At 44.3% G+C, this 63,760-nt stretch overlaps 1 protein-coding gene across 1 annotated transcript; it reads left to right on the top strand.

Moving 5' to 3' along the window:
• The first annotated feature begins 20,292 nt into the window (after positions 1–20,292).
• Positions 20,293–54,035, top strand: LOC104545990 (protoheme IX farnesyltransferase, mitochondrial). The gene is made up of 4 exons (XM_010191265.1): positions 20,293–20,298; positions 21,928–21,998; positions 41,145–41,377; positions 53,319–54,035. The coding sequence occupies exons 1-4, from the start codon at positions 20,293–20,295 to the stop codon at positions 53,759–53,761; spliced, it is 753 nt and encodes a 250-aa protein (XP_010189567.1). The 3' UTR covers positions 53,762–54,035.
• The last annotated feature ends 9,725 nt before the right edge of the window (positions 54,036–63,760 follow it).

The raw sequence follows: 63,760 nt of genomic DNA on the forward strand, positions 1-63,760 counted from the left end.
CCCCTCAATCCTCCAAATCCCCTTTTCTCCCTTTTCTCACTATTTCAAGTGAGCTGTCAGATTTCCCACACCATTTCCCCACAGATCCTGGTCCCGTTTATGTGCCGTTTGTTTGCTACCTTGGCAGGTCAAAGCCATCTCCTCCTCAATAATAATAACAATAATAATAATAATAATAACAATAATAATAATAATAGCAATAAAAGACATTTCCATGTTGCCAAGAGGCATGACATTGGCTTATAAACCATTCTGTCAAAATATAAAAATTAAAAACAAGGCAGTTTGTGTTAATGTAGTATTATGCATATATATTATTTCTCATGTTGCGAACCAAGGCAGTAGTAGCTGGTAGCTACCTGTGTGCAATTTTCTTCTAAACTTCTGATATAGCCACAGGACTTTTCATGATGTTGGAAAAAAGCAAAACGAAAAGAAGCCACCCCAGCACACTCAACCTACGTGGTGTAGTGCGCGAAGGTCTGTCATCAGGGCAGCCTGGGAGCGCGGTGGTTTCAGTCTGATGGGGTGAACTCTGGTTACGTGTTCCTATAAAAAAAGATGTCTTATGACAAGACATTTATTCATTAAACTGTATTTATCCTACCTCTCCTATTCACCCTGGAAAATAAGCTACTGTGCGAGTAGTCCTAGTTTTAATAGGAACATTCATAAATAAATTAGCCTCAGGGGAGGCTGGGGAAGAGGTTACATCTGTGGTTGTAGATGAAACGGAGTTTCATGAGGACAGGATTATATTATTTGCCGCTTGGTTATGTATTTCTGCGCATTGCTTGCAATACACAAAAGTCCCGACTACTCCGCCATTGCAGGAGGTGTGTTTTGCAGCTGGAAATCCCTATTTTAAATACTCTCAGCACACAATTGTACGCTTTTGCTGGAAAACGGGCACTTTGGAGAGTCTTGTTCTTCCCTGGGTGCCCCAAGGAGGTGAAGCATTTGCCGCTGATGAAGCCAACAGGTGCCAGGGCTGCGGGTACTGGGGCCAGTTGGCGTCCTGCCGGCCGGCGCACAGGGGCTGTATTGTGTCCCGCGGTTTTTGTGTGCTTCCATGTCCTTATGAGGGATGGTATAACCCAGTTGAAGTACATACTTCAACTCCTGAGGGATTAAGTGTGTTTCCTTTGCTTTACAGTTCAGAATTTTACAGTTTCTTTGTTTGGGGGTTCTCAGATTGCTTAATGATTTTTTTTTTCTCCCTCGTTTGGCCCAGATGTGTATAATAGCAGTATTTGAACCTTACTAGGTTTGCCAATTTTATTACTCAACATATGGTATATCCTTTTATTTTTGTCTAGTATATCATTCTTCTGCTGAGAAATCCCTTGGTGCATGCTTTTTCCTGATTCAGTTGTTAGGTTTGTAACTCTTCTGTACTCTAAAATTCAGCTTTTTCGTTAGTGATTCAAGGAGACAAAATGTCAGATGTTTTGCTTCTGTCTGAAAAGTATTGTTTAAGCTGTCACGTGCTGGAAGTGTTATAACAGATTAATGTTAAAATATCCCCTTCCCACCTCCCCAGTAACCTATTGCTTTCTGGCACAGGAGAAGCAGCCCAGGAGGAGGTGGCAGGTGAAGTGGGTGCTGCCGTACTGCATCAGTCCAGGAGCACGGGGCACATCTGGAGCCCACGAGTGGCTCCTCCATGGGTGATGCTGGGAACCCCAAGCTTCCTAGCAAAGAGCATGAGCCCACACGGGTCTGCTCGGCCAAGGCTGGTGGGGTTTTGGGGGACACCTTCACCCCCAGCCTGGCTTTTTGCAGAGGTGGAGGAATCCCTGTTTTCTCCCACCTCTAAAACGTTCCCAAAGCCCAAGCTCTCCTCTCCTCTCCTGTCCTCTCATCTTGGCCACATGGGAAGGTTAGAAATACGACTCACACGGGCAACTTTGATTTCCCATAATGTTAAGATGCATCCTTAGCTCTGAGCGTTACATATGCATTTTAAAGTTTTTTATGACTACGGAATATTCTCTTGAAAACCCTGTGTGTGTGCAGCTCATCCTTGCATGTTTGCTGTGTATTTATAGTGACCGACATTGGCAGGGAATGCGAGCAGAGATAGTTTGCCTGGTAGGCTCAGGAGTGGATTCTTTTGCGGTTTGCATCGATATAACTCAATTAAATGGCATTAGGATTGACTTACATCAGCTGAATTCTCAGCCTGGAGTCCAAATATAATTCTTAATAATGATGGTTTTACAAGTTATTTTTCTTTATACAATTTTATTAGTGTTTTCTTCTGAGTGGTTTCTTAAGCTTTTCTTGCTTTACAGTAAAGTCTGCCTGTAAGAGTTCAGACTAAGAATATTTTGTCTGAGAGCGAATCGGAGTCCCAGCATAATTTGTAGTCTACTGAAACTATCCCCAATGTACTATTCGCATGATAACTCTTGTATAAGCTTCCCAATCCAGTTGTAAAGACACAAATCACTTGAATTCTAGGATTCATTTCCCACACAATGGGAATAACACATGGCTTTCGATGGGCAAATATCTTGCTAATGTTGGTATCTGGGTTTGGAAATTATAAATTGCTGTCTGATGCTAATTGCTGTTAATAATAATAACAACAACCTCCCAGGTAATCCTCTCTATAATGAGGAAAAAAATTAAGTCCCTTAAAGCATTGCTAATATTCACGGTGGAATGGTTGTTATATTGTTATATGCCGTGAGAAAAGGGATGAAATTTTGCATAGCAGCTAACATAAATGTCAGTCATATGTCGCACAGGAAGGCCCAGTTTAGAATAATCATTTTCTTTTCAGCTGGCATAAAGAATAGGCAGAAGAAATCGCCCACAGTGTTTTGCCGATAAAATAGATAGCTTCAGAACCACTAATAATATCCATGTATTTTACTTGTAGGAGTATTCACATTTGTGTGAATTAATGGGGTGTGAGTTGTGGCACATCCTCACGCACTGATGCTGTCACCTCACCCCCGAGGGACAGGGCTTGTGTGCCATGCGTTGCTATGCAATATAGCCTGGATTTAGGGAACATCATTGCATGGTCTCATGACACTCGGCCATAAGATTTAGGTTTTGAAATAGTTGCCCATAGGACCCACAGGACATAACCCTCCTGGAGCCCAGCTCGTCTCCCTCGTTGGGATGAACGGCTTAAGCGGGCCCTGCTGGAATTCAACCGCTGGCTTCCCAGCAAGTCCAGTTATTTTGGAGCTGATGCTCAAACCACTGAACTATCATTCCCAGTGTAATTAATTCTTAACCTTTTACCATAAATAGGTCAGCTGAGCTTTTGGTTGCCATAGTTGGGTTATCCCATGGTGATACCCATCAGTCTGCCCGCCGACCTCACTGCAGTTATTTCCACAGCGGGCACTCAGTGGTATTTTCCTGCCAGGCTTTTCTCTTGCAGAGGCATTTAAATTAATATGTGCATGAGTGTGGCTGATTTGTTTACACTCAGGATGAGATGAGCTGTAATGACAAGTGGTGGGCAGTGGAATAACTTTTTTTAGCAATAATTTAGGCAAATGTGGTGTTGATGCAGAGAATGTGAATCCAAAGTGTATTTTAAAATAAAATAGGCCTTTCACAAAGGCACCTTACTGGGGCACCGTAACAGCATGACTCTGAAATGTGAGTTTTGTGGTAGTGATAAATGAGAAGGACCGGGATCGGCCATTTCCTTAGCTCAAGTAAAACTTTCCTCACTGGAATTTCTTCTTAAGCTTCTTTCTCAGTATTGCTGCTATTCTGAGAAGTTTTCCTTTGCCACTAGAAGGGCACCTTGTGTGCGTTCGCGTCAGGCTGAGCACGGAAAGTCGCTGTCCTTGCGCTGCTGAAGCCCTCCAGTCCCACCTATTAGTTTGTCAGCTCTCCCGGTGTACCCGAGCTGAGTGTTTGGTTGAACCTGCTGTTATGGTTGAAGCAGTTTGGCACTGCATGAGTATCACACAAGATGTATTTTTGCTCTGATAATAAGAGACGTTTTGGCAAGTATTCTCTGGTTAATGGTTAATGTGCCGTTTGGAAGTCCTCCTGCCTAGCCCTGGAAATGAGGAGAATTTTCCCACCTCAGATCCTCGGAAGGGCTCCTCCTTGGGTGCTGGTGCGAGTGCCTGCCAAACCTTGGGTAGCACCACAGCTCCTTCCTGGCGCTTGAAATGGAAAAAAAAAATAGTCCTTAGAACTTTATAAATCCAGAATTGATTTTGTTTAATATAACCATATATCATATACAACTATATTTTTTAATTAGAAACATTAGTGTTCCCATCTGGTGGGGACCTGCTTTGGGTTGCAGTTGTCTGAATTTTGGTATATTTTTATGTGCTCATCAGTTGAAACCTGTACGAGCGATGCACTCTGCTAGGAGACATTAAATTCCTGCCTGATATTAGTTGGTAGTTTATAGTTTGTGTCTGATAAGCTTGATGGTATATTAATAACGGGGCTCAGATCTCCTGTGCCCTGTGACAAGTCTGGGAGGATTGGTTTCCGCTGCTGAGTATACTCTTAGATAAGAGGGGGTTTTTTATGTGCTGAGTTTTTTCAGATTTAACATATTTCCTCGGGAGGATTCCTAACTCTGACTGTCAATCTGTATAATTTATACAAACTTCTGAGAAATATCCAAGCAGATTCATCTTCTGTTCACAATTTCATTTTTATGACTGGGGCGACATGCTGGGAGCCTGGAGTAATTCTAACCAGCGCTGTCCCCATCCGTGCTGGTTTTACAGCAGATGTTGCAAATTGCCTCGTGAATTTATGTCTCCCCGAATCCAGCTTTTCTTCTCATTTTCAGTAAATTTCACACCCGTTGCAGTCTCCCCAAAGATTGCTCGGTAATGGACGTTTATGGGAACATTCACAAAAATAATAGAAAACTTGCAAGTTCCTGGAAATGCCTTCAGATTTTGCCATGATTCAGTATGCCATTAGCAGCTGTCCTTTTATTTACCAATACCACCACATCTTGCATATACTTGTGTGCATACGCATTTACATATATATATGTCTTTCAAAAATGATGACAAACCAGTAAAATAATTGAGATTTAAGACTGTTTCATGAAACTTTCCAGCCTGGGAGGCATGAGGATATTTCCAGCCATGGGCAGGATCCTTGTGAGGCACTGAGTTAATTTAGATTAAGAAGTGATTCTTGTCCTTAATGAGTTCTGGATTTAAATAAGCAAGTGTGGGAATGAAATAAAGGAACATGAAGTGACTGTTTCAGGATCGCTCTGTGGGCTGTTAATACCTCACCTAGGTAAAGAGCCAGGGTTTTTTGCTTTCTCGTTCAGAGTATTATCTACTCTTGGATCAGGCCTGAAGGCTTCTCAGGCAGAAAGAACAGAAAAAGGAAAAAAAAAGTACTTTTCTTGGAGCATGACTGTGCAGTAGTGTGCAGTCTTGAACTCTCTCAAGCAAGGCATTGCCATGGAGGTAGGGAGCTATTAATGCCATTAGCAGATAGTCATCTGGAAAACTGCACCGTTCTGCTCTCCCATATGCAAGAAAAGTTAATTCAAGCGGGAACAGGTGCTGAAAGGGCCTTGCTGGGATGTGGGAGGGAACGCGGAGCCAGGCTTACCAGAGGTGGCTTGGAGAGCTTGGCTCGCGCGGCCTGGCAGGACCTAAGCTGGTGTGGGTACGGCTGCACTATAAATACACCAGGGGGTGAGTTGCTGGGCTGTGGAGCGGTGCTGGCAAAAGGACAAATGGGCATACATTAGCTATGTGTAAATTAAAGCTGGAAATTAGGTGAAGTTTTCCAGCCGTCATAAACTTTTTAGTGATTTCTGAAACGGTAATCCCTTTCATGTGAAGTGATTGCCTGTGTATCAGGGACAGCGCAGCCCCAGCAGCTTTATTTAGCGAGGAGGAACTTGTTCGGCTGGAGAATTGAGTAACTTACACCCAGCTGTTTTAAACAAGAAGTTCCTGTAAAAGCCTGGCCTGCTGTCTTGTATTTGGATGAAATTACCAAGGAAATATGAATGTTGTTTAACAGATCGGTTATTTGTCTGTTTATTTCTCTGATAAATAGTTGTTCCTTTGGAATTCTTGTGGTTTGGGATTTTTCCTATGAATGGCCCCATCCGAATTTGAAATGTGATATATTTGCATTGTGCCAAACAATAGCTATTCAAACCAGCTAAAATCTGTCACCTTTCTTCATCCCAAAGAGCTGATAGACCTGCCTGGGAGCAAGTCGGTTAACTTTTTACCAAAAAAAGAACCTGCCCTTGAGGCCCTTTCTCGTTGTGCTGTGGGCTGCGTTACGGCGTTTGCGCCTCTTCCAGATCCACACAACTCCTGCATTTGAGGAACCTCGGACCCTGGCAAAGCTCAGAGTAGAAAACCCTCTCCGAAGGCAGTGGCTGCTGCTTAGAGAGACCCGAGTGATTGATGGTGCCGCCTAATTTTACATTGCAATTGAAGCCTATTAGTCTGTGATCACTAATCAGAGTGAAAGTTGGTTTTTGTTGGCTTTTATTACTCAGTTCACTTTGTCCATATTGGTTACAGGCTTAATGGGAATGCTGTTCTGCTTTGCCAATATATGGCATTCCCAAGGGACTCTCTTCACTAAAATCTAGATTTCTCTTTACAACTTGACAGCCATAGAGTGATTTTTAATACTTTCTAGTTCTCAATGCAAAAAACCTTTTTATTATTTTCGTAGGTGAGGGTGACATGAATGTTAAAGTGCCTCCTGTTACTTGATATTTAATTATGAAAGCATCCGCTGGAAAAATAGCATGAGCCTGGTTTAATCAGTGCTGGAGCAGACCTGCTAATCTTTTCATTTGGTCTAGACATCAAGGATGCTTTGTACTAGTCTGGCTGTAGCGTGATAATCTAAGACCTTCTGGACTAGAAGTTTCGGGACTCTTTATGAAGGGGAAAAACTCCTACGTAAACCCCTGTAGGTTTGCCTGTTCCTCTCGCAGCTGATAAATGCCGATTTGATTAGTTCATGGCAAAGGTATTTGGATGAACCTGAGGGTGGAGGCAGCCTGGCTCTTGCTTGCTGCCTGGATGTCTGGGAGCGCAGCAGCCCCCGTGCGCTCGCAGTCAAAACAGGGGTGCTGGGCCTGCCTCTTGGTTCTCTCAGCTGGGATAATGCTGGTTACACGGCGTTTCCACTTGCCCTGTTGCTTTGGAAAAGGTTTTTTTAATTAGTTGCGTTCCTACAGAGATCCCTGGTCCCTGGCGTTCATTCAGACCTGAAGAATATGTTTCCTTGTGCTTATTTTCTCTTCTTTATTGTTAAATTGCAATAATCCTCCTTGCTATCTATTTTAGAACATTTTGAAGATTGTTTATAAACAATAAAATAATTGCCAACGGTCTGTTTTCCTCAACCTTTTCACATACTTATTTTTCACGCATCACAGTCCAGTTTTAATCTGCAATGTGGTTTCTGTTGGACCTCAGCATCTTTAATTAAGGAGTGGGTGGAAGGGCAGCAGCAGGCGAGGGAGGGAATCCCCTTCACCTGGGAGATGCATTGGCAAAGTCATTTGGGGTCAAAACAAAGAAATCCTGTCTCTCAACAGTGGCCAAAACTGAATGCCTGAGGAGGAGTATAAGAATATAAATGAGATCTTCTGACTTTGATGAGCATTTTAGTTCTTTGCATAAAATTCAGATTTTATCTACCTTGGAAGGATTCCAGCACTGTCTAAAGAAAAATGACTGTCTGAATAAAACCACTGTCTGGTCTGGCACAGCGCTGGGAAGCACTGGTACGGCTCATCCTTTCGGAAGTCACACTGATGTTACCGCTGGGATGGATTAAACACGGTGGTGCCTGAACTTGTCCTTGCAGGGCCAGACCAGGACGAGTTCCCGGTGTGGCTGCGCCGGTGGCACTGACCTGCCCCAGCAGGTTTATTGTGAGATAGAACTGGAGCTCCATGTGGTCACTGAATCATTAAGGCTGGAAAAGACCTCTAGGATCATCAAGTCCAACTGTCAACCCCGCACCCCCGTGCCCACTAAACCATGTCCCAAAGTGCTGCATCCATACGTTTTTTGAACACCTCCAGGGATGGTGACTGCACCGCTTCCCTGGGCAGCCTGTTCTAGTGCTTGACCACTCTTTCAGTAAAGAAATTTTTCCTAATATCCAATCTAAACCTCCCCTGGCACCTCTCCCCTGTTACCTTAGAAATGGATGACCATGAGAAAAATATATAAGAAAATACAAGCTGGAGGTGCACAGTGTGATTACTCTTTTCCTGTGGATATGAAAGCAAGCCCTGGCTGGGGCAAATAATTCGCCGAGTGCTGTGTACAGCACGCAGAACTGCAAGAAAGGAGATGGAAAACGGACGGGTTGAGATGGAGACGCATTGCTGACCTTGCTGGGTTGTACTTGGTTGGACTGGTGCTGCTGATGTCCCTTAGTACTGATAGTGGGAACACGGGTGTTCAATGGAGTGTTTCTGAGAAGCTGTGAATAAACATCTCCTGTGCTCCCAGATGTGTTTGCCATTTCTCCACCCCCAAAATAACGTCTCTTGTAAAAAGAGGAAGATTCTGCATCACTTCTTATTTGTGTGAATGAAAGGTTACAGCAAAATACAACACCTAGGGTTTTTTTTCTTTATCGTATTTTAAACAATTAAGCAGGAGAAGCAACCTGTTTAAAATATATGTGTACTAAATATATCTATAAATATAATTTATTTCAGATACTATAATGAAATGGAGCAACTTTTTCTTTATTTGTATTAATTGAAGGCTGTGTCTGTTAAGAACTGAGTGGTGCTGGGCAATGGGATGGTTGACTAAGAGATTTTCCCTTGGCTTGACTGCAGTGCTCTGGAGCGAGATGAGAAGCATCCTAAGGGAAGGCTCAGGGCTCGGCGAGGTTTTCCTCTGCCTTTTCAGTGTTTGCAGGCCACTGCGCCTCTCTTCTTTTCAGTCTTATCAGATCCTGGTGCCAGATTCTCTCTCCACCAGCTTTTAGAAGCTCAGCTTAGTTGTCAGCAGCTTGTCTGCTAATAGGCACAACTGTTCTCCATCAGGGCGGCGCGAGCAGAGCAGCTGGAAAAGTGGAAATTCGGAGGAAATATCGCTGGGGAAACCCAGCAGAGAAAACCCATGCAGATTGGGAGGCTGCACTGCCAAACGATAAATATTTATATAGTCAGTGCATATGCTTGTGTGTAAATGGAGTGCTTCTAAACCCTATGAGCAATCTTCCAAACCTGTTTTGTGTATGTTTTAGTATAGAAAATATGTTTGAAACCTTACTCGTATGTTTAGAGAGAAGCTGTCAAGGTGCGTAAAGGAGTGGGATACCCAGCTGCATTCTGCTGGAACAAGGCACTTGCATTCCAAGTTTCTTTTGCCTGATTAATTTTAGTCTTTAAAAAAAAAAATCTACTTTTAAAATATTTATTCCCTTTTTTCCTTTTTTTCCCCTTTATTATTGTTCTTTCTTTCCCTGGGACCACAATTTGCGATGTTTTGCAGTTGTGTCGTTCCTGCAGCCATGAGCGGTCGCTTGTTTTTCAGAACTGAAATTTTTTTTTATAGTGAAGCTGGGATTTGTACCTGAACTTTTCACCACTCAGTTTAAACAAGCGCTAAAGTGTAGAGCTAAGCAGAAAACTGTATTTACTAAATAGCACAATTCTGTCAATTATTTTCATGATGTGTTCAGTGTTTAAATGACTTGTAAAACGTAATTCGATTTCATTATAATTTTAATACGCCTATTACATGGATTAAATAAGTGGGTGGGCTGAGCATTACCTTCTGCAGCAGAAGTTTGGGTAAGGTGCCTGTGTCCCAGCTATTTATAGTTTTCAATGGCTATTTTCATACCTGCCTTTTCTTTTTTTTCTCAGTACAACATGCAGACACGGTAACCACGTGCTTTTCTAGGTTCTATAAATCTTGGTTCATAAGAAGCATTACTAAATGTTGCAATTTATTTCACTACTTCTTATTTAATGATTGTCATGTAAGGGCATCTTGGGACTTGTCTGCACAGGAACCGCAGTGTAATTAAATGGAGGTGTACATTTAAGGCCTTGCCTACCTAGGGAAATGCATTTGAATTTTAGTAGGATGTGAATTTTAAAGCAGTTTTTCCCCTCAGGAATGTCTTTTATGGGTACTTTTGCTTCGGAATAAGAACTTCTTTTTGCAAGCTTGTTGTTGGAATTGCAAAGTTAGTGTTTCTCAGGTATATACCCACACTTTCCTCACTGAGGTATTTGAAATCAGGCCCAAAAGTAGATGTTTCAGCAAATTGGTTTTTTGTCATAGAAATATGGCAATGTTCATTTTAGTTCTAGTTCATAATGCTTTTTTTTATTATTATTTCAAGAACTTCTGTGAGATCGATTGGATTTTCCAGTCCTTTCTTGAGAGGATAGCTCTTTCTTGGTTTTACTTGATTTTTTTGTGCTTGTCTGTAGATGAGCTGGAGTAGGTGGCATCATCCTGGTCTGGGCACTGGGAAAAGCAAATTGAATTCTTTGCTTTATCTTGTTCTAGTCAGCAGGACCTGATGCTGGACTTCTGATCTTTTTTCTTGTCACACATATATTCCTGCTTTCCTAAATAAAGGTTTTGATCCAAGACGAGATACTCTAATGCATTTCTGTGGTCACAGAAAGACTTTTCGGTGATTCTGGGTTTAGTGCCATGGAAAATGAACAGGATGCCAAAAACTTCCGTGACGCGGAGTCTGTCTTTATCCCCGTGTATGAAGACCCTCAGTCGACTCTCCCATTGAAATCCAGATGATTTTTAATTTTTTCCTTCTGGTTGAATAAAGCAGTGGTCCCAACTCCCGGCTTTAGCCAGGCCTATTTAGTCAAAGCTTCCCTGTGCTGACACAGCCAGAGAGTAGTTTGAAATAGTCCCCAAAAAACCTCTCAGGTGGATTCTGGCACCCAGGGGAAATCAAGGCACTGAGGTGCAGGGTCGAATCTTTTTTTTTTTCCCCATAGATGCTCATATTGGACTAGCACGGAGCAAACAGAGGTGACATTTGAGGCACCTGGTAGACAAACCTGACAAGAGTGGCATTTCTGTGTCAATATTAAAAAGCTCCTGCAAGTTCCTGGCTGGGTTGAGGTAATTCCCATTGCGGGAGCTGCAGGAGCTGGGCAGGAGCATTGAACCCCTCAAGTGGGCATCACCTTCATGCTTTAATCACCTTTTTATAGGAGGATTGTGCAGATTTGCATGCTGGTGTCACTCCGTTACTGCTGGGACATAGGGACGTGCTGCTGGAGCTGGTGGCACTCGTGAGCAAGAAGCCACAGCTGGGTTGAAGGGGACGAAGGGTGCTCCAGGTTTTGGGTGGAAAGCACCAGTTTATTTTGCCATATTGATACTCATGCAGTGCTTAGGACAAGCTTTGCTTATACGCCACTGTGTTTCTTATTATTGTTCTTTTCTTTTAAGAATTGCCTTCTAAAATAGAGAGAATCCTGCTGTCTTGGCCGTATCTTTGACTTCCTTGTGGTAAAAATTTTCTCGTTGCCAGAAGCCAGGACTCAGATCCTTGTGCTTTAAACTTCTAAAGCATTTGAAAGGATCGCTGTCACAAAATAAATAAATTTAAGCAAGCAAATAGGTCATTATACCTTAAAAAGGGGGGGAGGTAATGCTGATTTGGTGTCTTAATTGGTTTCCAAGCTAAAATTAATAGTGTGTGGAATCCCTCTTAGTAACATGACTCAGAACTATTTATTTTTCAACTCCTCTTTTAACTCTAGCGGAGATTGATGGGCGTGTTATCTTAGCATTTGGGAGATGCAAGCAGTACTGGAATGACAAACATTTCTTGACAGCTTTAGAAAGACGGATGATGTGATGCCCCTGCAACAGGTTTGGGTGTTTGTGCTTTTCTTTAATGGGTCAGTGTGAGGCTCGTGCTTCACTTTCCTTCTTAACGAAGGGGAAGGAAAGGCGAGACTTAATTATTGGTTTGAGATGCCTTTGTAAGTTGACTTCCCGGGGCGTAGGTTTGTGACCCAGCCCTTAGCAGAAGAGCACAATGATGGCCATCCTCGGGTAACGGTCCCCGTTTGTGCATTATGCTTCCAAAAAATAAAAAAAGTACATGGGTACTGGATTTTATCTGCAAACCTGGTGCTAAGTGATTAAATATACCTTGGATATTGGTTATTTTATTGTACTTTGCTACCATATTTGGCAGATATGCACATTCTGCATAAAAATGTGTTTTAATGAAGCGAGATCCCTTACCAAAATTAACCAACCCTGGGTAAAATCCTTACGCTAGGCCAGAAACTTCGTATAGTTTTTTGAGTATCTCTGTGCAGAGGAGAGTGGTTTCTCTGAATTTGCTCTGCTGTCAAGATTTAAAAAAAAAAAATAAACCCATTGTCATACAGATGAAGTTACAATATTGCACTCATCAAGGTGCCTTTGATACTGTCTCTTAACATCTAAACCTCTTCGGAATATAAGAAACTGTCTCCGTTTGGCACTGAGAGTGCGTGGTGGAGCGAAGCACTGAAACTGTCCATGAATATCCTAAATCCCCTGGAGAGATTTCTTGCTCTCTTTTCAGACGTCTGAACAACAGGAGAAAGTTGTTTTTAAATTTTATTGCGAAGGGAATACTTTTCAACTCCCTCCTGTAGAACCAGTAGATTCCCTAAATGTACCATATGTAAAAACGTGACATGAAACTCTTCCTTAAATACTTTAAAGGAATAACTGTTGAGGAATGGGTTTATTACTATGAAGAGGTTTGAGCTGCGGGTGAGTGCATCAGATCAGTTCTGCAGCAGTTGGGCAGTGCGGCTGTGCTGTGCTGAGGCAAGGCAGCAAACGCTGATGCCACTTTGCACCCCTGTGCACATTTAGGCTCTTTTATTGGCTATTTTACAGCATTCCCGGATTTCATTCGTTGTGGGTTTTTTGGGTTTAGCTTGGGGGTTTTTTCATGTTTTGGCCAGAAAACAGCCAGAGCTGTAGCTTTTTCTTTTGCCAGATACAGATGGACCAAAGCAAATTATTTTTCACAGTGGCCAGTAACTTAAAAAGTTAATTGTGTATGCAACTACTTAAATAACCTTTCCATAGCCAAAAGCAGGCAAGCCTGCTGCTTTACGTACAGTATTACTTTTGTCTGTCTTGTAAGGAAAAAAAGCATTGCTAACAGGCCGTGTCAGCCATAAGCAGTTAAAGCAAACACGTCTACGTGTGATGTGAGAGAGCAGTTTATAAATTAATATTCAGGTGCCTGGCAGGAAGCACATTGCAGCGGATTAGTGTTATTATTTGACTGACAAATTATAGAAAGCTGATTAAAATGACCTGGGTCCTGGACACGTGGGTAGGAGTCATGGGGAAGCGATTGAAATCTCACCTGTCCTTGCTGTGATCTCCTGGGCAAGAACAGAGCAGTGGCGAGGCTGCTTGGTTTTATAGCTCGCTGCAGTAGTTGCAGGAGAAAAAAGAGGAGCCGATACAGATAATCTGCAGGGCTGCCTGGTTACCTGCCCCTTTTGCAACTGCCCTGGCTCCAGCCAGGAGCTCAGAATCCCTCTGTAGTTCCTGGAGAGAAATAAGGGCTTTGTGTCTCAATTAGTCAGGCTCCTGCCTCCCTTTGCTCTCATGTTGCCATCTGGAGGAGACGCGCATCTCCTGGTTGGCTCTGGGTTTCCCACTTGACTTAAGCGCTTGCATTGGGCAGCAGAAATACTTCCCCAAGAGTTCCCGAGTAACGGCTTTATTCCCCCACAGGAATTTGTCTAAGCCATCTTCAGTATCGGATTTTATCGGCAGTGTTGCTCAAAGCAGCTGCACTGTGTCCAGAGGACCTGGCCTTGTGTATTTTAGGACGTGTAGTAACTTAAACCAGCTACTGACCTTGTGCAATTCCTATCTCCAGCGAAGAGATTGTTATTTGAAGTTTTGTTTGTTTTTTAAATTATACGTTGCGCTCATGGCAGGCTGGCATCGTGACAAATATGATTTAATGCAAAGGAATCTCTTTGCAGAAACGGCTTTGCAAAGGGATTCAGAGTGTGTTTTGGTAGGCATAAAGGCAGTATTTTTCTTCAACTCTAATAATTGTTCCTAAAAATATATAGAAATAAAATATTTCCTGAAGAGCAGAAAGTTTCTGTAGAGCCTCTGCGTCTGACATCTACTTATAATCCACCATTAAAAACTTGTAAAAGTGGGGGGGGTGACAGATTTGGGGTGATCAGAGTCCAGTTGTTGAAGCATGCATGGGTAGGTGAATTTTTCCCTTCTTATACCAGAGCCACCCAATGCAGAGAGATTATTGTTGCCTCCATGAGCCCGGACAGAGAGAGAAGTTTAACCCCTAAATGGGAGACACCCCTAAACGAGACACACGCTGTCTGCTGCTTCAGTCTGGGGGTACGTGACGTACCAGCTCGGTGGTGGCAGCTGAGTCCCAGCTTCACCCTTTCCTTCTCTTTTTGTGTCCAGGGTGACCCAATCCAGTGACAGATCAAAAACTGAAAAGATCCAGAGGGAAATTAGTTCTAATTTTGGCCAGATGTGGTTGTTCCGTGGGTGCGGTTGGTTGGGTCAGCACAAGGGAAGGGCATGAGGTGTTTATCTAGCTGACCTGAAACACGTTTTTTTAGCAATTTTCATTGTAAGATGAAAAGGAGGAGCCCAATGGTGACAAAGTCATTCAGAGCAGTACATCCTGCACTTTGGAAATCGCTCCCTTTGGTTGAAGGAGGCCAAACGCGTTGGTGGGCAAGTGCCCTCCTGAAGTGGGGCTGGAGGAAGGCTTGAGGTAAGGAGCTTTGTTTGTAGATGCATTGTTGTGTGCCAAATAGAAAGCGCTTGGTGGTAAATATTTAATATTATTAGAAGTCTTTGGCAGCTGGCCAGAAACCAGTATTTCTTCCCGTGAAAGCTGCTTCTCCGAGGTGGATCACAGGAAGTGAAAACCTGTCTGCGGTACCCCGCTTGCGTTGCCCCTGGAGCTGTGGCTGACCTCTGTGAGGCCTCGGGAATATGCTGTTTATGGTGTCAGCAGATTGCAAGATTGAATAGCTTCTAAAGGCCTGGTTTTATTTTTATTATTTTTTATTTTTGGTACGTTATCTTCTTAGCAAAATATGATTTTAGTGGGAAGAGCAGGCCTCCTTGGTGGTCACCCAACCTGTTCACTAAAAGAGAAGAGTCACGTTTTTTCTCCCATTTCATCTGGACTTCAGGTGCATTGAAAAAAATGAGATGAAACCCAGAACCCGTAAACAGAGCAGCAGCAGTGTCGAGGCACCCTGCTGTTTGGACCACATCGCTTTGACACTCCTGAGTGTTAACAGCGTCGTGCGCTTTTCAGGCTCCTTGTAACGGTACTTCTGGTATCTCCAAAGGACGTGGTTTGGCCGAAGTGCTGATGAGGAGGTCACCAAGCCGCAGGAGTTCAGTGACTGCTTGTTTTGGTGGCCAGACCCACTCAGAAGATTCGGGTGAGCTGTAAACAAATACAGAGCAGTGCCAGGGGCTGTGGGCACTGCTGCCTGCTAAGTGCGCTTGAGTGCAATGGAGCATCTTAAAAAAATAACTCTCAGTTTTGGGGGTAGTAAATGTCTCTGAGGATCCTTAGAAAAGTCACACGCTTGTAAGTGGTCAAGGAAATAGCTCTGTGTCATCTATTGAGTGCTTAAAAGCGGAGCCCGCACAGCAGGTCATTAATCTGAGGGAACAAATCGGTGCTAATTGAAGTCTGAGAGTCTTCACATTCTTCATCCTGAAAATATGTTTCTGAAATGAGAGCTCTCAGTATTTTCTTTGCAGTTACCTCCTGTTCCCTTTGCTGTACACATTGATGGGCTTCTAAGCACTGGCTAATAAGAACGTGTCTTTAGTTGAAGCTTTTTAAAACAAATAAAACAAACTGCTTTACCTATCCCACCTTTCTTGGCTTCACCGGGACATGACAGTTTGGGGTTTAGCTGCCCTTCTCTATCTGTAAGTAACGTTGTTCAGGCTTGCATCAATCTTGTTTTTAATTAGAATCCTCTTTGAAATGGAAAATATTAAAGCGGATCTATAGCTAGACTGGGCAATGCAGAGCCAGAGGGTTTTCAGATACTGCCTTTAAAAAAAAAAAAGAAAGAAAGAAAAAAAGCCATTTCTAATCCTTAAAATATTTGCCTTGCTTTATTTTCATATCTTGAAGACAAACAGGTGCTGTGTGCCCTTTATGATTCTCAAATACACAATCTCCAAGCCAGCAATCTCTAAAGCCTTCCCTTGTTTGTACAATTAGGGTGGGATTTTCAGAATCACTCACTGTTGGTCTGTCTCTGCTCTCATTGAAGTCAAGCTGCCATTGACTTCAGTGAGAACAGTGTTAGATCAGCACATGAGAGCTTTTGAAAATCCTCCCCTTGGCTTTTTTTAGTCACATCTGTGTACAATTGAATAAAAAGACCTTTGTAATATACTTTAATTATTCTTTGTTGTTTTCATATAAAAGTGATTGAAAGGAAACGAGAAGAAAACCTATAATAATCATCTCGACTTTGATCTTATTTACCATAAATTATATGTTATGTTTTTCTTCTCCTTTTATGTAATTATATATTGCTTTATCACAATGTAAGATAAATCACTGAAAACATGAGGAGTAGAAATAATTAGGTAATACGGAGGGGAGGAGCACTCACAAAGGAAGGAACTCGACTCTTCGTGGTCTGATGGGTTTCCAGTGTTGCTCACAGCAACATTCCTTTGAGCGCATGGGAAAATCGGGATACTTTACATGAAAGGCTGGTGCTAAAACCTGATGAATTTGGAGGCTGCATGGCCAGCTGTGAGGAATGGCTCTCTGGATGTCACCTTCCCAGGACACCTCAGGTTGTTTTCCAGGTATCCGGACTCCACTCTGCCTCTGTGGTCTCCACCTGGTTTTGGTCCACCGGCTCCTCCCCGGTTCATGCACCTTTTTGGTTTCCAACGTGTTTCAGAGGTGTTTCTGGTTAACTGCTTGCTGTTTGGCAATCACAAAGGAAAATCGGAGAACCCCAGAAGCATCTAATTCAACGTGGCCAACATTTGCAAGACTTGCTCAGTTTCACCCCTGGCTGTAGACTTTCAGGCAAGTGCTCAAATGGGGAGTCCAGTTGTACTGATCGTTATTTGCATTGTGTTAAAAATGTTTGCTTGGGTCTGCAGCAAGAGATTTATCTGAGGAGGGGCTTTGACCACCACTCTCACCCATCCCCATAGCTCATCTCCGCCTCCCCAGCGCTGTGCAAAACGTGGAGTATTTTGGAGACCAGCAGCACTTCAGTGCAGGAGGAGGTGCCTGCTCTTTGGCAACAGCCTCATCGTCTTATTTGCTCGTTAGGGACATCGATTCACCTGAATTGCTCTTCAGAGGGTCTTTGGAGAGAAATACACACATCCAGAGGGAAATTCTGCTGCCAAAGAGCACGTGGAAGCCAGCTGAGATGCAGGGGTGGTTTTGCAATGGGAAGATCTTGAATTAAATTGTCTTTTAATAGCAGGGTTCCGCTCCGTCTTTAGACTGATGGGATTATCGGTTCTGCTGTAAATATGTGTTCAGCATTAGAGTAAAATGTTATGTCAATACGTGGAAGAGACACCGCTGTTTCCACCATGTGTCACAGATTAGAGCTGGCCCTGGACGAGGGCCAGGCTGGTGCTTGATAGGCTCTAAATCCGAAGCGGTATATGAGAGATGTCTACTAGCCTAAGTGTGGGTGATCCGTTTGATAAACTATATGACATATTGTTCCTCTTAATGCACTCTATTTATGTTTTTGTGTGAACAGGAGTAGCGGTATTGACCTGTCATAATTCAGTAGTTAAGGTCTCTCCCGCAGGAAGGGCTGTGGAAGGCAAAGACACTGCATGCTCAGGGTTTTCCATCTGCTCTGCTGGCTCAATTAACTGCAACTCGTCAGGTCGCTGTCTTTGAAAACTTAATAAATGGTGTCAGTGTTTAATGGGTGGTACGGAAAGAGCAAGAGGGCTTCCTGTAAAGGCACGGGATGCCCCTCACTCTGTATCAGCTTAGTCCTCGGGATGCCAGCGTAGCGTGATGCCATCTGCATCTTGCAAGGTGATGCTTTGGGAATGTTGGCTTGGTCCAGATAAAATCATTAATCTGTATGTCCCCAGGAAGTCTGAATGATTAGATGCCCTCTGCACTCACTGCTGTTTCCAGGAGGTAGCTTGAAGAAATTAAACGTTCTTTAATGTTTCACTTAAAAACAAAGTGGAAACCAATATGAAGAAGCTGAAGAAAAAAAACCCAACATGAGTGTAAACAGCTATAAGCAGTAATGTGACAGCTAATCTAAGAATTGTTAGATGTTTAAGATATAATTACTGTATATTAACTAAATGAGAACTACACAAAGAGTCTGATGAGCCTGCCAGAGAAATAAACCACAAAGTACTAGCTGGCCTGATTTATTTTTTTCCATCATCATGTTTTAAATGTTCCTGCATACTGATCAAAATTTAGGTTAGAGTCTTGAAAGCCATTGCCAAGTTTTGTCACTCAGGGATTTTTAGATGCTGTAGATTTAACCCTCTGCCTGTCCTTTTGATGGCGAGCTTCCCAAATACCCTGGGCAGATAATATTCTGCCTTGTCCAGCTGAACCGATGCAGTCAGACTTCCTGAGGAAAAAGCCTCTTGAGTGCTTCTAAAATATTTATTTATTCAGGATTCATCTTACTCAATTGACTGTTTGCTAAAGCAGGCTGTGCTGCGCTGGCGTGTCATGAGATAATATGTTTGACTTCGCTCTTTCGTTGCTATGGAATGACATTTGAGATGCACATTTTTTTCATTTTTTCTAGAATATCAGGGGAAAATAATTTCAAGTGGAAAGAGAATTTTGCTGAACATCTGGGAGCAAAATGGGAAAACTCTGATAAATGGCATCTTTCTGACATGTAGTAGCACCTAGCTCAGTGCAAGAATCTGGGGCATTGCAAATAAAAGGATTTTTCTTAGCTGTGGTTCGCTTGGATATGTGGTTTCATGCGTAAGGTTGACAGTAACAGGTTATTTGGATTGTCAGATTTTAAAAAGTGAAAAAATTCAGGCTTAGGCGGTAATCCTCATTTTGGGAGCAGCCCTATCTATGACAAAGACAGGCATTTTCTGACGACTTAGAGGAGTTTCTTGTTCACAATTTATATTCTATTCAGGGGTTAACTACTGTATTAAATATGTAGAAATATTTCATACACTGATTATGGTATTGTCAGGCTATACTGAGAACTCAACTACATAAGTTTAAATTCTTTCAAGTGCTGAGTGTCCAACTGTTCTTCATTTCATTCATTTTATGCTTGAGACGCACTGAGTTTAGACGTGCATGTTATTCTGATCTTATCCATCGCACAAGGAGTACTTTTATCTTAAGTTTAAATACTCTCAGATGAGCCAGAATCACCTCACATACACAAGGTTAAACTGGAAGTGAGCCCACGGCGGTCAGACTCTGCAAATAGAAATAAGGGGAAAACTGTGTCTTTAACAACAGAGCAGAGCTGAGCATAACTCTAAATATTTTCAGGAGAAAATACTTTAGCTGCATAGATTTCTCCCTTGTATTGCTCTACCAGTCTGATGTCAAATGACATTTTTTCTTCATTTAACATAATTGTCCCTGAAATGTAACAGCGAAACAAACCATTAGCAAAATGCTGAGCTGTCAGAAGCAATCACTGGGTTTGGATCCATACAGGGAGCTTTCCCTTCTCTGAAGGTCCTCGTTGCTGTTTCCTGTGGAGGCAATTTGGGAAGCATCCGATGTTTCGGGGACAGCATTGCAGCCGTGCGGATCCGACCTGGCCCTTGGAAGCGAGCGGCCGGGGCTCCGTGCCCGGGGCTTGTTCTTGTCGCTGCCCTGCAGCCCTCCTCTCAGCTTTTCTTCTAAACCAGGCTCTGCTCCGGCTTCGGTTGTAGCTGGGAGTGATCATTGCCGCTGCAGATCATAATCTATTGGCTGCCTATCTAAAAATAAATAAACGAGTTGGCCAGGACTCTACAAAGGCAAAGGGAAGGAAGTATAAACTAACCCTTTTTCTTCCTGAAGTCCCCTCCTCTTTTGTGTGAGTAACTCTTGGCTGAGCAGCCTGAGTTTGCTTCATTAATGTCGGTAATAAAATTGACAGGCTTTGAGAGTCGGCAGGAGTCAGGAGTGGGTCGGGTGCTCCAGCCTATTGACCTGGTTTAGCCTTACCCAGAGCAAACCAAAGGCTGCGGAGCTCCAGCCAGCTCCGCCACACAGATGGAGGTGAGAACTGTTAATGCCTTAGATGTGAACTAGTGCTGAAGAGCTGTGGAGATTATTTCAATTCCCATGCTTTTATATTTCTTAACTTTTGAGCATTTAATCTGCAACCTTTAACGCAAACTGACAGCTGCGGGGTTCCTCCCCTGCGGAACTGTGGTGGGCTCTGGCTCCATCAGGGACAAACTGAAGGCTTTAATACCCAGCACAGGCTTTGGCCAAGCAGTAATTATCCATTATAATAACAACAGCAGTAATTATCCATTAATTTCTGCTGGCCAGCCACTGGAGGGGGACGAGGCAGCCGCTTTTCCAGGGGATTTCACAGCTGCTGGCTGGTAAGAGGGGGTGCAAGTTTGGGGTCCCCCAGGCCGTGCCCCTCTTGCTGGTGCTGCTGCTCCTTCAACTTTCTCCCCTCCCTTCCCACCTCAGTCTCCTCCTTTCCCAGGTTGGGGCAATTTAACAAGCACAACAAAACGTGAAGATGACGCCCGCTGACAAATTTCTTAGTTTTAGAGCGTCCTTCCCCTGATGTGCACCTGCAGGGCTCTGGTGGGGTCCCTGCCACCCCCTGTGTCCCTGACCCCTGGCATTCCCTGGGAACGCAGCAAGGCCAGTGATGTGGCTCTGTCAGAATGAAGATGTTTGTTAATTGTGTCTGCTGCTGTGTAAAAGGTTACATCACCGTGCTGGAATAGCAGATTTTATCATATAGTGATTTATCATATAGTCACCTTAAATCTGTCTGCAGTTTGGCTGTACTGAGCTCACTGTCAGTCTGATTGTTTGAAATTATGGTCTGTTACGATACTTTTCCTACATATTCACCTTAATTGGGATCCTACCCCAAAACCTCAGACATAACGTCAGCAGAAAATATTATTTCTGTAAATACATACTATTTTTATAAATAGATATATGCTTATTATTTTTATTATTATTTTGCACACGTAAAACTAATTGGCTTTACATTATGTTGTATGGAAAAGTGCGTTCAGCTTTTCCAGTAACAGTCTTTATAGAATGGCTCACACGAAAGCCTGCAGGCGTTCCTAGCGTGAAGATAGCGCCGCCTAAATTTTCCCATAGGCGGTGTTTAAAGTCAAGTTGGGTTGTGACATTAAATAACACCATATGGTGTGTTCGTTCCCTGCTGCTCGCACTGGATGCTCAGTGCAGTTTCAGTAGCATTTTACAAGAGTTGATTGATTTTGGGGCGGGTTATAGGTTCTCAGAAGATCTTGGGGAAAAAAAAGTTAGTGTTTGTCTTTAAAACACCAGAAACACAACATTTGCGAGGGCTGTTTCTGTTCATGTAAGGCTGGGACAGGGCTGTATGTGCGTGTCTGTATAATCGTGTATGTATACGGGAATAAAACTCTACTGCAAAGGATTAACTTTTGGGGACTTGCATAAACTGTTTTTGTCCTCCAGGTGATTTTCTTTCTAAGGAGATGCCAAAAGCATTAACGCAGACTATCAAAGCTCGGTAAAAGGAGTTTGCCATTTTAGTTGTATTTCTGAACCTTCAGAAATAGAGATGAAAGCACCTGCAGATGCAGACAGCACATTGCATGCATGGCATGCTTTCCGGCATCCTTTCATTTTGGCTTTTCCTTTCTTTTGTTACAGTTCTTTGAGGTTCCATTTGACTCAAACATGAACAGGACAAAAAATAGACCCCTGGTGCGAGGACAGATCAGGTAAGGCTGTGCACACCTGCTCTGGCTAATAAGTCTGCTCGTTGCTTTTATCTGTCTCCAAGCTTCTCTCTCTCGTCAGATGACGAAAAATAGCAATTTCAGTCAGAGGACTTAAGAAAGAAAGGCACCTCTCTGTTCTTTGATATTTCTCCATGTTTATAACTTCTGTGTGAGGTGTTTGGGTAATCGGCTGTCCTCTAAAATACTGAATTTCTCGACAGAGCAGAATTGCCAATACTCGTGTCGTGTATTTCTGCACGTGTGACAAGACTACAGAGGCCGTGTGGTAGCACACGGTTACGTTCCACTGAACTTTTGCATTCGTTTGTAACATCAAATCTTTAACATGTCACATCTAAGGACAAACACAAGAGTGCGTGTTACTTTTGATAGTCACATCTATCCGTTAGATCTCGAGCATTCATTTAAATCTCCTAGCAGACGTATGTGCCACTCATTTTTATTTTATGTAGTGGTTTTGTAAGTGGTTTTGTCTTTGCCCTTTCTACATGTTTAGCATAAAGCTGGAAAACTCAGAATGGTGACATCTTAAGAAAAGCCTCATGTAAATCCCCCACCAACACCAGAAAAGGTGCCCTGTATTAGCATAGTGATTCCCTTAAAAAAAAATCCTTCATTTACTTTGTTTGCTGGATTATGTGTCAGTTTGGTTTCTCAAAGGCTGTTTTCCAGCTAAAAAAGCAAAGTGAAAAAGAACATCAACAAAAAACTCTTAACTTATTTGCAAACTAAAACTGAAGGCCCAATTCATAAATGATTCAACAAACAATTTTAGTATTGCATTTCCATGATTTGTGCCAAGGATTATTTATAACAAAATTATGTTTTCCCTTAGGCTTCTGTGAACAGTTGGTCCTATTTATTTCTGTGTTTTATCCATCACCTTTGGAGGATTGAAAAAAATGTGATGGATGAAATTACAAGAAAATTGAGACAAAATACTGAAGTGAACCTTGGGGGTAAACGCGCTCTCATTGTAGGCAGTTAGAGCACTTCAATAAACTTGTTCTGATTTGTTCTTGAAGATGGTGCTAATTACACATTCCAGAGTGGAGTTAATTTTATTTAAAAACATACTTTAGGGACGACTGCCGTGAGGGCATCTGTTGTACAGGGAGCAAGGCAGCCTTAATTGTGCAGTTCAGGGGAGCCGCGCTTCTGCTCCGCTTGCATGCAGTCCTTTAGCCCTGGAAGCAGGCACGCTTGTTAGGAAGAAAGATGACGGGGGTTTTTATTCTTTATTACTTTTATTATCATAGCCTACTAGCGTGGCTTGCAGTGTTTCTGGAGTCAGAAATACAACTGGGAAACTTTCTGTCAACTTTTGATTTAGAGAACGGAATTTGCTTTATAAGTTTCCAGTGTCCTCAAGCGAACTTCACTGTCTTCTGAATGCACCACAGACTGGCAAAACCATATTTAACGGATTTGCTTACTTCCCTCCTTTCATATTTGCTTTCACCACAGAATGGTAATGTTGGGGACTTCGTGTAATCACTCATCAATCTATCTACCTGACTGTCAACAGCTAATTTAAAGTTCTTTAAAGTGTCACTTACCTTGAATAATGCCGTCTCGCTCCCTGCAGACCGTCGAATGCGCAGACCTTGACTGGGTTATTTCTTCTGCTGTGTGCCAGAGGAGAATAATCCCGTGCAAGTGATCTAACCTTGTCATGTTTTGCCACATATTCCCTAGTGTTCCTTGAACTCTTTCCTTCCTGGCTGTATGAATAAAACCCTTAAATGGTTGTGCTAAAACTAGTCAAAAAAACAGAGGAGACAAAGATGGATAAATTGAATGTTAAGAGACTGGTGTCTTGGCTCTGGGCAGGAATCCAGAGAGCTTGGGGTATGTACGGAGTTCTTGCCCAAAATCTCTTTGACATTTGAGCTTTGGTATTTTCTTCTTTTAGCTGCTTCATGTCATGAGATGTTTGGTGCTTTGTTAATTCTGCTGTGCTACAAACATCTGTGATATGTGGTGCAAACAAGGCATCATTTTGCAACCTGTCTTTATTTGTATTGTTTGTAAATATTTTGTGATTTCCCTTCTTTTAAAATTTAAGTATTTATTTCCTTTTTATTTATTTTGCACAGTTCTTGCTACAGAGCTGCTTGGTATGCGTTACAGAGTCATAGCAGTTTTTGCATGGTCCAGTTCTGATCCTATTTGAAGAGCAAGAAATTCGTTAACTCTCCATCGTGCTGGCTCACAGCACCTCCTTGGAAAGGCTTTTGATGGTGACTTTGATGTCAGCTTCTGCCCACTGAGATGCTGCACAGAGACCAGTGACATTTCTGTAGAGGCTGTGGCATCATGAAGACAATTGGAATATTGTGTCCAGTTCTGGGCCCCTCAGTTCAAGAAGGACAGGAACTGCTGGAGAGAGTCCAGCGTAGGGCTACAAAGATGATCAAGGGAGTGGAGCATCTCCCTTATGAGGAGCGGCTGAGGGAGCTGGGTCTCTTTAGTTTGCAGAAGAGGAGACTGAGGGGAGACCTCATTCATGTTTATAAATATTTAAAGGGTGAGTGTCACGAGGATGGAGCCAGGCTCTTCTCGGTGACAAACAATGATAGGACAAGAGGTAACGGACACAAGCTGGAACACAGGAGGTTCCACTTAAATTTGAGAAGAAACTTCTTCTCAGTGAGGGTGACAGAGCCCTGGCCCAGGCTGCCCAGAGAGGTTGTGGAGGTCTCCTTCTCTGCAGACATTCAAAACCCGCCTGGACGCCTTCCTGTGTAACCTCATCTGGGTGTTCCTGCTCCGGCAGGGGGACTGGACTGGAGGAGCTTTTGAGGTCCCTTCCAATCCCTAACGTTCTGTGATTCTGTGATTCTGTGATTCTTAGATGCTTTGAGCTTGGGCCAGCATCAGACTGGTAACCCGCAGTGAGAGGTTCTTGGTGTTACTGAGTCATCCAGTCCCTGGATGAGCCAGCATCTCTATTTTAGATAAGCAAATTCATGGAGCTGGCTCATTAGGAAATTTTACGCTGTTGTAGAGAAATTCTGGTGCCTGTTTCACTTTGTGGCCTCCATTTGCTGCTCCAGCCCCAAGTTTCCCTAGATTTAAGATCAGCTGTCGGTTCTAACTGACCTCCCTTCCAATTTCTCCCCTTCCTTTCTGCCTGAAGCCTTTGCTTTGAAAAACCAACGCTTGTGTGTTCATTTCCCTGCATACACATTCATGTGGTTCCTGTGTCCCCATGTCTGAGTCTTTTCTACAAGTTGCTGGGGACCTGCAGTTTCTTTTGACATCAGTGAGGAACCTCAGGAGCTTTCAAAGAAAGCGTCACCTTCTGTGAAGTCCTTTCCATATTACATCAGTTTTATGGCTGAAATAGTTACCTAGAGGCTCAGTGTTACAAAATCCTTTGGCCTTGACAGGAGACAGACTGTACAGGCAATGACACAGAAGGACTCTGCAGAGCTGTGGTCTGCCGTACGTAAGACAAGAACACATCTACCTCATTGCCAGCCCCAAGCCCACTGCTGATGCCCCCAGGGAATCTCCTGACGCTGTCGCTGGATTTGTGACAAACAGCACCTGATAGTTCATTGACTGCTTGCTTTACAATGTGCTATTTAATCTGTAAGGCTTGGAAAAAAAAAATGTTCCCTTTGAGCAATGAGACGTAACCATCCTTATTCGCTCTTCAGAGAGTAATCAGAGACATCCTGTTGCAAAAATAACAAGAGCAGACCCAAACACAGCATGCCACTAAACGCCATCCATCATCCCAGCCTGCCCACATGTCCTCCTCCCTCCTCTGACCCTCGAGTCTTGTTTGGAAATGCAAACAGCTTGAGATGTTCTTCATACTTTGGCTGCAGTGGTAAACTCGTTGAGCGTATTTGCATTTTGCAGTCGAACAACAGCTGATATTATTTTTCCTGGTATGCGTTGTTTTTATGTCATTGACAAGAAAAAATTTCATGTGCTTGCACAACCTTAGATTTGACTGAAATAGAAGCAGCTTTTGCTGGTTTCCTGTTGGGTATAATTTATTCTCTTGCTTTCTAAGGTAATGGATTTAATTTTCCTGCAGATTAATTTAAATAAATCTCTAGTATTAGCTGCAGTAGCTGAGTGAGCTTCGCCTGGAGGATGACAAGTGTCCTGCTCCATTATATTGTACAAAGTGACAGGTTTGATTGCCCTTCTACACAAAACTGCACGCTCTCTTGTTAAAAAGCAGCTGTTTTTATGAACTTACAGTGCTGCTGGATCTGCTGTGCTAAGCACTCATAAAAAACTTAATAGTTGTACAGGAATAGTCTTCCATCTTAAAAAGAAAAAAAAGTAATCAAACAGCATGTTCTAGATAACTAATTCACGACTGTGTAGACACCTTTCAGTTCTGCTTCCGCTGTATTTTGCAACTTGCAACCGTTTTCTGTACCAGGTCTTGGCAGCGGCTGCCTGGGCACGGGGCTGGGATTGCTCCCTCGCTTCACCTCCAGGTTTCGTGTCACCCGGCTGTGAAGCGTGGTCCAGGCTGGAAGGACCTTCAGCAGAGCTGCAGACCCATCTCTTGTCCCAGCAAGGTCAGCCCTGAGGGCAGACTGGGTTGCTCCAGGCTTTATCCAGTCTTGTCTCAAAACCTTTCAATAAAGCAATAGCATGCTACAGGATTTAATTATATTCTTAAGCAGAGTATTCACACTCTCAAACTTGCTTTTCCTTGTGCGTTTAAGAGGTTTATGTGTATTAACTTGGCAGCAGAAGGCACAACACGGATAATGCCTTGGATGCTTCAAAAGGAATAAATCTTTTTGTTGTTTGGTAAATATTTTTTCCTGGAATCGCATTAACTTCCTCACTTAGCAATGCACAGGGAGCTGTGTTCTGTGTGTGAGCTCCCCACTTTTTATGGCTATGGTTGGGGATTATTGCAATTAATCGAGACACTAATGCTTTTCCTACTTGTTGACATTTCTGAGTGGAGTGTTGGCTTTGGTCAGTTTAAACTATAAGCCAAGCTCTTGAAGAATCACACCGAAAAGAGCTCCTGAGCTAGCGGTGTTTTTCACCGATGGCTTATGTTTAGGAATTATAGTTATAATTGTGAACATATATGTGGGACATTCATAAACTGTGAGAAAATTGCAACATGTCAGGCTTTCTCTACTTACTCAAAAACACACTGCAGCTCAAGACTAGTTCTACGTACAGCTGAGTTTTCCAACTCAGTTGCCTGTAGTAGACCTAGTACTACAGAGCGTGCCAAAACCAGTCCATAATGAAAAAATGCGTGTGCATTTAAAAAGAAAACTCCTCCTGTAATCACTGTTGATAACTCAGTGTAATTATCTTGATTCTTTGCTTGCTAACACGAATGTAAATCAGGAATGTTTCGACTGGTGTTAGTGGAGCTACGCTGATGTAAGCGAGAGGAAATCCATGTCCTCGGCTTAGGCTGAAACCTGCATTAAGCCTTGAGCCAGCCCTGCTTTAAGCCAGGAGTTTAAAACCTCCCCGCGGGTTTCAGTCTGACTTCGGTTCCCGTTCAAAGCTCAGCCCCTGCTCAGCTGCCTGCTCGGCTCCCTTGGGTGGTCATTTCAGACAGGTTTCCTTCTACTTAAGTTAAAACAAATAAAACAAAAACTCCATAAATCTGCAGTTCTTCAAGAAGAATCATTTCTAAGAGATCAGATGCTCATTCCCTGCAGGGAAACATTCCAATATTTTGTTTAGAAAATACCTCATTTTAAAGGGGCTGCCCTGAGATCTTTTTGAATGATAAAAATGTTTCTTTTTTCAGTGGGAGGCTTTCCTCTTGTTTAAACAGGGCACAATTCAAAGCAGACACAACCACGGCAGCCTTTTCAAGCATTTTTTTTATCCTGCTTGTATTCAGGCTTTATTATTTGAAAACAAGTAAATGCATTCCTTCCCCACCACCACCCTCCTGGCTTCCTTTTTTTTTTCCACCCTGTGTTTTCCAGAAGCTGTCATTGACTGTTTGGTAAACAAGAAATTAGAAAGGCAGCTTTATATTTTTGACATGCACAATTGCTTGTAAAAATGTAGTCCTTGCCTTTTGAACAGCGGGGTATTTTGAATTTTTTTTTTCTGGCACGGCCACGTCATGGAGAGAGGGAGGGGGGAGAAAACCTTGAGGCTAAAACATAGTTTAATGAGAATAAAACCCACATCAAAGGATGGACTAATGGAATGATATAATGCTTACTGTGTCACTTTCCCAAAGGGGATATGGATGACAGTACTTATATTTCAATTATCTATTCACTGCCTGCATAGGATGTTGATTAAATGGTTCTGAGGTATTAGAGTCCTTTTGTAGAATGCACAGAAAAATGGTGATACTGCACATTATCCTCAGATCAAAATGTGTATTAGCAGGAAATGATATAGCTCTAACTACATCTATATTTTGTTTCTCAGGGCAATAAAGGGGGTTGTTTTAATAACTCTCGTAACATTACATTCAAATTCGTTTCAGTTGAAATGAAGAAATCGGTAGCTAGCTATTGAGCTAGCGCCTTCGGCTCACTCCTCCTACCCAACCTAACTCTGCGGCAGCTCAGCGGAGACATTCCTTTGCAGGCAGCTCTGTTTGGTAAATATAAATCCTGCGGAAACACTTGACCCTCACGCCTTGCTGCTTTTCAGTCCGGCCGAGGCGCCTTTACCGCCAAATTGTTTACCCAAATCTTTAATTGCATGCGGGACAGTTGATAAATCGGAGTACATTGTACATCGCCCCACGTTAGGAAACATCCCAGATGCTCATGTATAAAGCAGGAGTCACGGTGCATTTGGCTGAATGGCTGCTCCATCTGCTTGCGGGGAAGGCTGCGGAGAAGTGATACGGGCTCCTAATGGAGTTGTCTTATCCTCTCGTGTCAGCTCCTCGCCAGGGGGTAGAGCCCCGTGAGCTGGAGGGAGCCAAGCTATTGTACACTAATCCTGCCATCTTTGTGCGAGAGGAACGGGCCTCTTGGACGTCAGTTGTCACCACTGACTCTTTTCTTTTGTAGCTGAGTAGCGATGAGTCATTTTCTCCAAAGGTGATGTTAAAGTGAGTTTTCTCCCTTATGCTGCACGAACAAGCGAAATGAAAGCTCAAAGCCCGAGATCCTTTCCCCAACTTAGCACAGTGTTCTCCTGATGGCTGCTCTTCCCGCGTCTGTCAAACATTTCGGGTTCATGTTTGTAAATTTTGGCTTAATGCAGGCTAAATCCCCACACTTTGTTCGCTGTATTAGTATTGAACCTTATCTGGTTCAACCACAACAGCATCATTATTCAATGCGTGCCGAGTGCTGTAGGAAATGTCACCGCTCAACAAGTCCATTATGGAGCTGCCTCTGATTAGAAGCTGCTATACCCTGAGATGTGTTTACAGTAACTCATGTTGGAAGTGCATTTCTTTCTGTGAAGGACAGAGTTTATCATGTCTTCTACAAGTTATAACTTACATGTTATCAACTTCGCAAGTCAGATATAAAAGAGGTTTTTCTTACGCTTTAATTAGCTGTGCTAACACAGATGCTTGCTCTCTAGTCTTTATGACTAGAAAAGCTGCATTCCTGAGGTTGAGATATGTGGAGAACCTCTTTGATATGTTTTATTGAATTTTCTTTTGCTAGGGATGTAGAGTTGCAAGGAATATTGTATTATAAATCATGCTGTAAGGGAGCATGAGCCACAGTGACTCATACTGCTGCCCGTGTGTGTGACAGTAATTATGTTGTATTTATGCACTTTGATGGTATATGAAGGGGTTTATTGTTTGGGGTTTTTTTCTGCCAAACATTTGTGAAATATAATTCTAGATGTTAACTGTGGGTAAGCTATGAAAATAATAATACAGAATTCTCAAAATACAATCACCCTCATCCTCTTCACCTCTCAGGTGAAAAATAGCAACTGCTTAAAAGCATGCTGTGGAATGCTGAAGTGATACGAATATCAAATGCTTGCTTGCAGTGTTGCAGGGGAATCCGCAGATGGACTTAAGTTGCACTTTGATGGGCCCATCTGCTCCATCGCTCTTCCCCGTCATGGTGTCTACGGCCTGACCCTCCTTGCGCTGCAGACCATTGCTTCTCGTCCTGCTCCCCATGGCTGTAGTGAATGACTTCCTTCATTTTCAGTGCTCCTGGGAATGCAGTTAGAGTCATGGACCCTGTACCCAGAATGGCTGGACTCTCTTTTTCTCTTTTTTTTTTGAAGAATAGATCGATAAATACTCTAGAACTTCAGTTTTCCTTGTTTTAATGAGATGGAGAACTGGTCTGAAACTTCTTTACCCATTGCTTTCCAGACATTGGCTGAGGGCTCAGCAGAAGCATGTGTGAGATTTAATCACTCTAAATCACAGAAAAATGTTTCTGGAGAGGCCATATTATCCATCCTGTTTGTCAGTTGGTCTCAGGTTCTTAAACAGAGAGACAACTGAGATTTTGAAATAAAATGAATGGGTCACTTAACTGCCATGTTGTAAGGTTAGGTTTGTTAGGTTAAAGAGGAGAATTTAGTTTAAATATTATGAGCAACATTTTTCAAATTTACTGTAGGTTTGTCTTGTAAGCACTTTAAAAAAATATTTACATTTTCGTGACTGCAGGGAAGCTGTGAATATTATTATTCACCCTTTCACTCCTGCCTAACAAAGCCATATAACAAGGAGCATGCTCACACTCTGCAGGGTTGCTCAGGGGCGTTATGATTAGCATCCTGATGTGTTCAGCAAGTGTAATAAGAGCATAAACATTTTAGAAGTATGGTTCCTTTTCATTTTTATTTTTTTTTTACTTCAGGTGAAGTGACAGGGCCCAACTGGAGCTTCTGCTTAATAACAGAGGGCAGCATATAAAGTTTTATTTCTCTCTGAAGGTGGTGTTCGTGAACTGCCAAGTTCCCCTGGGGTTTGCTGAGCTATCTCATCCCAAGCCTGTGGGTGCTTTGGTCTCAGTCCTCGGGGCAGAGTCTTGGACCGAGGAACAACGACAGACCAGATCCTGGCATCATCTGCATGGAGTTAGACTGGTGAAAATGAGAGCAGGATGTATTATGGGGAGAGCTCCGTGCTGAGGGTGGGACTTGGGACTCCTGATTTCTCTTTTTTTGGTTGGGTTGAAATCCCTCTTGCCTCATCTGAGCATACACGTCGCAGCTTTGTGGAAACTTTCAGCAAAATCAATCAAGCCAATTTTGATTTACGCAAGTGTAAAAATGAGAGATGTGTCCCTTTCAAGATGAAATGATTCTTTTAAATTAGCCGTGTTTGTTTATGATAGTTTTAAAGCCCCTCGATCTGGCAGGGAGACAGAACATCTGCAGCTCAGATTCTTGAGGAGCGAGGGGAACTAATTGCCTCCAATTTGGTTAAAATACGGTGTTGATTACGCTTTTATACAATAGCGATGCACAGCCATGACAGGGCAGCTTGGGCTCCACGCATGGGTTGTTTCTTCATTGGGAGAGAACTGAATTGACACAGACACGGGATATTTTATCCTAGCCTGTGTTTATTTACACTAAGCACACTTCTGAGCAAGTTTTTTGGATAGCAGAGCCAGAGAGGGGTTGGCAGTTTAGCGCCAAAACTCAAAAAGGCGACTCCATGACGAGACCCAGCCAGGTTTAGGTGTTTATCCATCACTGAGCTCCATCAATGCCACCTTCTCACCGTATGACATTCCTCGGGAGATTTACCCGTCACTCACTGGATCCTACCCCATTTCCCTGCTGATGGGTCCCCATGTCATTCAAACCCGAATCCAGCCTGGTGCTGATGGCCCTGACTGGGCCCTGTGGACAAAGGGAAGGTATTAAGGGTGATTTATTTCACAAAGATTTGCATTTTAAAGAGGTTTATTTGAGGTTCAGGTCTGTAAACTCTTCATCTGGAGAGACAATGCTGTGGTGTGGAGCTCCTGATTTCAGTGTGCTTAAATGCTACCCATTAACCCGGCTGACTGGGCTTTTTGGGAGCACCTACAGGTTTAGTACCTCCTCTGAACACAGAGTTCCTCCTCAGCTCAGATTTTGTGTTACAAATTGGTTTTAGAACTTTTCCACTTTTTTCTGCATTATTTTTTTTACCTCTAGGGAAAAGTGCTGTCCAATCTGAGATTATCAACATCTTTGTCATAGTTATTTCCAGAAACCAAATCACAAAAAGCCAGTTACAAAAACATAAACAGACAGAATTACGACGAGTGAGTTCTGGCGATCTTAAAAATTGTGGTAGTGTTATATCTAGTTAAAGGAGATTTGGCATAAAATTCAATACTGGTCGTGCATGTAGAGCCTGATCTGCCACAGCAACACATTTTTGGGGATGAGATACCAGGCGCTGACAGAATGTGGATACTACGTAACCTGTGAAGACGAAGTTAAATAATTCATTAAGGGGGGGGAAAGACTTGACAAAGCTCCCCATTTGTTTGCACCTCCTGAAGGACGTCTGTCAGCCTTCAGTGGTAAATGATGGACAAGTGTGTTTTCTCGTATTTGGAGTTGAAAGGAAAAAATGCATTCCCAATTAAAAGTGTAATTTAGTTTCACATTTTAGCTTTAAAATGCAACATCCTTCATCCCTTGTCATGAGGCATGAACTTTCTTGCATGACTGAGAGAGAATAAATTAATATCTATGAAGATCTTTCTCTACATTTTTTCCCCCCCCTTAAAATAGTGCTATTTTAACTCATTGGTAGATGTTGCTCAGTTCAACATAATTCTGGTACTTTTCAAGATTAAGCCTCATTAATGACCTCATTAATGACCTCATTCATGTTTATAAATATTTAAAGGGTGAGTGTCACGAGGATGGAGCCAGGCTCTTCTCGGTGACAAACAATGATAGGACAAGGGGTAACGGACACAAACTGGAACACAGGAGGTTCCACTTCAATTGGAGAAGAAACTTCTTCTCAGTGAGGGTGACAGAGCACTGGAACAGGCTGCCCAGAGAGGTTGTGGAGTCTCCTTCTCTGCAGACATTCAAAACCCGCCTGGACGCCTTCCTGTGTAACCTCATCTGGGTGTTCCTGCTCCGGCAGGGGGATTGGACTGGATGAGCTTTGGAGGTCCCTTCCAATCCCTAACGTTCTGTGATTCTGTGATTCTGTGATTCAGTCAGCAGGTTCTTGGGCTTTTCATAATGCTCAGTCACAATGTGCCTGTGGAAGATGATATCAAAAGTGAGAGCATGAATTTCTTTTGTTTATTAAAGCTTCTGCCTGATGCTGAATCAGATCTACATGAAAGTAATAAAGGGGTCTAGCAGTATGTCCATTCTGCCTGTGCTTAGTCTGTTTTTTCCTTTTAATTGGAAAGAAAGATCTATTCTTGAGACTAATCCAATCTGTAACTGAAATTTGTAGTTGAATATAAAAATATTTTGTCAGTCATGCTTTGAGTCCTTCAAAAAAATATGTGCTGCCTCAAAAGTATAACAATAAGGGATTGTAATGTAGCAACAGATAACCATTTAAAATCTCGGATCTGAGTATGGATTTTTTTGCTGTCGGGTACATCCCCAGTCTGTCTGCAGGACTTTTCTGGAGTTTAATGTCTTTTGCAAAAAAATTAGAATCATTTCAGAAAAGTCATCAGCGATGAGGCTACCGATCCAGGCAGTGTTGTTCCAGTTCCAGTTTCAGTTTCCATTAGTGTTCGTGCTATTACAATAGAACTTTTACAGCTGACAATGGTCATGAATATGGTTTTTATTACTAAATGTATAAATACGCAGCCTGAAAGGATTTGTGTGGAAAGTTGAAATTTAATTTCACTGTTGGTAGGTTGCCATCATTCAGTTGTCTGCCATGATTACTGATTGGTTTTGAATGCTCTGTGCCTTACTTTGAGCTTAGAGGCTGTATGAGTGGTTTTTTTAACCTCCCATCAAAAATAATTTCAGGGAAGCTACTGTTGCTATTCAGGGCAAAATGTGCTTTTTACAGCCTCCTGGCTCGTTTTTCGCAGTCAGCTGACTCCGCGGCACTTGCGCCAGCAGACGACCTCGCCTCCGGCTTCAGGCATCTGTCCATCTGGGGAAGCGGAGCTGGAAATTACGCAAATGCGATCCAGATGTGTGGTTGAAGGAGATGGGCTTCCTTCCCCGTCACCTAAGTCGTAGGAGCAGGAAAGCTTCTATAGCATCGTATGTTGCTTTGTAACATCCTCAGCTCCTGGTGTCTCTTGCAAGTGGGATGGGATTGCCTGGTGACTGCTGACATTGACGGTCTTCCTTCATTCTCTTGGTGGATCTCTAAAAGCTGCCGAGGAGGGTTTAGCGGTTCTTGGGTGCTGATCTTTATAAAAAATAAATAAAAGTTTTAAAAAAACCCCTTGGCTGATGCTCCTCCTGCTGAGGGAGGTGACCGAGTCATAGCTCAGTACCAGGTGACAGTCATGGTGATCACAGGCTCAGCTTCTACCCTAGGACTGGTTTTTGGCAACTCTTAGTGTTGCCTGACTGCAGGAATTGAGAAGATGCCAGGAGATGAGCAAACCTCTAGATCAGCAGCTGGGGAGAAGGATGGTTTTCTGCACGGAGCTGGGTGTGCTTGTGCTGGGGATCTCCACAGACATCCTCTTCTCTTGAAATGACCGCTGGCTTTCACAGCCATAGAACCCTTCAGAGGGATCTGACTTGTGCTTCAGTTTGTGTAACCTCGCATTGCTGTTGGAAAAATGCAAAAACTTCAGGCTGATGCTTTTGTCTGAGTTTGCAAGTGGCTTCAGAAGCCTTAATAACTTACTGCTGACCTGGAAAAAATTAGGAAGAGGAGGGGGCTTCCTCTGGCAGCCTTCCACTGGTGAGTAGTCTGGGGACGGTTTTAGTACCTGCAGATTCCAGAAATAATAAGCAACTTATGATGCTTACTCCTGAAATCTGATTTTAATTATGGCTTTGGAACAGTGTTCATGCACTGGACTCGTATCTCAGCCCATGATGGTGAAATGCAGTGACAGAGATGCGAGGCACACTTGTGTTCGTGGTCTGCCAAATACCTTCTTCTGAGCTCCTGCTATTTCCAGCCCGTCTGCGTGAGGCTGGTTCAGGCGTTCAGGTTGGCTCCTCTTCTTATTACGATGAATTGTTTTGATGCTATATGCAGATGGAATTTGCACTCAGAGTAGCAATATTGAGATTAATCTGAGCTGCCAATCTCACCTTTATTGTCTCAGCACTATTTACCTGCCACCCCAGAAGATGCTGAAGTCAGGGGTAATTTAGGAGCATTTCTGCGGGCAGCAGCAGCAAATGAGGGAGCAGAAGAAGTGTGGTGGTCTGGCTGTATCTGCATCTTGACTGAAAGAGAAAAATCAACAGATGGAACCAAAACCAGGTTTTGCCTCACCAAAAAATAAGCAAAATTGCAATTAAAGGCTATATTCTGTGCAGAATATTTTCCACTATTAAAATCCCATGCAGAGGAGAGCGAGGATGCGTATCTTGGCTGCAGCTGAATGTGGAAATTACTCTAAATAAGTTCCTTCTCTTCCCACCTTCCCCCCAGCCCACGCCTGGCTGTGGAGGACGTGTTTTAGGGAGGTGCTGGGAGCGGGGCAGCGCAGCCGCCTCCCCTTGGGCACAGCGATCATCCTCCACACTTGGTTCTTCTCCATCCATGCCCTGCTTATCTTAGAGCATCACCTTGCGTCTGGCAGAATGGATCCTTGGCCTTGCGGCTCGAGGGACAGTGGTCAGTAATAGTAAGATCTAACACGAAATAATCAAGCAGGAATTCGAATGTTTCAGTGCATTAAGGTATTCTGTGCATGCTGCAGCAAAACAAACGGACACTGTTGTTTTGGGTTTTTATTTAGTTTGCCCTTTTAGAAGTGGGTGATGTTTCTATAAAAGGTTTTTGACAGACAGGGAGGAGACAGAATTTGTTTTATTACCTTTTGTATTAGACTTCAAATTTAATTTTCAAATATAAACACTTAGTTTTCACCTGAAAAATATGCAGGCATTCTTTAATGGACACTTAAGTTCAGGCTGATACTTCTATGTAAATATGGTTTGCATGCCCAGTTTCCCATTAACACAAGGTCACAAATTAAGTTTCTTACTTATTTACATAACATCTGAACACGAACTGCATACAACTGCGGATTGCACGAGTGCACCTCTTCAGGATTCCTGTGGGCTTTGTGTCTATGTGAGCGTCAATACGTTCACAGAGATAGGCTGATGCTGATACGCATCTCACAGAGATAGATGCTGATACAGGAATTTTCCATATTTCTAAATATTGATAGAATATTTAAGAGGGAATTTTGTCTAGCTTCTTGATTGCTTTTTCCAAACAAAATTTTCTTTGAACTTTTCCCCTTTTTTTTAAATTGCCATTCTACTGTACTTTTACAGTCATCTGCACAAAATGATTTGCCAAAGACAGCGTAGAAAAGCTTGTGTAGTGGAGATGCTATTGATCTTTATGGACATTAAGCTTGCTAATGCTACTGTGAAATAGGTAAAATAGTACATTAATTTTATAGATGGGCAAATGCTTTAATTTGTTTTCCCCTCTCATTTTTTTCAAGTGACGCTGTGAGTCAATAAGTACTATTATCCATGACTCTGGTGCCTATTAAATAAATATATTTCATGCACATGTAAGATCACTATACCAGCTCATCTGTAAGTGGCAGCTAGATGTGGAGAATATGCTATTGCACATGAATTAAAATAGGCTGCCGCGTTGTCCCAAGTTGCAGTGAATGATGTGATGGGCGAGGGTTCATGCGGATGCCTCGCGGTCGTGTGTGCAAGGGATGCCTGAACGTCACCCACATGGGATTCCTCCTGCCTGCTCCCCGTTCCCCCGGCAGCTCCGGGCTGTCCTTGAGCAATCCTCCCCAGCCTGACTGACAGCATCTCCCCAGATACCTCTGTGTCAGCAAAACCTTGCGTTGAATGAGGAGAAACCTGGGTCTGTTTTCCTGCTCCTTCTCCTCCTCCTCCTCCTCCTCTTGGATGCTCTCAGTGGAGTGTGACTGGGGAGGGTCTGTCTTGGGTGAGCTCCGTGGGAGAATGTCAGCACGTTGTCTTTGGAGCAGGAAAGCTTTCGTTATTCACTATTCAAGCTTGAAGTTCTCTCCAAAGCTTTCAGTTGAATGGGAATGTCTTTTAGCAGTATTATTAAGTAGACTCTGGCATGTGCATTCTCAATAAGGCAGAGAAGAGGGACAAGGAAGAAAGACCAGTTTTTGGTTTTCCTTAAGGAGGTGTCCTATGTGGTGACATACTGGGTATTTTAGAGTTGTAATTTGAAGAGAACTCATTTGGCACTTGTAGTATTTTTCCGGAGTCTGATTTTAATCAGCCAAATAACTGAAACCAACTCCTCCCAAGAATCCATCATAAAACCTAGTTTCTTACTCAATGTGTTTGCTTTCTGAGCTAGCTCCTTGGCCAGTTTTCCAAGGGAAGATTGCCTTTTTTTCCCATGGGACCAATTCCCTTAGCATAAGTGAACGCCCAAGAGAAATGAGGCTTATGTACCAGCGTCTGCCACCAGCCTGCACTTACTGCATAGGGTGGTTTAATGGTGGAGGAAACCAGTGGAGACCCCGCAGCCACTTTTGGCCACCACATGAGAATTTCCCAGCATCCAAGACTGATGCTCCTGTGATGAGCGCTGGACTGCACGACAGCATAAGGCTGTAGTGGGAGGAACTGCATGAGGTGATGGGGCAAATCCAGTGACAACTCAGCATCGTGGCCTTTCTCCTGCTCCAGAATATGGTCCTAATCTCTGGTGCTCCCTCGGTGAGAAACAGGCAGCCCAGCAAAGGAGCATGCATCAAATCAGTGAGCTTCACAGCACATGCCTAAGTTTTGACAGACCTAATGTGAGCATGCACATGTATAAGGGTCCCAGGTAGACCATAAACTGTGGAAATCAGAATAGCCCTCAAACTGCTGTGATTTAAACCTAGGGTCAGTTTTTTTTTTTCTTAAAATCCTTAAAGTCACTGGAGCAGAAAAGACTGCACTAGTAACTGAAATCTCTCTACCTTTTCCTCAGATATTCTCTCTTTCCCAATAAGGAGCTGCTTGTACTTCTCCTAGGCCTTATAAACATGACATGTTTATGTGAGAATGAGTTAATTCTCCTCTTCCTCATGCCTCACCAAGAAAGCAAGGCCCTAAGTTCTGATTGCAGTGTCTTTGTAATGCCAAATAGTATTGTAAAGGGCAGAAATAACAAAGCTGAACCATCAGATCACAGTTTGAGTTTCTGATCTCAGTTGGAGTTTTAGGGGCAGGCACCTCTAAGTCAGGCAATTACTCACTCTTCTCGAAGGATTTTACAGTTCCTTGATTGTTAAGGAAACACTGGGCACAAGTAGAAAATGTGATACTCACAGGATGTCTAAAAGTAATAGAGTTCAACTGTTTATGAAGAACAGCCATCAGTGACATGATGCCCTCTCCTGAGATCATTGGGACACTAATTACAGACAGTAATCAAACCTCCTCCAGGAACTTCCTTTTAAAAAGGCAAAAAGGAAGAAACTCAGAAACAAAAATGTGTTTTCATCCGTGAGGAACAGAACAACTTTTTTGAAGGTCTCGAGTAACTTCACCCTTCCCTTTTGATAAGAACTCATTTTTTTAAAGGTGCTTTTTGGGTCCATCAGCTGGATGAGAAGGCAGGACACAGCCGGTATCGGGGCTGGCACCGCAGGGCCATTGCTGCTGCAGGGAAGTGATGTGGGAGAGACGTGTTGCTGGGTTCAGCCGTGGAGTGCTTTGTGCTCCCAGCCTTCACCCTCCCATAAGAGGCTCGAAGGGCTGGTGTTTGCTGCTCTGTGACCAGCTCATGGTGTGTAGCCTTCGTTTGAATTGGAGACGTGTAGATGAGTCTTCACTCTTGATTAGTGAGAAGAGCGCTCACTGCATTAGGTGAAACTGCGTCCTTATTTATGTCTGTGAGCCCTGCGGGAGCCAATGTGAGTAGCCCGGCCTCGCAGGGTCACGCTGGTCTTTTGTTGCCTCAAGAGTGTGTATTGTGTCAATCTGGTGTTTACCGGCTGACCGTATTTTATTCAGGAATCAGTCAAGATAGATTTGTTTAACCTAACCCATTCAGGCTTTCTCTGCAAAGGGCCAACATCTACAAAGTGTGGCGTTTGTAGTCGGCGTTGAGACTGTTTGTGGTACAGATTGTGTTTGCTGCCTCGCTGCAAAAGAGCACCGCTAGCTGCAAATCCAGAGGGCAGTGCACCGTATGGCTCCTTTCGCAGCGCGCCTCCTGAGAACTGTCTCAAATTTTATACATCTCATTGTCAAAGGATGGCAACGATTTACCCTGCCTCTATTCCTGACATATTAGTAACACCAAGACTGGTAATGCCAGAGTGTAAATCTGCTCTGTGCACGCTCTGTAACCTAAAATCTGTTGATGGTTTTGAAAAGCTGGATAAAATGACTTAGTCGATTTAATTTAAATTGAAGGCAGATCTTTAGTGTGAGATTTGCTTATTTTACTTCTTCCAGTTGTTTAGGATCTCCATACCATATTGGTCTTAAAAATCAAAGTTTGAATGGTGGGATTTTTTTGCTGATAAAACTCCCATAAATTCATCCCCAACAGCAAATTTTTCTTACGAGGGTTGGAGCAGTGCTTGCAACACGTACTTTAGGGTTAAGGATTTGGCCAGAGGGCAGAGCGATTGTAGAATACAAAGGCTGCATAGTTTTCAATTAGACAAAACGTGTAAAGCTGAACTTCACACAGAGACATTTGTTGCACGCACACGTATTTTCTGCTCTTATATGGATGACTACAAGTGTGTGTTCAGCCACATGGGTTATTAAATACAACTCAGTTAATGGCATTTTCCTCCCTTCCAGAGGTCTCCCACACCATATTATTTCTTAGTGGCGTCTCGTTCTCTCTATCATATGCAAGCACGTGGGAAGAGATCTCCACCAGCGGCACACATTAGGGGAGGGTTGGATTGGGTATTAGGACAAATTTCTTTACTGAGAAGGTTGCCAGGCCCTGGAAGGGGCTGCCCAGGGAAGTCGTGGAGTCACCATCCCTGGAGGTGTTTAAAAGACAAGGAAATGAGGTGCTCAGGGACATGGTTTGGTAGTGGATAGGTTATGGTTGGACTTGACAATCTTAAAGGTCATTTCCAACCAAATGATTCTGGGATTCTGTGTTGATCTGGTGCAAGGGAACACAAATAAAAATTCCTTAGGGTTGTAGCACAGTATTGCCTGTGAATAGTGGTTTTGGTAGCCAATTAAAAAATCCTTGTTCATTGTATTTGGGTGTTTATTGTGGAACTTATTAGCGGAAGTTTACATAGGTTCAACCTTTTTCTTACAGGGATTTCCCTGAGCTCTGAGCTGATGTGCAGTAGAAATCAACAGAAACAATTTGCATTTTTGTTGTTTGCTGCTTTCGCCCAAACCTAAAATACCTTCAGTTAATTCCAGTCACACTTAGAAGATAATAAATTTTAATTTTGGTTCTGTTGCCAGAGTTGCTTTGGTGTGCTGCCTCTGCGTAGCACAGTGCCTAAGCTAAATGGAAATGTAGAATATTCAGCCTTTTTTCAGTAAAGGCAGAAAATACTTTATTCTGGTGATGTAGTTTCAAACATGACTGAATGTACTCTTCTTCTCATAAATGCTTCCTCATTTTATGTCTAACCCTGTTGCATTTCAGTCAAAGGATCCTTTGGATAATTGCAATCAATTAAAAATCTGTCAAGGTACAACCATTCTCATTCAGTCTAAACCCCGAGTGCTTTTTCCAGAGGTCAAAATTTACCAAGATTAAAATGAATGAGGAAGATCTGCTGGAAGCAGCAGTTCTCCATAAGGGCTATTTACCTGCACAGGTTGAAGTTATTTGGTGAACTCAGCGATGACAAGAATAAGAGTCACGTACCATTGCAAACCTGCGGCAGGACTGTCTTAACTTTTTAGACTTGCCTTAGGATAAGGGGGGTCAAATGGGAAAACTTGGGCTGGGCAAGTAAAAAAATAACAAAATTCCAATCTAAATTTTTGGGAAGGAGCAAAAGGAGAGGGGCAGTTGTCGTATTTTAGGAGGAACTCTCTGGCTCAGCGGGTGCCTCCTGTCTGTCCCCACAGCCCCCTGCTCGCCCTCTGCTTTGCTGCCTCCTGTGGAGTCCCAGGCATCGCCCTGCTGACACTGGGGGTCAACCCCCTCACCGGCGCCCTGGGAGCCTTCAACATCTTCCTCTACACGTGTTGCTACACACCCATGAAGAGAATGAGCATTGCCAACACGTGGGTGGGAGCTGTCGTCGGGGCCATTCCCCCCGTCATGGGCTGGACTGCGGCTACTGGGAGTCTCGATGCTGGTGAGTATAAAAGCCTTGCCTCTGGGTGAGCATTGCCTTCGGGATAGCTAAAAACACTGACTCAAAAGGCAGTAAACCTCGGTCTTTATGTTTGTTGACCTGATGCTGCTTCAAAAGCAGGTATATTCCGCGTTTTGCAATGCCAAAGTCTGTTACGGCATGGTCCCATGAGGACTGAGTGAGTAGGTGTGATTGTATGCTTCTCCTTTCAGGAGCATTTTAGGGGTGAACATGAGCTGGGGAAAAAAACATGTCCTACTGAATGTGTGTTTAGACCATCTAAAAAGAAATTAGCAGGCAAAGAGTGTCTTTGGGGTTCACACGGAAGAAAATATTATGTAATTTCAGGATTCAAACCATTCCCAGTAAGATCTGACTTACAAGTCAGGAGCTTTCAGCTGGAAAATTCCCAGATGTTTTTATTACTGTCTTTCCACAAGCCAGAAGATATCCTAGGAAGATTAATTTATTGGCGTGTTTCTTAATTGCCCACTTCTAAGCGCAAAGTTTTAAATGTTCCTTCCCCACTCCTTGAAAAGCAAGCGAAGATTTCTATTTTGGTAACTGTGAACCATTTTTACATCCCTCATAAAACACTGATCTCTTCAGCAGCTAAACTCTGACACAATTAGGGCTTGTTTTTCCTGCCAGCAAGAAACTTAAGAATCAAAGTGGCTCCACATAGCTACATTCTGAAGAAACTCGTGCAGTTCAATTAACAGGTCTGTTAAGAATTTTTTTAGCGCACACTCATCCCAGAGTGTGGCATATTTAAGGCTTGAATAATACTTTCGACAACAAGGCTTTTAACCAGAAATTATCAGAATCTGTGCAAAATCCATAGCACGCCATTCTTCATTTATGCTGTGCGCTTCCTATAAAAGTCAGGCTGAATTGGCTTTGTGTGTGCGTATTCTGATACAGATCCAATCCAGAGCTGGGATGAGGAGTCTTGGAGGACTTTTTAAATCATGTGTGCTACTTCTATACAAATATGTTCTTCTTTGAAAGTTCTTTTTTAATATTTAGACCTACAAATGATACGTATGCGTATGTATAGTGTCTCATGTTAAGGAGTGCTTGACAGACACCATTAGAAGCTCTGTATTGCTGAAAAAAAGAAAATTATTAAAAGACACGAAATGTGTATTTTTAAGGGCTGTGTCACTCTGGCTGCAGTTGCTCAGACCTTGGATCTCAGGTTGTGTAGAGATTTCTGCGTTGGTTTTGGCATCACTTCTCAGAACGGTTGCTGGAAGATGACTCTCATGCGAAGTCCAGCCTAGGGAGAGTCCTGAAAATGGTGACCTGGATGTAATATTGTAGTGCATTTCAGAGTTAAAAAAAAGGCCCAAAAAAAAACAAACCCCACAACAAAAAAAACACAAACAGCTTTAAAAAGAAAGAGAAATAGAAGAAAAAGATTACACTGTAGACGACAACTTTTGGTGTTAAACATGCTACTATTGCAAACGAGAAGAGAGTTCAGCAACTGGCAGCATCAGACCTATGCAGAGGGCAAGCGTGCATCCGTGTGCTTAACTCCCCAAAATGCAGACCTGCATCCCTTCTCTAACCAGCCTGCCCGCAGTTGTTGGACACATTAATAATGTGTAATTAGCTTGGAGACTTAACCTAGTTTTAGGTCGAGGTGTGAAAATGCATTTGCACCTCGTTTAAAAAAATAATAATAGTAATTCCACTCAATAGCAAAGAGGAATGTGAAGGCAGGGAGTTAGAAAACTAATGAGAAGGAAGGTTCTCACCACTTAACTGGTGTTTTTGTGAGTTTACATTTTCCTGTGGATTTTCTCTCCTTGTAATTTTCTCACAGCAGCCACATAGTTGTGCCTGTTGCTGGTTGTAGGGACAACAACATCGAAGTGTAGACCTTTCGTTGCTGGTTGAGGGGGTAACCAAGCGGTACGCGGTCCCGCGCGGTGCCCTGGGACAGCCGTGTCTGCGCTTTGCTGTAGCGTCAGGATGCAGCAGCATCCCTGGCGTGGTTCACAGCAAGTGCTGCGGGATGCTCTTGGTCGTCTGAGAGTGCTGGAGATAATTCCTAGTCTGGATTCCAGAGAGAATAACAAAAGTGTCTAAGATTGGAGCAGCCTTGGTTTTATTTGTCTTTGTTTTATGTATAACTTCATTTTATTTATGACTTAAATTCAGATGTTAATATCCTGACAGTTTCTTGCACAAGAAACAAATATTTGCAGATAGAAATCTGGGACCCTTCTATTTCCAGTGATGCAAATCCTTGCTTTTATTTCTTATAATACACATTTTCTACAGCTCTTACGGTGATTCCCAGTGACGCTTCCATTTCTGCCCCTGCTAGGTAACTTTAATGATATGCTCTTAAGCCTGATTGAACATCCTGCCCCTAGTTCTAGATTTTGTGCCAACATAATTTAGGGAAAACCTCACATTTCAAAAGAGAAAGATAAGGTTATCTCTGGGAAGATGTGGAATTCTTTGTTGTGGGTTTGCAGGTTTTTGTGGTTTTTTTAATGGCAGCTGTTTGAAACTGATGAAAGATCGGGAATGTTAACATTTCTTCACTGGGGGAGCCGAGTGCAGGTGAGATGGTCAAAGGTGCGTGATAAATGTAATTTATCACATGGATATCACTACCACGCATCTGCTGTATTTATGCAGAACTTAACTGCCAGCCTGTGATTTGCAGTAACACATTTGCTTCCTTGAAAGCAGATTTCATTGCTCCTTTGTGGTACTATTTATTTCTAAAGAGATTTGTTTTTCTAGTAAATCTAGATGTCCTCAAATTATTTCTCCTGATTTTGCAAAGGAAGGACTAGTAGGGAAATAATGAAATTCACTTAAAGCCGCAAGTGATAGTGTAAAGACAGGAAAAAGAGGCAAAGCTTGGCAGTGAGTCCTGTTCTGCCCTGCGCAGGATCCAGATGCAGCAGAGCCCCCGGCTGTGCCACACTGCTCCTGAGCCTCTGCACGGGTATCTTTGGGAAGTAACAGAGCTGTTGATCTTGGCGTGAGAGGCGCAATGTATACACGCTTTAAATGACTCCTGTGTTGCTGGTCTTTCTCTGCAGCCTAATGCCACAGCTTGCTCATTAGAGATGTTTGCTGTCTGTTTAAATTCGTTATTTCTAGTTAGCAGAAAAAGTGAATCTGGGGTAAACATTTCCAAGTGCCGTAGCCCGTATTTTGCCTAACACGTTATCACACTTCTTCCTCCGACCTTCCCATGCTTGTGCACTGCAGGCTTGATCCCAGCAGGCGAGCGGTGTTGGTGGCTTAGAGCAGAGCAATTCAGTGCCACCGCGTCCTGTAAACCACCCAGTTAGATGGAAGTGACAAGCGGGGGTCCTCAACATAATGTGCTTATCAGTTAAGGGGATTTATTCTGAGTAGGTGGCGGTGGCATCACTGATAACAGCCCTGACGCTGTAGCAGACATTACAGACCCATGGTGGCCTGGAGCCATAGGTATTACTGCACCAAAGACTGTTTATCTCAAGAGACTATTTGGTTTATCTCAGATGCTCCACTTCTGGTCTCGCTTTCCTGAAAGACATCTTGTACTGATTTTCATTCATTTTCAGAAATTTAAATAATTCCCGGGGCTATGGAATTTATAGACTGAGTATCAATTGTAATCACGTGGAGGCTGATTTTTAAATTGCCTTTACTTTGTAATTCAAATTGTGTTGTATGGTAGACATTAATTATGTCAGCCAACATCTATTTACAAATGGGGATTTAAAAACGGGCTGTTCTTATCAGCTAGTGACATTTGGCAGATGGATGGCTTCAGTAACAAAAAAAAGAGAATAGAGGAGAGGGGGGGCTGCCCCCGACCTGTCAATGGCTGGAGTCTCTCATACCTTCCCTGATCTAGCACTTGTCTGCCAGGGGGAGGGAGAGCAAAGCAACAGCTTAATTGCGTGCAAAATGAGCTTGGAGAGCTTTGTGTCCCTTCCAGTTAAGCACTTTGAGCTTTCAAAGCCCCTTGATGTGTGAGCAGGTCTGGGAGCTCCGATCCTGCCGCGGGACTGGAGGAGACTCCGGCTGTAAAGTCCCTCCAGTAAACTCAGCTTTTCGGGGTTTCACTTCTCAGATGAAAGATGACAGAATCTGTGGTCTGTTCCAGAGGAAGCAGAGATATTCATGTCACTGACATATGAGAATTGGAAGCTGGGGGCCCAGGAGTGTGCTTTGTGGGGGTCAAAACTGTAAAAACCGAGACAATACTGGGGGACAATACTAGTAAGCAGCTGGTCTGAATTTAGGACAAAAGCCAGTGGGCTATTTTTCCCCCCTTCCCATCTTCACAAGAGACAAAAGAAATGTCATTTCCACCGCTGGGGCACCTGGGGGGATCGACCCCGTGAATTCACAGGCAATGTGCCTGTACCCGGATCTCTGCCCCATGAGTTGTGGGTGGGCACCTGGAAGAGACGGGGCTGTGTAGCAGCCCCCGTGCCCTGGGTGTGCGACACAAGGCCCACAGGAGAAGCAGGCTGGGGGCGTCTGCAGGAGGGACTCCCATCCTTGGGTTAGTGGGAGCCCCAGCGGAGCCTGGAAGAGGCAGGTGATGAGGAGCCCCTGGCTCTGCAGGCTTGCAGCCCTCTCCAGAGTCTGGCGTTTGCTGGAGCAAATACTTCCTAAACGTATTTGCACATAACGAATGGTCTGTGCAAAGACACTGTTTTCATCTTACCCAACAGGCTTGCTTTTTTTATGGCATATGTTGCTGGGGTTAAGTAAGACAAATTACATACGGCGTCGTCGTTTTTCTCAGCCTTGCCTGTATAATGAAAGGTGTTTCCCTGTGAGGCTTTTGGCCGTAATAACCTGTTGTGCCTTGTACACAAAGTGTGTGTGCCTGCGTGTATCCATATGCACACAGCTTTTCTTTGCGTGGCCGGTGTACCTGAGGACATCTGGTTTCCTCCTGTTAAAGGCAGCTCCCTCGAGGTGAAAAACCCCACTGCCAACTTCATTCCCCATTTGTGATGGATGCCGAGGATCGTTCTTTTGTTTTGCAGACACGGCGTACACACAACTGACATCCCCTTCCCTTTATGTGCCACAGCGGAGGAGTCTATCGCAGCCCCGAGACGCTCCTGTTCCACGAGCCTTTTGTGCCATCCTTCAAAAGAAGCAGCTATTGAGACCCATGACCATGAAGCTTTTGAGTTTCTCAGTGTTTTCCTCCTCGCCCTTCGTTTACGTGACCACGTAACCTTGAAGGCGCACAATTAGGGCCGCGCGCGGGGCTGTGCGTGCCCACGCTGACAGCCGGGACCATTGTGTGCAGCCCGGAGACCTTGTGCAAAGCTTCCGAAGCGATACTTTTCCTTTTCTCCTCCTCAAGGCTGCTCGGCTGCTCACGTGGCATCCGACACAAGCTGTAGCATCTGCTTTTGTTTTCCAGTGGGAGCAGAAGTGCCGGTTGTTGTCTTGTTGTGAGGCTAATGTAGGAAATGCTGCGGTGGTAAAATAGGGGGAAATTGCATCAGTTTGGTTAAGGTTCATGACTAGAGAATTCCCAAATGTCTTTGTGTTTGAGAAGGCTTCGTAATCACAAATTAAGATGTAAATTTTGTAGAGTTAATCCCTTGTCTACTCCCAGAGACAATGGGAGACATTAAAGAGCAGGTAACATTTTTCCTCAGGAGTGATGTATCAGGGCAGTATCTTGAACACTTGTAATCAAAGGCTGATTGATTTACCCTAATAGTCATTTTCCATCACTGAAAAGAGCTGAAGGAAAGACAGTAATTATTGCACCTTCCATCTCCCCTAACATCTCCCCTGTTAGTCCCCTTCACTAACAGAAAATGCCACCGCCAGCTCAATAAACCAGTCTTTATGTATCAGGACAGTAGAGCTGTGCTAGGGACGGGACTCTCCAAACCACTCTGAATATTTGTACCAACTCCTCCAAGTAATCTTTGGGTGTTTAATGTTACATCAAATCTGCCGTGGGCAACAAGACTTTAATGAGACTTCAGAATCTTTCTTTACTCCCATAATTGCTGCATAGTTAGAAATCTCTGGGGATGACTATTGTGTTAAACTTGCTATGAACAAGCACAGAAGAAAAGATAGAAAATAAAAGCTTTGGGGATGTATCCAGTATGTTTCCTGTGAGCGCAACATCTTGTAAAAATCATGCAGGACCACAGTGAAGAGGTTTGGACTTGTTATGTTGAATTTCCTCTAGAAAAGGTGAAAAATGCAGTCTGAGACAGCGCAGTTGCTCACAAGCAGGTGGATACAGCTGGACCAAGTCAAGCCTCTGAGCACTAATCTACCTTGTCTAGATTAAAGAGGAGTAATTTGTTCAACATCTTTTAAGGGAGGAGAGCCAGTTGTGTGCTATCAAGTAAAACGGTGTGTGGTAGTTTCCTGACTCGGATCCATTAAAAGCCTGAGCCCAGACTACCAAGGCCTTCCACTCCTGACAGCAGCCAAACTCAGACCAGTTTCCTAGAAACAAAAGGCCGGTGCTTTCCTCTAATAAGTCAGGGAGCTACCAAGGTCTGGAAATAATTTTAAAATTCCTTCACATTATTCAAGGCAGAAGAATTACTAAAATTGTGCTTTAAGCAAAACAACGTTCTTAGGTTGCCAAGGCAGTAAACACCAGCTTTGGGAAATGCAGTAAGATTTCAACATCTGTTTTGGAGCTGATATTTTAACCATTCCATGTTTATTTTAATGCCTGCTTGGCCACTTCCCAGTCATACATATGCAGCACCAAAGCAAAGACAGAAGGAGTGAATCCATTCTCAAATTGATGCTACAGATCAGCTCTCCCATTTTTCTTTGTTTTATTGATTAAGCAAATAGGTGTTTGTCCTGTCTAGAACTCAGAAGTGATACAAGAAGCTCACAGAGCACTGTGTAGAGGGAAGGCACCGTGTGCTGTCTAAAGAACGACAAGAAGGATAAGCAGTTGTTCATCCTCTGGTGTGCTTCCAGGAGCACGCTGTCGACACAGCAGTCTCTGTAGATAACCCTGGAGGTGTTTGCCTTGACTTGTGCAGACAGGACCGTGCTCTTCTGCCTGCCTGGGTTGGTTGGACTCCAGCTGGCTCTGCTCGGAGGCTGGTGCTCCACCAACACACTGTGCCCCGGCCTGTGCCCTCTCATAGCTCAAGTTCTTTTCTGCCCTGAGAGAACTTGCCTTCAGAAATCTTTTTGAGAGTTTCGGTTGGATCATCCCAAACTATTCTGCCTTGCTTAAAGCTGACAGCTGAAATAATTCAGCTGCGGGCGAAGTCACGGCTACTGCTCCGTGTGCCAACTGTACGATGTAGAAAGCTCTTTGATGATGAAAGGTATTGCCAGCATGAAAGAGGCATATTTCAAATCGCTGCTTAAGAGAGTGGCATCCTCAGCAGGAGGCAGTCAAGCAGGATCCAAACGTTACTTCTGCCCTTTAGTGGATGAGAAAATAGGTTTGCAGTCCTCAGGTTGCTTTACGTGAATGAAACGGTTTGCTCAGAACGATGCTACCGGCTTGATTTCTGTTGGCAGTGTTAGCTCAGCGGCTGAACGTGCCCATTCCTTCTTGAGTATCATAGAACCATGTGGTTGAAGAAGACCTTTAGGATCATCAAGTCCAACCATAACCTAGAGTATGGGGGGGGACCCACACTTTTTGTCCCTGATCAAGGTTCCCAGGGTGCAGAGGACAAGAAGCTGTTGCTACCTGATTGCTCTGCTCTCCCTCAAGAACTTACACCCTAAAGCCACCTTCCAGTTCCCTGCTCTTGGGTGCTCTTCTTAGCAGAGAGGACAAGGACTCAATGGGCTCAGGCACTGACATTGGTCCCTTGCCAGAGATTTGGACCGTCCAGCATATGGGGTTGTCATAAATTGCTGTAAAAGGAATAAAGCATAAAATTTTAATCAAAGTTCAGAGGTACCGTGTGGCATTCTTGACATTCTTGTTCTTGTAATTCTGAAAATTGGACTGTCAGCTACTGTCATTTGCAAGCCCAGAATTGCTGGTTGCTTTTGGAAGTCTCTTCTCACAGTTACTTCCAAGTCTTACCCAGATTTGTTGAACCTTAAACTGTCTTGCCAAGCAGTTTCTGAATGACTGTGGAATTTACTGCCTTGTTTGTTTTAGGAAAAGTGCAATTTATAAAGCTTCAGTATTTCACTAGATAAAAATATATTTACAAAAAGAAAGAAGCATTTTCTGCTTTCTTCAACATCAGTTGACATTTTGGCTTTATCTTAGATATTAAAATAAAAATCTCAGCTTGTTCTTGTTTATTAAAAAAAAGATATATTTTTACTGTTTAAATACTTATAAAAGAATTTCAGAAAAGAAATAATAGCTTAACCTTAAAATTCATGATGAACTGTAAAATCTGTTCTTTATCTTTAACTCTGTGGATGCCATAGGACCTACCAGGTTCTCTGCAGTCCTGTAACTTCTGAGATTATTTAAGATAGTACAAGGTGATTAAAGAATTAAGAGCTCAACGAGAAAACGTTTTATACCTATTTTGCACACAAGAGTGAAAGAATATTTGAGACCTGGGCCCTGTTTTAAATAGACTTCATTTTTTGTCCAAAATCAAACAGGTCTCATCTGCCAAGTTATTGGGATTTATAAGCATCTGTTCATAGCTGTGCCAGGTTCTCTCACTTGGAGAAGTGAAGAGTTTGGAAGTGGTGATCAATGGGCTAAACTGGCAGCTATTAAAATCTGGGCCAAAAAGGCCAAAGAGTTTGGGATATCCAGGAGCCAGATACGTATGATCTTGCAATTTATAAGCACTTGTGGAAAAGCTGGGATATCTGGGATGAACTGCTGTCAGCCCACCTGTGCTCGGGTTTTCCACATGCCAAGGATGCGGTGTCCCTGGGTGCTGGCGATGGCTCTGCTCCAGCGGCTGCTGCTGCTTCTGCAAGTGCCCTGCCAGCTCCACGTGCTCCAGTTGTAAACCACCTCGTCTGGTCTTCACTGAATTATAAACTCTGTAGAGAAAAAGGAGATCTGCATTGATTGAACTGAGTTCTCAGACTGCTGGGAACTGCACAGAAGCTGCAGAGTAGGCTCTGTGCTGTTTTGAACCAGGTAATTCTCCAGAGTTAGACTTGCTGTAGTATTGCTTAAAAACATTGCTGACCTAATTATGACATAGTTAACATTCATCTAGTAATTAATGTGTATTACAGTGTCTGCTCTGGGCTTGACAGGATTCCTACTGTGGGCTCATTTGATGCTGAATTGTACTGTAGTGTGTGCTGCACTTTGCAAGTCATCAGTCTTATGTGACACCTTAAAATCTGTGACAACCTGACAACCTCAGCCTGGGCAGAGGAAATTACGGGATGTCCAAGGCACGTGAGAAACTAACAAAAAGATCAGTTAAAATCTTCATAATGGGCTATTAAATTGTTTTACTGTTCAGCCTCTCTGTAAAATATCAATTATCCCAATGGTTGTAATGTAATCAAAGTAATTAAATTCCAAAGGCTTTCATGTAAAAACCAGAGCTTTGTAAATGGGAATCCAGCCTCAAGTAGTTTAGTTGGTCTGTTTGTGTTTAAAAGTTTCTCCAGATGACTTTTTTTTTTAAAATGGTGTTATAGTTAGAGAACTGTTAAAGGTTTTTGTGTGTTTGAGGTTTAGGGTGTGTTTGAAGCTTGGCTGCACGCAACAGTTGAACAATTGAATGAGCAAAGCCTGCGTTACAGCCGAAACGCAGGGATGCAGCACATGCCAAATGCAAAGCCGCTGCTCCGGAGCCGTAGGAAGCGGGGACAGCCTCTGCCTCCGAACCCTGGCCCCGGCTCCATCTACTTACGTTTCCTCAGCTGATGGATAATTGTAGCTTACCTTTCCCTGTGTTCTGAAAAATGACAAGCTAATGTCTCTGAAGCACTTCAGATGTGAAACTTGAAAAATATTCCTGTCTTAGGTTTATCACAGTCAGGATCTTGCCTCCGGTAATGTGTTTTACAAGAATAGGAAAAACCTAAAGAATGACACATTGCAGGAATGTTTTCCCCATTGCTTCTCGGTTAGGGATCCCTACTCTGGTTACATATTACTTCAGTTTGTTTCAGTAGAGCTACGGCCTTAGGTTTCAGCAGACCTGAATCAAATCCTGTTTGGTTAGGGCCAAAATTACTTTTGTTACCATAATCTTCTGAAATTAATGGTAATTTTGGGGTGCACCATTTTCAACTGTCTTAAAAGTTTCCAATTTAGAGAAGGTGCTAAGCATCCACATCCTGAAAGTCAGCTTTGGTAGGATCAAGTGGCAGGATTTGTGAGCGCTTTGGGCCGTAGTCCAGGCAATCACCTGCAATTCATAGCAGACAGTGTTGTTCTGAAAGCTGCTTGCCCGATAAGTGAGCATCTATCTCCATGCTTCATGGGATCAACTTTGAGAGGCATGCACTCACCTAATGGAGTTCTTCTTACTCATGAATCTTTTATACCACTACTGGGTCTTACTTACTCACCTAATGGAGTTCTTCTTACTCATTTTAAGAAGTAATGAGATGAATCTTTTATACCACTACTGGGTCTTACTGGAAACCTGCAGTACGTGTAGTGGGCTGTTCCTTCAGTGGTTGATAAGGCTCTTTTGCAAACTATAATAATTTTTATTTGCAAGACAGCACCAATGTTAGGTGTGGTGTTTAAGACAAGAATAAGGCATGGACAGCCCCAAGGAATGTACAGCCAGGACAGATGGAGAGAAGACGTGAACCACAAAGCAGTTCAAAGGAGACAGTGACTTGGTCTTTGTCAGAGCCTGAGTAGTGGCTGGGGAAGAAGTGAGCATTTGGGGAAGAATTTAAATACATTAACCTGTGTGCCCATAAGTGTTTCTGTTTCTGTCAAGTCATTAAGAAAATGATAGATTTGTGGCTCCAACCAAGAAGTAGTTTCCATAGAGAAATGAGCTTATGGAGGCAAGGAGATGCAAAGAAAGTGTTAATGCTGGAGCAGAGTGTTTGGGAGCTGGGGAAACAAAAGGAAAATCCAGGAATGCTCATAATGTGCAACAGCCTTGGGGGATTTTTTGTGTCTTCAGACAAAATTAGTGAGGGGAATTTAGTCTGAGGGCCTCCTTGAAGCTTGCTGAAATCAGCATAATAAGCTGCTTCTGCCTTGATAAGCCCTGTACCATGTCCTGAGGATAGCTGTGAAAAATGCGGTCCTTCCATCGCTCCTTTTAAAATGTAAAAGTAGTTCATTGCTGTGATAGTGACTTGATCAAACTACTTAGAAGTTCCTACAATGAGTTTGAAGGGGTAAAAGTTTTCCGTCTTCTGTCACCTCATCAGTGGTTTCTTGCTGGTTCTGCCACCTGCCCGAGGGCCTTGATCCAGGCGCTCCTGTGCTGTGAGCATCTCCCTCGCTTCACGCCATGGGCAAACACAAAGCTCAACCATGCTGCAGGCTGCCAGATTGCTGGTGCTTTCCCTGTTCTCAGGAGGAAACAGTTTGTCCCCCTGTTCTGCTGCCACCGAGCTGGGCTCCCTGTTCAGGTCAATGTGGCGCTCTGCTCTGGGCACATCAGCTTGGGAACCAGTGGAAGCTGGAGGCTCCCAGGAAAACAGTCTTTTGCTCAACTTTGCTTCATTTGCATCCATCTTCCCTCAGGTAGAGACTGAATTGGTGCAGAAACCAATTAGTGGTGATTCGTTAGGAGGAAGTGACTTGATGAAATGCTTTCCAAATTAAGTACTCCAAAAAACAGAAGAGCCACCATGTGCAAGCCTATGTAAATGCCATTAAAACCAGAGCATGCGTGATCTTACAGAGCGTGCCTCGTCTTCTGCACAGAGCAGCGTAGCAGGTTCATAGCACAGCTTTTCTGCAGACACCACCCGAATCTGCAGAGCTCTTCACATAGCGCTTCTTGGTGGCCCTCTAATGCTTGTTTCCTTCTCTCTCCCCCTGCAGGTGCGTTGCTGTTGGGAGGAATCCTCTACTCCTGGCAGTTCCCTCACTTCAACGCCCTGAGCTGGGGCCTGCGGGAAGAGTACTCCCGAGGGGGGTACTGCATGATGTCTGTCACCCACCCAGGGCTGTGCAGGCGGGTGGCCTTGCGTCACTGCTTGGCCTTAATCGGACTCTCAACGCTGGCTCCTGTTCTCGACCTGACCACGTGGACTTTCCCCATCATTTCGCTCCCTATTAACCTCTACATCTCCTACCTCGGCTTTCGGTTCTACAGGGACGCAGACCGCAGCAGCTCCAGGAAGCTCTTCTTCTGCAGCCTGTGGCATTTGCCAATGCTGCTGCTTGTCATGTTCACGTGCAAGAAGTCGTTCCTGGAGAAGGAAGACAAAGGCGATGTGCTCGGTGGAAGTCGCGGGAGGGCTATGGAAATTAGATTGCCTTAAATGTCAGTTACTTGTCGTCCTCGTGACACGTCAGGTAGTATATTTTAGTAGTTACAAGGGGGAAACCTATGGGAATCTGTTTGAAGAAGAATCATTTGTGCCTAGCGACCACTTCATGTGATAATTTTCTGTTTTCTTCTGAAAGGGAATAGACGCGAGATCTTAAGGCATTCGCGGGCCTCAGGCTCGCTCACTCATCACAAATTACAGTTTAGCCTATGTCAGAAGCACTTTGCTTTGAGGTGGCCTTTCAAAGCCTCCGTGAGTCGTGGTCTCTCATCTCGTGGGTAGGTTTTAGTGAGTCACACACGCACATGTACTGACTGCCAGCGCCAGCAGCCTTGGCAAAGCAGTCAGGAAGCGACGGATGAATGATTTATCACCCCTGCTCCCCAAGCACCCTTTCCAAATTAAGCTTTGAGGCACATGGTGGGTTGGGTCAACTCTTGTCTTGATCTGTGCCATCCTTGCTCTGTTATTACGCAGAAGCCTTCAGTTGCTGTGGCTTTTTTTCGATCGGTTACTTTTCTCAAGGTTCCCATTCACCCCAGTAGATTTTTAGCTTTCGTATAGCTGGCACAATGCTAAAGGAGTAAAGCAAACGGTCTTTCAGCACACCACACATCAGCAATTAAACACCCTCCAGGTGAACGGCTCTCCTGTACCAGACACCCTGAGCACACTGCGTCACTGCTGCACATCCAGCACGGGGCATTTCTGACTCCCGAGTGGTTTTACATCATTATGGTTTGAGCCCTCTGTCAGATCTTCGGCTGGTAAAAGTTGCCATTGCGGTTTATGTCGGTGAAGCTTTGAGAAGGTGTCGGAGATGAGAACCAGGTCTGAGACTCTGGCAGTTTTAAAATTTTTCTATGCTAATGTGTCTTGTGCCAGCCCAGGCAATCTCAGCGTCCTCTGGACTTGCGTCGGCAGTTTGAACTGTGTTTAATGTCCCACCGTGGCGGCTGAGAGAGAAGGCCTCACTTTTGAGGTGTGTAATCAGGAAGAAAACACATTTTACAGAAAAAAAGGTTGGGATTTTTATCTAACATTATACTGTTCAAATTCCTGATGTAGCCAGTGTCTCTCAAAAGCAGTTACTGTGTGTGGTCTCACTAGGAAAATGCGTCCCCTTCATTACCTGATACGCTGAAGAACATTTCTAAGCGCAGTCTAACATGGTTGTGATCCCACCTCGGGCTGGCTGTGACCCACTGGGATGCTCCCAAAATGCAGCAGTGTCCAGGGTAGGCAGCAGCTGTGTTACGGTTTATTGTGGCCGTTAGTGCCTGTTATCACTTGGTGCGTTTTCACGCCAAGATTCCTTTCCCATGTGGAGAGGGACTGGGCAGCACAGTTGTGCATCAGCCCAAAGACACAGTAATACCTGAAATGGGAGTCGGTGTCTCTAGTCTGATCCCAAACAAAGCCCTTCAGGAAACGTCACAAATCTGCCACCATGTGCGTATCACGCTGACATCAAATCTTCACTGGTTGCTTTCATGATAGAAGACACATTTCTGGTCTCAGTTACGCTGGTGTAAATCAGCAGCAACTGGGTTAACTTCTGCTCTGCACGCAGAGGTGCTCGCAGGAGCAGAGCCACCTGTTTTACACGGCTCTTAAATAACGGGTTGCAAGGTTTTGTGACTCTGGAGTGATTACAGGTGACAGGATTGAGTTCCCTCTTGCTGTTTGTTCGACAGACTCCGTTGTACTCGAGTTACTGTGGGCCACGCTTGGTAGAAATGTCTGGAACCTGCAACTCCTGAATTTGTTTTTAAAATGCATCATCTTCTCTGCAATAAAGTGTGTACTGTACAAAAAAAAAAGATGAATGCTCAAAATCTGTTTAAACAATTCATTTATGATTGAGGCTCTGGTACAGTTCAGTTAATTGCAAAGGTATTTGATAATTTAGTGGCATTTCTCACAGCAACAATACTTTTCTTGATCACTGCAAGGGCAAGGACAGGTTGTGAAATACTGCCTTGTTGTGCAAGAAGTACACTGAAACCAAGATGCGTGTGAGTGGAGAGGGTTTGTGCAAACCTGAAGAATTTGGACAACCTTTTGCTGGGAGAGGGGCTCACAAAACCCACACGTTCTGCTCCCAGAGGCAGAAAGCGGTGCTGAAGCAGGGGGTTGTGGTTTTCTCCGAAGCCATTACAGAGTTGGGCTTCAGGATGGCCTGCAAGGCTGGGGTGCTGGCCTGGCAAATGCTGCTTTGATTAAAGGCCCAAAGGAGATGCCTGTGGTTTAGCTCTGAAGGGCAGTCATCTTCATTTCTTGGGCCAAAATGTGTAACATTCACAGGTTTTAGAGCCAGACAGGAGCTTTATAATCATCACCGAGTGTCTGCAAAATGCAGGTCACAGAGTTGAACCAGCATCTCCACACCCAGTTGGTCTGGCCTGGAGGGACAGTGTGGTTTTAGAATGAGTGGATCTGGGATTTAAAGGTAAGAAATACCCTTCTTTTTTCTTTTTTTTAATTTTTTTTTATTTTTTTTTTTAAAAAAAAGCTTTTCTCACCTAAAAGGTGCTCTCTGCCATGCTCCAAAATGGACGTGTATCAGGTATGGATGAAGTCATCTACTGTCATTTTACTGCCTTTAGGAATTTTTGCTGTTGTACGTGCTTTGAAAATAAAAACATTGCCAAACTGAAATCTTGGTTACAGATGGACAGTACAGCACGTGCTCTCAGGTGTCCTTTTCAATATGTGCCGCTATGGAAATGACAGAAATACTGACCTGTCTGCCCTCAGCCAGAGGTGTTTATGGTCCCTGTAGATGAAGGATCAGTGCCAGCCATCCCCACTGCAGCATTGCTGATGTTGCTGCCCAAATTGTGCAGGGGAAGAGGCAGGAGAGGGGCAGGAGTGTCCGGCTGTGATCACTTTGTCCAGCCAGGGCAGTGCCCAGAGTGAACCTTGGGCTTCCGGCGTCTCAGTCCTGGGCTGGGCGAGCATCGAGCTTTGCACAGCTCCTTGAATCTGAACCAGTGGTTCCTATGTAGAATTGCAATGTTTTTTTCCTTATCTTGTGTGGAGAACTTGAATATAAGTTGGTTCTCTCATCCTCTTATCCTGGTTACTCAGGATCTCCCCATGAATTGGTCCTCCTAGAGAATACCTGCTATTTATGTGGTAGTGAAAAAAACAGCAGCGGTGTGCCGTTTCCTTCCAAGCCCCAGGTCTGCTGGTGGCTGAGGGTGTCCCACCGAGGTGCTGCTGTTAGAGTGGGCAGCTGTGCACCACCAGAAGCCTATACTGATGCTTGCAGAAGAATCTGAGCCAGTGACTCCAGAGGATGATGCTGGTTTTAGTCCGTAGGGACTTTAAACCTCTTGTGTGGTTTTGTGGATAAAACAGTAGCCCTAAGGCTCAGGGGATCTGCATTCTTTCCAGATCTCCGTTTGAGAAATGCGGTCCAGCTGTAAAATAGGGGCAATGAGATTTTGCCTCGTTGGGTGAGTCATGTTTTTGTCAGTCCCAAACCCATTTCTGTATGGCCCTGTAAAGACAGCAATGACTAATGGTTTGACACCCCCCCCAGGTCTCTCCTTTGCTCTGACCTTCCCCAAATCACTTCACCTCAGCCCAAGGTTCTCCTCGCAGTGCACCATGAGCAGCTGAGCTGTGTGGCTGAGTGGCCCCAAGTTGTCAAGTGACCTCAAGCCCCTGGGTCCCGCGTGAACCCTCTGCAGCACCTCGGCGTGACAGGCCCCCCACCAGCCGGACAGTCGGCAGGACTCTGCGCTTTGCTCCAGCGCGAAGGAGGAAACCCAATCCCTGCACACACAGCTATTTCCCTGCTCGTTTCCCCCAACGGGTTATTTTTTTTCTCGCTTCCTGTATCAATCTTGGATATAATCTGCCCCAGCAGAGTAACACATTCACACTCTCCTGGCTCCAGCAGCGTTTCCCGCTCAGCCAGGCCATGGCATTTCAAGGCTTACACAAAACACACACGTCCTTTGCAGATCTGACGATCCCACGAGACAAGGAATGGAAACAGAGTGATACTATGAGAAATTATCATTACAGATAGAAAGCGTGTTGTCCTGGTTGCTCTCCAGAGGTGATTAGATATTCCCCTTTCCTTGGAAACACAGGCTGTCTACGGAACACTTTGCTTTTAAACAGAAATATCAGCACTGTTTTCCTACCAAGCAGCTCTGCGGGACGTGGTAACGCTAGAAGCTCCATTGCAGGCTCTCCCCGGTGGCGTTTCTCATTGTGGTATTTCTTAACCAGGCAAAGAGCCAGCCCTGGCAAGGGCTCCTGGGATGCAGGGTGCGTGGCCTTGGGTCGGTTGTTTGCCTCTTAGTGCTGCTATTTCTCTTCTCAGTCATGGAGGAGGTCAGTGCTGCAGGACAGGGCTTGTTCCCCATGGGTGCACGTCCAGCCCTTGGCCCTGCCAAGAACAAGTCAGAGCCTGGTTCCAGTGTTCAGCATCTCACAGAGTGCATGGTGGTAGTTTGGAGTCAAAGATGACAATGGAGTTTTGGGGTCACTGATAAGGATCCCCCTCCATGGCAGCCCCTCAGACTGCGACTGACAGGGTGCTTCCATTGCTGTGTTTTAGTCCCCTTTGAAATTAACGTACTGCAGACTTTTAGGGCTTCAACACAAGGTTTAGCAAGCTTTGGAGCTGCCTTCCTTTCTGTCGACTGAGCTTGTGGTATTTCTTGAACATGAGACAGTTACAGTGCCCTGTTAGAGCTCGCTCTGGTCTGGATTGCATGTCACAAGGGTGCCTGCCCCTCAAAAGGCTGTTGTCAGGCCCAGAGCGGTCAAATCCTCACTGACCCCAAGAAAAGGAGGTCTTTTGAGCACAGCGTGTATACAGTGTACCAAAGCCATTTAGACCGCCAGCAGGAGTACATGTGTTTAAAAGAGCTGGCAAGGATATCTCCCGGCAGCTCTGCCTTGTACGCTTTCCATCACCTCTGCTTTTCTGCTTGCAGACTTTAACTGTTCACGCCGAAGATTTTCCAGCTTGGGTCAGCGCCTCAGGCTGGGGTTCAGTTTCCAGTGCTTCAAAAAGGCGCAGTTCGACTGTTTCACAGAACAAGGTTGGCAAACCAAGCTCTTTTCCCACAACGTGGAGATGTTTTTCCTACTGCTCCTAACCAGTTCTGGCACCTCCGGGCCTTGCAGCAAGAACTGATGATTTGGCAGCGAGCTCAGGTTGGTGGATTTATCTGTTCTGGGAAGGTACCACATGTTTCCCTGTGTCCCTGAAAGGTTACTGCTCCTAAATGCCTCTACAACTACCTGAAAGGAGAGTGTAGCAAGGTGGGTATTGGTCTCTTCTCCCAGGTGAAAAGTGATAGGAGAAGAGGAAACAGCCTCAACTTGTGCCAGGGGAGGGTTAGGAAAAAATTCTTCACTGGAAGTGGTCAAGCACTGGAACAGGTTGCCCAGGGAAGTGATGGAGTCACCATCCCTGGAGGTGTTTAAAAGATGGGGAAATTTGGTGCTTAGGGACGTGGTTTAGTGGTGGACTTGGCAGTATAGGATTTACAGTTGGACTCATTGATCTTAGAGGTCTTTGCCAACCAAATGATTGTACAATTCTACCTCCAAAGAGATGCTCTGAGTGCACGATGCACAGACTGTACCAGGGAGCTGTCAGGGAGCTGCTACCATGGTCCTCATGCTTTAGGGGAGCACAGGGACTAGAAAGAGGTGCCTGGGAAGGAGGATGCCTGTCCATCCCTCCTACAGCTGGAAAAGTAGTGATAAATTCCCACATGCATTACCATTTTTCCAGGAGCCCTGGTTCAGCCATGCCCATGGAGCAGGGCAGAGTGCATTACCCACAGGGATGCGTTCCTGTGTCTCGGCAGCATGTGTGGCCCCACAGGCCAGGGCAGTTTGGAGGTTGAGGTTTTTTCCCCATGGTTTTGCTGTCTGAGCCACATGGCAATGTTCTGTCTGTCCCCTGCTCTCTATTTTAACACTTTCTCTGGTAACTACAGCTTCCCTTTGAGACATTTTTTTCACAAAACGTGCTATAAAACACATTGCTTGTACCCATCGAAACTGCAGCTGGAGCTGGACTGTCTTTTCCTCAAACAGAAACACAGACTGGGGAATTGCCCTGAGTGATTGGAAACAGAAGGACTCTGATCTCCCAGTCTGACCAAACTCTCCCTAACTGGGACCAGTAGGGCCATCTTGCCCATCTTCCTCCTCCAAAAAGCAAGAAGGAGGCAGAGGGAAAGGGACATCCCTGGGTGGAAAAGGAGTAGAGCCCAGACCATGCTGCCAGGGGAGAACAGGCTCCACCCCAACCCTCCTGTCCCCATGAGCGGGAACCGGCTGCCCAGATGCAGGTGGGCACAGGGCAGGCGATGCTCATTCGCAAAGGGGTGCCTGGTACAGGGACTCCTCTTTGTCCTCTGAGCAATGATAAAGAGCAAGATTTGTGTTGCTGAGAAAGGCTGGGAGATGTCTGGGATTTTGGTTTTTTTTTTGGCTGGGGAGAGGAGGCCCTGTATCAAATTAAACTTGAAACAGAGATGCAAACGAGGTGATTAAGGCATTTCCGCTGCGCTTCCAGGGGAGCTGCTGGACAGTGTCCAAGCGGGGAAGGGAACAGCCTGAGTTTATCGGCTGAACTTGGAGGTTTGCACCGTGGAGCAGCCAAAGGGCTGGGTGACCCACGCACTGCCCCTTGGCCAGTCCTGCACCAGACCACTCCCAGACAGCACAGAAGGGACTGAGGCACGCTGTGGGGAAGAGGGGTGCCCAGGGCCACTCAGCAGCAGAGAGGAATATTTAGATAACTTCTCCCCGCTCTGATGTCTCTGGCCTGCTATGAAGGGCCAAGTGTTTTGCGCACTTGGCTTTCAACAGGAGCAAGGGCTGGCAGGAGCTGGTGATGTGTTGGGGGTGAGGCTGATTAAACCTCCTTGCTCCGCAAAAGAGCAGTGGCAAGAGCGCTGTGGAAGAAGGGGCAGACGTGGCGGCTCTGCCCTGTGCTCCCAGCACTGCATGGGGTCCGGGTCCATTTCCACCCGACGGTTGCCCCGGGGACCTTGGCCAGCCCGGGTGCTGGCTCCAGGACTTCCCAGTAGGTGACAAATGCTTGTGTTTGGGTATGGAAAGGGATCTGTCCTCTGTGCTGCCACTCCGCTGCCTGGCAAGTCTGGTCCCCAGGAGTCACCAAGCATAGGCAGCAGCATTTGCACTGCTCTCCGCTCCCGTTGCCTTCGAGGACGTTCACAACCTGCCCGTGGGTGAGATGAGGAGCCACCACAAGGAAGGCCCTCAGCAGTGTGAACCACCTGCAGGACTTGGCCTGGCTAGGGTCCGCTCAGAGCCATGCCCGGTGCCAAAGACACCTCCAAACCCTGCAGCTCTAAGTGAGCAAGCCTCCTCCAGCACCACTGGCCCTTCACACGCTTTGCTTACAGTGGGGACTGCAGCAGGGCCGTGCTGGACAGACAGACAGACACGCAGCCATCCTGGCCGCTGGCAGAGATGTGCGGGCTGCGATGGCAGTGAACTCCCTCTGTTGACTTATCCTGAAGTTGCACCCCTCGATCCAGTGGTGTTCCTGTCTCTGATAACAAATAGCACCTTCTGTAAATGCCTTTAGCCCTTACTAAACCGCAGACTGGACTGATTATTGCTGCTTTTGTAGCCTTTACAGAGCTGTTTTTATTTATAATTGCACCCCGCTGCTATGTTCATAATGATTTTCCCTGCTGCGTCCCATGCGGTCCAGAGCTACAAAGCCACATTTTCATAGTCACTGTTGTTGGTTTTAATCACTTGTTATTCGAATGATATATTAATAGCAGTATCTCTGTGAGGCTTCAGAGTGTTTTCTTTTTCAAAACATTTACAACAAAAGCTAAGTGTTAGCCCTAATAAATCCTGTGTTTCGTTTGGCTCCTTCCTCCAGCAATGAATCAGTGGAGAGCCCAGTCTCACCCCATCCCGTCCCGCTGCAGCCCCAAAACCTGCTCCTGACCCTCTGATTAAAAGGTGTTTGAGACTCCAGCAGGAACAGGGGTGCTTGAAAGGCCCTGCGTGGTTGGAGGGCTGTGAGTCTGTAATTGCCTATGTGTAGGCTGCAGGAGCCTGAAATAATTCAAAATGTCCTTTGCAGATGTTCATTTGCGCCTTGCAATTCTTCTAAAACCCAAATAACCCATTACACCTTATTTCACAGAGAGGAAGGGCAATGGGGCTGGGTGGTTTGATGCTCTTGGGATGAGAAACCACCAGTGAAAATAGAAATAAAATCAGAGCTGCCTGTCGCCTCCTGAGCAGGACGCTCTCTCCAAGCTTGGCGCGTGGGTGGGGAGGAGTGGGGCGATGCTCTCAATTTTAGCCATTTATGGGGGGAGGAAAGAAAAAACCACCCAGCAAAACTGATCTTTGCTGGAAGTGGTTTAAATGAAACATTTAACCAGCCGAGGCTTCTGCCTTTCATTTCATTCAGAAGGGGACCGTGAATGGACTCCTCGCCCACTTCAAAAGGCCGTGGCAGCGTGTCCGCCGCGGTGCGGGTCATTCATGGACACTACAGGAGATGTGAAAACATCTGCTAGGTCCATGCCTGCGCCTTTCAGTACAGTTACTCCCCTTGCTAATAATTGTCTGTGTTCTGTCATCTAGAAAGGGACTTTGTGTGCCTCCCAGGTATTCTAATGCTAATTTGTTTAGTTAAAAAGGAGAAGAGGCTAAACAGATGTGAGCCATTTGGCTAGGTTGTAGTTCATTTGTTAGGAAGTGCAAAGGATTCTTGGCAGGATATTAAATATTACCTTGGCTGCTCACAAACACTTCATATTTCAAGAGAGGAAGGGAGGTAGGGACTGCACTCCATAAATCAGCCTTTTCAAAGAGACAGAAAAAGGCAAACATTTGATAAATCTGTGTCATTATACTTAAGAGATCAAAGGGGTTTTTACATATGTATTTATGCAACTGGCAACCTAGGAGACAATAATAACAAACATAGATCTCTGACAGCTTTACAAAAATAAAAATTAGCTGGTTCTAATCTGTAATTATGTGGGAACTGTGCAAGGTAGGAGGTGGCTAGCAGTAGGGCTTTAAGCTGCTGATGTTGAGACGGTGAGTGAATGTTAAGTCATTCATAAATTCATTAGGAAATCCTGTGGGCAAGAGATTGCCAAAGCCCCTGGAGTGTGGCTGGGGTGCCCACTGCATGGGCAGACCTGGTTCTCTGTACCAAGCCCGAAATGGGCAGGCAGTGGTTATCAAACCCAGAAGTCACTGGGGAAAGCCACGTTTCACCATGTGCTGATTCCCTTTGTGATTTTCCAGCAGATGATCTACCAAGAGTCTGCCTGAAGGATCCCTGCAGATAGGAGATTTCCATCCCTGGTGTCCCTCCTGCATGCCAGTAAGTTACCGATCTGATGGCTTCCGTAGTGCAGCACACCTCGACGTTGGCCTGGATGAGCTCTGCCATTATTCCCAAATAGGGCTGACTCATTTTGTACAGAACTGGAGCTAAAGACTCAGGTAAGTCAGGGAAGAAGCTTGAAAATACCCCAGAAGAGGTTTGTAAGCTTCAGTAGTAACAGGAGAACTAACAGGACTGCAGCGGGTATCACTGTAATCCAGGACAGAATTAGGTGGAGGAACTGAAACCTCTTTATTTAGAAGCAGCAAAGGCTGTCGCGTCACTCGAAAAACAAGGAGAAATCGAGTTGCGTGAAAATAATTCCATGGACAAAGCAACGCAGCCACAGAAACTGGAGAAGGAGAAGTAGCATTATGTCATCTCGCCTTTCCTTTTGGCCAGTCACCGGGCTGATTTCCTATTCTCTTGTGCTGTTTTAAAATGACTTCAGCAACTTGGTTTCTGCTTGTTCCCAGGGGAAACTTCCACAGTCTATAGATTTCGCTGGTAGGAAACTCTTCCTGACAGTCAGACTATATTTTCCTTTACTCAATTCCATCACATCACTCCTACTTACGCCTCCTTGGAGCACCCTAAAC

This window comes from Mesitornis unicolor, unplaced genomic scaffold, assembly GCF_000695765.1.
Source record: "Mesitornis unicolor isolate BGI_N332 unplaced genomic scaffold, ASM69576v1 scaffold4679, whole genome shotgun sequence".
NCBI lineage: Eukaryota > Metazoa > Chordata > Aves > Mesitornithiformes > Mesitornithidae > Mesitornis > Mesitornis unicolor.

What these genes read in the sequence shown, in the direction of transcription:
- LOC104545990 (XM_010191265.1), top strand. An exon ending in CTGGTGCGAGGACAGATCAG is followed by an intron (nt 21,999 to 41,144) that starts GTAAGGCTGTGC and finishes CTGTCCCCACAG; the next exon opens with CCCCCTGCTCGCCCTCTGCT. An exon ending in TACTGGGAGTCTCGATGCTG is followed by an intron (nt 41,378 to 53,318) that starts GTGAGTATAAAA and finishes CTCCCCCTGCAG; the next exon opens with GTGCGTTGCTGTTGGGAGGA.